Source organism: Moschus berezovskii, chromosome 11 (genome assembly GCF_049115385.1).
Source record: "Moschus berezovskii isolate FMDL1 chromosome 11, NW_MosBer_1.0, whole genome shotgun sequence".
Lineage (NCBI taxonomy): Eukaryota > Metazoa > Chordata > Mammalia > Artiodactyla > Moschidae > Moschus > Moschus berezovskii.
In genome coordinates this window covers 32,652,574-32,724,662 of record NC_142470.1, presented here as the reverse complement: position 1 = coordinate 32,724,662, position 72,089 = coordinate 32,652,574, and the positions used below count along the sequence as shown (strand labels likewise).

General features: G+C 40.0%; 1 protein-coding gene across 2 annotated transcripts; it reads left to right on the top strand.

The window, feature by feature from the left end:
* Positions 1–31,841: 31,841 nt before the first annotated feature.
* DNAJC27 (DnaJ heat shock protein family (Hsp40) member C27) lies at positions 31,842–71,665 on the top strand. 2 transcript variants are annotated; one of them, XR_008682494.2, is made up of 8 exons: positions 31,842–32,092; positions 41,223–41,305; positions 44,994–45,063; positions 54,319–54,483; positions 55,090–55,212; positions 64,654–64,814; positions 66,785–66,972; positions 70,302–71,665. XR_008682494.2 is itself a non-coding variant. In XM_055400431.2 (7 exons), the coding sequence occupies exons 1-7, from the start codon at positions 32,006–32,008 to the stop codon at positions 66,915–66,917; spliced, it is 822 nt and encodes a 273-aa protein (XP_055256406.1). In that variant the 5' UTR covers positions 31,842–32,005; the 3' UTR covers positions 66,918–71,662. The 2 variants fall into 2 exon arrangements, 1 of the variants encoding a protein (XP_055256406.1); XM_055400431.2 differs by having other exon boundaries at positions 66,785–71,662.
* Positions 71,666–72,089: the final 424 nt, after the last annotated feature.

Genomic DNA, 72,089 nt, shown 5'->3' with positions numbered 1-72,089 from the left:
CACCTCAGAAGAGATATTAACCAAATGGAGTGGATCCAGAGAAAGGCGTCTGAAAACTATAACTTGCTGGGCATTTACTGTATACCAGGTGCCACGCTGAAAACATTTAAAAACTTATGAAATAGGTGTAAATGTATACCTATTTTACAGATGGGGAAACTGAGTCATAGGAAGTTAAATATCTTCCTCAAGTTTACACAACTGAAAACTGGGACTGAAACCTGGTAGTACAACCCTAGAGACAGCTGTCAACCACCCCACTCACTGCTTCTCTATTTTGTAAAGCAAAACACACACACCCACCATGTAAGTGTGATTTGAGAGACTCTGGGCTGATCTTCTGCAGAGAAACATTTCACTGGTTAGTTGGACAGTACAAACAGACTGATGTACTTGACTTTTATAGTTCTTTTATGTCTAAATTTAAATATCTAAATATTTCACAAATTGAAAGTCAGCTGAGAAAAGATTTTGATAAAAGGGAGAATTGCCTATGAATGCTAGACAGAATTGATTCATTCAACAACTATTTATTGAGTACTGCAATGTACTTGACAACGTGGTAGGCCCTGGTAACAGAATGGTGAAAAAGGTTATTATTTCTTTGCCCTGGAAGAGGTAAGCTCCAATGCTGCTGCTGCTGCTGCTAAATCACTTCAGTCGTGTCCGAATCTGTGTGACCCCACAGACGGAAGCCCACCAGGCTCCCCCGTCCCTGGGATTCTCCAGGCAAGAACACTGGAGTGGGTTGCCATTTCCTTCTCCAATAAAGGACTGAAAAATAGAATAAGTGATATTAACAAGTATAGTTGATGAATAAGGAAAGAAGAGGAACTATGGGATCATATAGTAGGAAAACCTTCCCCAGTCTAGTGGGGTCAAAGTTTGGGTGTGGGGGTGTATTTCTTTGGGAAGTGAAGGCCAAGTTGAAACTTGAAGAATTAATCAAGACTTTTCCCAGAGAAAGGGAAAAGGAAAGAGTTTTCCACCAAGCAGAGCTGTTCAGATAATTCCAGTAAGAGACAATGATGGCTGCAGGGTGAAAAGAGAATGGATTTTCTAAAGAATGTCATGCATACCTGAGATTATTTCAAGTGCTTCACAGATATACACATCCTTTTACTAATTGTGTGTTTATTTTAATATATATAATAAAAATATATACGGGCTTCCCATGTGGGACTAGTGGACAGAGGAGCCTGGAGGGCTACAGTTCATGGGGTCTCAAAGAGTTGAACACGACTGAATTGATTTAGCACACACGCACAGAAAAATATAGAAGTAGCATATCAAGCATGTGATTTCCCAGATAGGATTGTTTAAGATGAAACTTAGGATGGTTAAGACACTTGAGTTTTAAAAAGAAAGTCAATTAAAATTATTAAACAAAGAATGATACTTGTGGAAGAAGAATTTAGAGGGCACTTGGCGGGGAGCTAGGCAGCAGAGTTAGCTGGGTGTACCACACGGCCCAGGGTCAGCCCCGCCAGTAACAGTCTTGTTCTGCCTCCCCTTCCGCCGCCTTCCTGGGCTCTTTCTCTACGCAGTGTTTGCTCCAGGTCTTGTCCTCCTTTGTCTTGTTCTTGATATTTCTCTCTCTGCTTCTGTGTGAAGAGCTTTCTCTCACCATCATCTCCTTATCACTGGGTTTTACAGCCCTTTAATTCAGACTGTTAATATGCGTTTCAGCTCTCTTAATAGCATTTCCTTTCTTATATAAAAAATTTTACCCCTTTATCTTGAAGTTTTATAGATGTGTTTATATAAACACAGAGGTAAACAATTGTCTGGTAGTTCCCACACTCCTCCCACCACCCCCGACTCCTGTTCTCAAGCCCACCTGTACCTCCCAGTCCTTCCAGCATCATTGTGAATTCTCATCCCAGGACGTGCTGTCGACACCTTAGTTAGAACTCAGTTCCAGCAGTAATGACCTACTGCATTCAGATGGAGCACACCTGAGTAGCATGACTGGGTCTGTGAATGAGGTTCAGTGTTTAAACACGCTCCCTGCCCACTGCTGCTGGGACAAAGTATTCCTCCAAATGCCACAACTCCATACTCCAGCAAAGATGTAGAAAAGGGGCTCTGACACAAGCATGACATATGGGAATACATAACATGCAAGAGACAGGTGACACACACAGTCACATTGCAGTGACCACAAAGATAACCTTCTGTGTGGAACCAGGATCTATCTCACACTTCTAGCCTCAAGCCCGGGGAAATGTGCAATGCCTGATTCAGGTTCAACATCAGGGAATGGAGGCAAGTGTGTCATTGCCATGGTCTGGAGCAAGCAGATGTGAGTCCTGGAAACACTCTTCCCTTTCTCCTTTCTCCCTGAGACCCACAGGCTCTGGGAATAACCAGTGTGGCCCCTAGCCACATGGTTTAAGGGACAGCCAGAGATTTAGTTCTGAGATACCATGGTGACTATTTTGGAACAAAGAGGGAAATGGGAAAGCAGAGGGCTGGTAGCAATATCTCTGGACACCGACCACCCACTCTCAGCCAAACTCCCCATGGTGGGGGCCACGTTCCTGGGATGTCCCAAGTTCCACTTCAACCTTGAGGCAATGCTTTTTTTTGCTAATATCAGAGGATTCAGTGTTACGACTTACAGGGGGGATATGGAGGTTTCCAAGAGCAATAGAAATCACTGGAAAAGAGTCCATGAGTAAATTCTGTTACAATCCCTTTTTTAAAATTTTTATTTAGTTTTTAATTGAAGGATAATTGCTTTACAGAATTTTGTTGTTTTTTGTCACACCTAGACATGAATCAGCCATAGGTATTCACATATCCCCTCCCTCTTGAGCCTCCCTCCCAATTCCCTCCCCATCTCACCCCTGTAGATTGATACAGAGCCCCTGTTTGAGTTTCCTGAGACATACAGCAAGTTCCCATTGGCTATCTATTTTGCATATGGCAATTAACATCTAAAAATACATCAGATAGGGAATTCCCTGACTGTCCAGTGGTTAGGACTCTGTGCTTTGACTGCTGAGGGCCCAGTTCAATCCCTCATTGAAGAATTAAAATTCTACAAGCTGAGAAGAGCAGCAAAAAAAAAAAAAAAAAAATCATATAAAATATTGTAACTGAACAAAGTTTAAAAAGGAAGACCATAGAATGTGAAAATGATTCATGGAAAATACAATTCATTGAAGTTTACATTTCTAAAAAATCTAGATCTATGAAAATTTATATGGCTAATCCTTAATGTGAAGTCAAGTGGGCCTTAGAAAGCATCACGACGAACAAAGCTAGTGGAGGTGATGGAATTCCAGTTGAGCTATTTCAAATCTTGAAAGATGATGCTGTGAAAGTGCTGCACTCAATATGCCAGCAAATTTGGAAAACTCAGCAGTGGCCACAGGACTGGAAAAGGTCAGTCTTCATTCCAATCCCAAAGAAAGGGAATGCCTAAGAATGCTCAAACTACCGCACAATTGCACTCATCTCACACGCTAGTAAAGTCATGCTCAAAATTCTCCAAGCCAGGTTTCAGCAATATGTGAATTGTGAACTTCCAGATGTTAAGCAGGTTTTAGAAAAGGCAGAGGCACCAGAGATCAAATTGCCAACATCCGCTGGATCATGGAGAAAGCAAGAGAGTTCCAGAAAAACATCTATTTCTGCTTCATTGACTATGCCAAAGCCTTTGACTGTGTGGATCACAATAAACTGTGGAACATTCTGAAAGAGATGGGAATCCCAGACCACCTGACCTGCCTCTTGAGAAACCTGTATGCAGGTCAGGAAGCAACAGTTAGAACTGGACGTGGAACAACAGACTGGTTCCAAATAGGAAAAGGAGTATGTCAAGGTTGTATATTGTCACCCTGTTTATTTAACTTATATGCAGAGTACATCATGAGGAACGCTGGGCTGGAAGAAGCACAAGCTGGAATCAAGATTGCCAGGAGAAATATAAATAACCTCAGATATGCAGATGACACCACTCTTATGGCAGAAAGTGAAGAGGAACTCAAAGGCCTCTTGATGAAAGTGAAAGAGGAGAGTGAAAAGTTTGGCTTGAAGCTCAACATTCAGAAAACGAAGATCATGGCATCTGGTCCCATCACTTCATGGGAAATAGATGGGGAAACAGTGGAAATTGTGTCAGACTTTATTTTTTTGGGCTCCAAAATCACTGCAGTTGCTGATTGCAGCCATGAAATTAAAAGATGCTTGCTCCTTGGAAGGAAAGTTATGACCAACCTAGATAGCATATTAAAAAACAGAGACATTACTTTGCCAACAAAGGTCCGTCTATTCAAGGCTATGGTTTTTCCCGTGGTCATGTATGGATGTGAGAGTTGGACTGTGAAGAAAGCTGAGTGCCGAAGAATTGATGCTTTTGAACTGTGGTGCTGGAGAAGACTCTTGAGAGTCCCTTGGACTGCAAGGAGATCCAACCAGTCCATTCTAAAGGAGAGCAATCCTGGGTGTTCATTGGAAGGACTGATGCTAAAGCTGAAACTGCAATACTTTGGCCACCTCATGCGACGAGTTGACTCACTGGAAAAGAGTCTGATGCTAGGAGGGATTGGGGGTGGGAGGAGACGGGGACGACAGAGAATGAGATGGCTGGATGGCATCACCGACTCGATGGACATGAGTTTGAGTGAACTCTGGGAGTTGATGATGGACAGGGAGGCCTGGCATGCTGTGATTCATGGGGTTGCAAAGAGTTGGACACGACTGAGCGACTGAACTGAAGTGAACTGATAGAATTTAGATAAACTATCTAACTCTAAACTATTGATAGAAATTAGGTAAATATCAAACAGCTTAGAGAATCTATTCTATATTCATAATATAGCCAAATTGAAATAATAAAAGCTAGCATCAGTGAGACCCAAGTAAAGAATACAAAGGGGAAAAGCATTTGCACAATGATGTATTGATAGTATTACTTATGATGCTTTAAATAATTTAGAAACAACTCCTAAAGCTCTCACAATAAAGATATGGTTGAATAAGTGATAACATGTCAATAAAATGGAATATTGCTGCTGCTGCTGCTAAGTCACTTCAGTCGTGTCCGACTGTGCGTGACCCCATAGACGGAAGCCCACCAGGCTCCCCCATCCCTGGGATTCTCCAAGCAAGAACACTGGAGTGGGTTGCCATTTCCTTCTCCAATGTGTGAAAGTGAAAAGTGAAAGCGAAGTCGCTCAGTTGTGTCCGACACTTAGCAGCCCCACGGACTGCAGCCTACCAGGCTCCTCCATCCATGGGATTTTCTAGGCAAGAGTACTGGAGTGGCTTGCCATTGCCTTCTCTGAAAATGGAATATTATGTAGCCATTAAAATAGTAAGGGTGATGGTCATTGAAATGTGTATATTTGGAAAAAACACAGGAAGACAAGGAATATGCAGGCAACAATTTCAAGTGAATGTGCACATTCTAATATGGGTCAGAAGTGATTTTAGAAAGGTGTACTTGGTTTATGGGTTTCCTTTTCTGTAAAGATAAGTACATATTAGAAAGTGTATATAGACATACATCATGTAAAAGATGGGGTGGGAATACTTTCTTTTTTCTCCTTGCTTCCCAGGGGAGTCATAAGGATGAATTAAATGATTTGAACTTCTTGGATGAAAAATAAATGCTTGAATTGGTGAATGATTCAGGTACTTCCTTGGAGACATCAGAGAATATCCATCTGTCAACTGTTATGATGTTTTAATTTAATTTAATGACATTAAAAAATACATGATTAATTCTGCTGTTTTTAAAGATTCTAGAATGTATCCCCTCACATGACTCCCCCTACCCCCTCCATCATATACACACATCCACAGTACATTAAAATTAGAACTTATTATTTGGTATTAGTAAGAAAGGAAAAGACAGAATCTCCAAAGTAGTTACCATATGTGCCTCCACACCCATCATATTTAATTCATTTCCTTACTCCTCCCACTTGGCTCTTCCCTGCTGCACACATACCACACACACACACCCTGCAAATTCCACTAACACCACCCAGAAGTGGGTTCTGTGGATCTGTTACCGACCAGGGTTCTTGAACCCCTTAATCAATGGAAACTGGTAAGAGGCCAGATGAGAAATTCAGGCAAGTCTTTATTAGGACTCGTGCTAGAGCATGAGGAAGCGAAAACAGGTAATAGGTGCCCTTGCTTGCTCCCTGAGTTGGCCAGGGTGGGTACAAGCTCCTCCCTTAAATGGGCTGAAGGTAGGAGAAGAACCATGGGTTGGGCCAGAGGGTTGGCTTCGATGGTCTGCCCACCCCTTTGCTAGTTCTGTATGCAGGTATGGTGCACAGTACCCTGCTTTGGCTCGCCATACTTCAGAGTTGGCACTGGGTTTTCAGTCTTTCTGTATCTTGTTCATAATATTCCCCAACTGTGTATGGACACAGTTATTTTTAGTCCCTTACAGTTTTGTTTTTTTTTTTTGTAGTCTATTGCTTGAGGAGATATTTGTCCAGGTATAAGAACTGCAGCAAAGGGTCCCAGTTTCCAGTTTCCAGCCTATCTCAGCTCTGCCATTAATGATATGGTACTGAAAACTGAGAAATTCTAAATCTCTTTCTTTCTTTTGTCCTTTCCCTATCCAGGGTTTTCCCAGTACCAGTGATGATGTAACAGGCCAGCCTTGCCTCAGAACCAGAAAATAATGGGCAGAGTTGCAAAATCATTCAGAAAACACTTTATATGAAAACAGTGAATCTTTAATTATAGAAGGAGATAATTATATCATTATCATATAATGATAAAAACATATTTAAACATTGAATTTTAACATTACATTTTTCAAAAACATAATGTTTCATTATATTGAATGCTGTGAAAAATGAGGCTCCAAAATGACATCTGACGCTTTAAAATTCTGCAAAAGAAACTACAGAATGATGATCTGATTCATTCCTCCATGAGAGAGTACTCAAGATACATTATTAAGAAATCAGAATACAAAATAATGTATATGAGAAGAGATCAGTTTTGCAACATACGTAGATATTCGTGCATTCAGAAAATTTAATAGTGACTGTCAGTGAAATGGTGGAATTGTAATTTAGAGTTTCTTCTATATAATTTCCCAGATTATAGGAGGAGATTTCCATTTTTCTCTCATAAGTGTGTGCTAGCTTTGTCACAAGAAGAAAATCAGAAAAGTTATTAATAGAAAGCAATACCAAGAGTCTGGGAAGAAGCCTTGCCGTTAGGTCAAGGGGCAGCCGGGTCAGGAGCTGGCAGCTATAACAGCTCCTCTTAATGGAGCAGAGGTCAAAGAGGACCTCATCTGGGGAGGGACAGACTCTCATGAGAGGGTGGCCAGAAAGGGCCGGAGAAATTGATCAGGACTGAGAAGGTAAAATGGCAGATGAGACAAAAGCTCTTTAAGGCTTAGCTCAGATGGCTTCGCGGAGCATCAGTAAGGAAGCTTAACTGTGACTATGCATTTGGAGGACTTCTGCTGCAATCTCCTCATTGCCAGAAAAGAGCCTCAGAAAAGCTCACCTCATTCCCTCAAACCTACTCCACGGCTCCATGCCTCCCAGGATGGTGACTTAAGTGCTCTTGTTATTGTGATTGCTGCCGCTGTTCTCATGATGAAAGGATATCACATAATCTTTGACCAGGACTGGAAATCCTGACCAGGGACACTTCCCTGACTTCACTGCAGGTGGACCCCCAATGTTATTCCAGACTGGGATGGATTCACTGTATTTCTGTAGTTCTCTTGGTTCTAAACTTGCTCCCCCAAATCTACTGCTTGGGTCTTGGGACAAGCTCTCATTAGCTTGTCTCCTTTTCCTGCTTTTTCCACTTTTTTTTTTGAATAAAAATTAATTTGCCTTTGTTTTTATCAAAGATAAATTCTCCTCTTCATTCCCATAGTGTTTAAATCTACAAATAAAGCTGCAATAATAGTGTAAGAACTCTCATGTATCCTTCTTCTAAAAAGAGAAATTGTTAATATTCTTAGAACCTAATCCCCCGCTTGGCTTTCTGCAAATTCTCAAAATGTGTTAGTTGAATGACTTTCCAGAGATGAGCAAAGGTTTTTTGGAAAGAAGGTGTTTATGCCAGACATTGATGAATGCGTTGGATTTTGGTCAATATTTTTTTACTTTGTACATGCCTTGCATATATACATAAGAGCAATCATGTTTAACACACACACACGCATACATTACATATTTTCTGTCACCATTTGAAATTAGGCTGGAGACTGCAAGACACATCACTGCTCAGTTCTTCGGCATCACCTAAGAAGAAAGCATTCTCTGGTATAGTTATGATATAATTACAAATCAAATATTATTGCTTAGTCGTGTCCAGCTCTGCAATCCTGTGAACAGTAGTCTGCCAGGCTCCTCTGTTCTTGGGACTGTCCAGGCAAGAATACTGGAGTGGGTTGCCATTTCCTCCTCCAGGGGATCTTCCTGACCCAGGGATTGAACTCATGTCCCTATGTCTCCTGCACTGAAGGCAGTTTATTTACCCGCTGAGCCATAGAAGAAGTCCTATCACACCTTAAAAAACTACTATCTAACATTTAGTTCATATTCAAGTTTCCCCAGTTGTCCCCAGAAATCTCTTTTATAGCCATTTCAAGTTTTTGATAAAAGATTTCATCAAGGGTTACATATACATGTGGCTGATGAGTCTCCTTAACCTCTTCTGATTTAGACCAGAACCTTCACATTTTATTTTTATTTATGTTTTTCATGATGCTGAAGTTTTGAAGAATTCCAGCCAGTTTTCTTAGCTAATGTCCCATATTCTGGATTTGTCTGATTATTTCCTTATGATTAGATTCAAATTAAACATCTTTAGAAAGGATACTTTTGATACATAGGCAATGTTCTGTGTTTCTTAACACATCACATCAGAAGGCACAAAACATCGAGTTGTCCCACTGTGCTGAATTTGACCTCTAGGTTAAGGTGATGGCCACCAGATCTTTCTATTGCAAGGGTACGGTTTCCTCTTTGTAATTAATAATCAGTGGAGAGATTCTTTGAGACCGTATGAATATCTTAGCATCTGTTGATAATAATAATCCTTGCCTGAACTGGGGTTGCAAAATGGTGCTTTTGCTAATTGTCTTCTCTTATTAGCTGGCATTCTCTGTCAAGCAGAAGTCTTCAACGAGTCTCATGTGCTCTCCCGCAGCCGTCTTCTGACTACTCCTCCTGCCTCCAGTCTGGCTCACTTCACTCCATCTGCTGCCAGAAGCAGCATGCTTAATTGCAGATCTGGACACATTCATGCCCTGTTTAAAATCCTTCAGGGATAAGCTCAAATCTGTGATCTGGCCCCTCTTTCCTCTTTGGGTTCATCTCCCTCTGCAGCTCCTCGTGTTCTCCACTCAAACTATCTACACTTCTCAACCACAGCACCTTACTTAACACCCTTGGGCCTCTGCACTCCCCTAGTCCCTCGACCTGCGAGACCCTTCCCCACCCTCCAACTTCATCAGACCCCTCTCTTGTGTTTCTAGCTCTGGCTCATGCACCAGCCCCTCTGAGCCTAAAGTCGAACAGGTGCCTTTTGTGGGGAGCTCTCATGACACCTGTGCACGCATCTATCATTGCACAGGTGACCTCAAGTTGAAAATGCTTGCTTGTCTTTTCCACCTGATTAATGCTCTTTGTGGGAAGAGGTTTGTCTTTCATTTCTGGAAGACAAGAATCCAGCATGATGTCTAGCATTAAGTAAGGACTCAGAAAATATTTTCCAACTAAGAAACTCACATTGCCTCAAATTCTTAAGTAAAGAATGTGACCGGCTTCCAGAATAACTAGAATATATGCTCTTTTAAGGGCAAAATTCTAGTCTTACAAATCTTTGTTTTGTGCACACCTTTCACTCTATTGCTTGCTCATTAGAATTAGCTTTGAAGCAAGTAGGCTGACACTTATTTAAAAAAAAATATGGCTGTATTACTTTTTATCTGGCCAGTATATTTTCCTTTTGAGAACTGATCCTCTTCTGCCTGATAGGAGGGCCAGTCCCTTGCCTGTTCTTCCCATACTATTGGGCTTGTAACATGAACTAAATGTTAGAGGACTTATTTCATCCTCCTGGCCACAATGGTTGGTTCCAGTAAAGACAGTTGGTCTAAGCCAGGCCCATTAGAGCCGTCCTGGGACTTTTGAAGGAGCTAGTGAGAAAGACAAGCAAGGAAAACAACATAAGAATCATTGCTGGTAGAGTCCCCCTTTGTCACAAGTTTGAGAAGAGGCTACATGAGAATGAAGCCACCACAGGGCAAACAAGTCAACAAAAGGGAGCTAGAACTAGTGACATTATTTAAACTCCTAAACCCGGTCACATCTGAAGAGTCACATTTTGTGTTTTTTTAAACCATACTGTTGCACATATTAATTTTCCATATAATTGCTATATAACATTCCTTTGGACACTATTTCTATCACTATTTTTACCCAACATACATTAAAAAAATTCAAATTTGGCAATTTTCAACTCTGCCCTAGCTGTTACTTTTTAAAATTTATTTTTATTGAAATATATTTGATTTACAGTGTTGGGTTAGTTTCAGATGTACAGCAAAGTGATTCAGTTATGTGTGTGTATGTATATATATATATATATATATATATATAGTTTCAGATTATTTTCCCTTATAGGTTATTACAAAATATTGAGTGTAGCTACCTGTGCTGTATGGTAAGTCCTTGTTGGTTATCTGTTTTACATATAGCAGTGTGTGTATGTTAATCCCAAACTCCCAATTTATCTCTCTCTCTCCTTTTCCCCTTTGGTACCCATAAGTTTGTTTTCTATGTTCATGGGTCTGTTTCTGTTTTATATATAATTTTATTTGCATCATTTTTTCAGGTTCCACATATAAGTGATATCATATGTATTTGTCATTCTCTTTGTGACTTACTTCACTTAGTATGATAATCTCTAGGTCCATCCATGTTGCTGCAAATGGCATTATTTCATTCTTTTTTATGGCTATGTAATGTTCCATTGTATAAATATACCACATCTTCTTCATTCATCTGTCAGCGGACATTTAGGTTGCTTCCATGTCTTGGCAGTGCTGCAGTGAACATTGGGGGTATATGTATCTTTTCCAAGAATGGTTTCCTCTAGATATATTACCAAGCATGGGATTGCTGGATCCTATGGTAGTAAAGAGTCATGTTTTAGACTTCCTGGTACATGAGTAAACACTTCCCTTCCCTCTTACCCTTTAAGTTGACAAAATTCTGACAAACATATAAGATCTGATTCCATGGCATTTCGTATTTAGTTAGCAAGTAAACTGAGGTGAAGAATTTTACCTACGTTTAGTTCTTTATTGATGTTTGAGAAATTATGTAGAGATGGAATCTTAAGTAAGTTGAAAACCCGGACTTTCATTTTTCTGACCTTTGCTGCCAAATTCCTTCCATGGGGAAGAGGCAGAAACCTGGCTCAGAACAGTGAAGCGAGACCGAGGAGAGCCGCGTTTCTCCCTTCCAGCCTGCGTCCCTGGTGCCCGCAGTGCCCCAGCAGGTACATCTCTGTCGGGCAGGAAGCCACAACGTTCCAGCCATTCTCAGCTCTTGTGTCCCCTTTCAGGTAACAAAGCCCGGATCCCAGTTCTGCCCTGAACTCGAAACCTAAGTTAAAGAAGACACACAGGAGCGATGACCATAAGTTTTAAAAGAACAGCTTGGTGAGCTTAGGGAAAGGAAGGAAAAGAGACTTAGCTCCTTTGTTGCCCGTAGGCTGGGATGGTGAGAGCAATTTACTTCCTCTGAGTCCCCTGGTTTATGTAGTTAAGTACCTGGGGATTCCAGAGCATTACCTCATAGCAGAGATGAACAAGTATCAGGAGCACTGATCCCCAGAGGGCCTGGGGGAGGGGTGTGAAAGAGGCTTCAGCAGAGAGAGGGAGGGTTCAGGGCCAGGCAGAGCTGGGGGCAGCCTCTCCCTCCTTCTCATGGCTGTCATGGGGACTAGCAACACCACAGGCTTAATAATTAGCTTAGTATCTGCACTGTGGGTCGTGTTCAAAGGTTTCTCTGGGCAGGCAGATTCCTGCTCCGTTGTTCCACCTGTGCACCTGCCTGGCCTCCACGCAGCCCAGCCCCTCCTGCCTGCCCGGCAGAGCCACTGTCTACTTCCAGCACTAATTCTCCTGTTGGCACTGGTGCCACCATCATCGCCCCAACTCCAGAGGAGCCAGGCTGTGCGGAGCGGGCTCTGCAGTCTCCCCAGGTGCCCACAGAGAGCCAGGGCTGCCTACACACAGCTCTCCACAGCCAGGGAAAAGCAGGGGAGGGCTGGCCCTGCATCCCTGACTAATGATCACGCCTTCAAGACGGATGCAGCCTGTGACTCAAACTGTGGAGGCACTGCAAATGGAAAAGAGTGGGAGGGAGTAGAGGGACACAGAGGAAAACACAGATGGGGGAGGGAAGAAGAAGAGAAAAAAGTGAAGGAACCAAAATCTCTGAACTTTGAATCTAGAAAGGGCTCTCATGCCCATGGCCTCTGCAGGCGTTAAAGTACAACGTGATGGCACGAAATACCTTCATACAGCAGTCTAGCAGTCCAGTCTGATGTCTGAACTTTGGAAGAAAAAGGGAACTGAAGTTATTAAAAGATGCTACTATAATTGCAACTATTGTAACTTGCAGCACAATGTAATGTATACTGTTTTATGTAAATTAAGTGTTATATAGACTATGAGATCTTCAGGACAAGAGCCATGATTCCTTTTAAGTTAGGAAACTAATAATATATATCAAAACAGTTTTAGTTTGGTCCCATTCCAAGAATTCAAGTCTGGCCAGGAAGAATATTTATAGACAAGTTAGGTTCAGTTTTTCCACAGGAAGTTGTTATGTCTTGGGGTATATCATTTGATGTATGTTATACCTGATTGCTTGCAATAACAAGCTGTTATAAGAGGGGATTTGCATTGTATGTGCAGTGTGTATGGACACATAAGTATCTATGTGTATGTGTGTGTGTGTAGACTATAATTCTATAGTTGTATTTAAAAGTTCATTTAATATTTTAAGACAGTTGTTTCAATCCTGTAAGACTAACATTAACTTTTTATTAAAAATATTTGTAACATACTGAAATGAAATTCATAAACAATGTTGCCTATATAATCACATGATTTGCTAAAATTGGTATATATTCCTGACTTAAAAAGGGCGTCCTTGGTGTCACAGATGGTAAAGTGTCTGCCTGCAATGTGGGAGGCCTGGGTTCGATCCCTGGGTTGGGAAGATTCCCTGGAGAAGGAAATGGCAACCCACTCTAGTACTCTTGCCTGGAAAATCCATTGGCAGAGGAGCCCTGTAGGCTACAGTCCATGGGGGCGCAAAGAGTCGGACACGACTGAGTGACTTCAATAACAATAGTGTGTGACTTAAAAAATCAATAAATAAAAGTAATTTATAATAAAACAAATTGCATTTTAATACATAAATACTCAGGCACAGCTTAACTAAAGATAAAGTAAAACAGGCAGATGTTTGTGCCTGCGTGTAATGAATAAGTTTGCATTTAAGAAAAGGAGGATAATACTCATCTGAATACTGTTGATCTTTCATCTTTGAGTTAACATTTAGAAAGAAAGGTTAAACAAATATGCTTCTGCATATGCTTCTACATATGAATCAGACAGACACAAACGCAGACTGATACAGGTGTGTTGACTCAAATACCACGAGCAACGTTGCCACCAGTGACATGATATTCTGAAACTTTGAACAGCTCTTGGGAAAACTCCCAGCGAAACAATATTCATTCTTCTCTCAATCTAACTAGCAGTTGTATTTGAGGAAAATTCAGTATATGGTAAACCATGTAAATGTCTTGTGCCTGTTTAGGAGATGGTTGGATGGCATCAGTGACTCAATGGACATGAGTTTGAGCAAGCTCCAAGAGATAGTGAAGGACAGGGAAGCCGCGATGAGGTTGCAAAGAGTCAGACACGACTGAGAGACTGAACAAAAACGTGTAAAAGAGAGTTCACAGCTAGGCTTGGATAAGCACAGAAGGGTTTGTGCCTATGTGAATTTCTGACAGGCTTGGAAAACTGTGTGGAAGGTGGGACAACTCTCCATGTGCAGGCTGTCCACACACTGTGGGGTGTCCAGCACCTCTCGCCGTCCAAGCCACTGGGGCTCCTCAATCATTTTGGCAACCAAAACACACCCACAGGTTCAAATACCTCCCAGGGAGACTGCTTTTCTTTTTCAAAAGTATTTTGGCTATTCAGGGTTCCTTGAGATTCCATATGAATTTTAGGATGGATATATCTATTTCTGCAAAAAACAAAAGGTGTCACAGGGATTGCACTGACTCTGTAGATTGCTTTGGGTAGTATTGACATCTTAACAGCATTAAGTCTCCCAACCCATGAACATGCATTCTTTACACTTATTTTTCCTGAGCCCTTTTTGAATTTTTAACTATTGGAACAAATTTTCTTTTCTTTGTATCTGATTTTCTAAAATCTAGGACACTGGTCTGTGCCCCAGATACACCCCTTTTCCCTCTGTTTTCTCACCACATCCACATTCGGAATCTGTTTTCTCTATTTCCTGATAAACTGTTGGCAGGCAGGTCAAGAGTCTATCAGATGTCCTTTCAGCAAACCAAGACTTCTAGCAGGGATGCTAATAAAGAGATTCCAGAATTAAATGAGATATTAACTAACTTGCTGATATAAACTTCTCCAACTCTAAGATCCTAAGATGTATTTTATTTTTCTTTTTGACCATGAGTCACAAATTTTTTGGATAATATTTAATAAATATTAGTAAATATTTTGGGCTTCCCAGGGGGCCCCAGTGATAAAGAGCCTGCCTGCCAATGCAGCAGACTTGAGACCCAGGTTCAATTCCTGGGTTGGGAAGATCCCCTGGAGAAGGGCATGGCAACCCACTCCAGTATTCTTGCCTTTAAAAATTCCATACACAGAAGAGGTTGGTGGGCTGCAGTCCATGGCGTTGCAAAGAGTCAGACAGGACTGAGCCCTTGGCAGCAGCAGTAAATATTTTATACTTTGCTGGCCATATAGTCTCTATTGCAACTATGTAACTTGGCTAATGTAGCATAAAAGCTGCCATCAGTTCAGTTCAGTTCAGTCGCTCAGTAGTGTCCGACTCTCTGCGACCCCATGAATCACAGCACGCCAGGCCTCCCTGTCCATCACCAACTACTGGAGTTCATTAACTCATGTCCATCGAGTCAGTGATGCCATCCAGCCATCTCATTCTCTGTCGTCCCCTTCTCCTCCTGCACCCAATCCTTCCCAGCATCAGAGTCTTTTCCAGTGAGTCAACTCGTCACATGAGGTGGCCAAAGTATTGGAGTTTCAGCTTTCGCATCAGTCATTCCAATGAACACCCAGGATTGATCTCCTTTAGAATGGACTGGTTGGATCTCCTTGCAGTCCAAGGGACTCTCAGGAGTCTTCTCCAGCACCACAGTTCAAAAGCATACAGCCATGTAAAGAAGTATGAATATACGCTAAGTGAAAAAAAACCAAATAAAGCCAGTCACAAAAGGCTGTACATTGTATGATCTCATTTGAAATGTGAAGAATGGGCAAAGCAAAGAGAGACAGAGGGTAGATTAGTGGTTTCCAGACTCTGTATGAGATGGGAGAATGGGAAGTGATGATGAGTATCTTTTGAGTGTAATGGAAATGTTTTCAAATTAGATAAAGGTGCTGCATGCACTACTCTGAATATATAAAAAAAACCCACTGAATTGTAAATCTTATTTTTTAAATAAATTTTTATTGGAATATAGTTGCTTTACAATGTTGTGTCAATTTCTGCTGTACAGCAAAGTGAATCAGCTGTACGTATACATACATCCCCTCTTTTTTGGATTGCCTTCCCATTCAGGCCACCACAGAACACTGAGTAGAATTCCCTGTGCTGCCCAGTAGGTTCTCATTAGTTATCTGTTTTATACATAATAGTGTATCTATGTCAATCCCAGTCTCCCAGTTCATCCTACCACCATTCCCATTCCCCGTATGGTATCTATACATTTGTTCTCTATGTCTGTGTCTTTATTTTTGCTTTGCAAATAAGCTCATCAGTTTCATTTTTCTAGATTCCACATATAGGCAATATTATATGATATTTGTTTTTCTCTTTCTAACTTATTTCACTCTGTATGATAGTTTCCAGGTCCACCCATGTCTCTGCATGTGTCACAATTTCATTCCTTTTCATGGCTGAGTAATATTTCAAAGAGTCAGACACGACTGAGCACACACACAGACTCACACAAGGTTCCATTGTATCTGTGTACCACATCTTCTTTATCCATTCCTCTGTTGATGGACACTTAGGTTGCTTCATGGCTATTGTAAACAGTGCTGCAGTGAATATTGGGGTGCATGTATCTTTTTGAATTGTGGTTTTATTCAGGTATATGCTCAGGAATGGGATTGCTGGGTTATCTGGCAGTTCTATTTTTAGTTTTTAAGGAACCTCCATACTGTTCTCCATAATGGCTGTATCAATTTACATTCCCACCATCAGTGTAAGAGGGTTCCCTTTTCTCCACACCATCTCCATCATTTATTGTTCATAAATTTTTTGACGATGGTCATTCTGACTGGTGTGAAATGAGATGATACACCTTACTGTAGCTTTAATTTTCATTTCTCTAATAATTAGTGATGTTGAGCATCTTTTCATGTGCCTCTTGGCCATCTGTATGTCTTCTTTGGAGAAATGTCTATTTAGTTCTTCTGCCCATTTTTTTATTAGGTTGTTTGTTTTTTGATACTGCGGTGCATGTGCTGCTTGTATATTTTAGAGATTAATCTCTTGTCTGTTGCTTCATTTGCAAGTATTTTCTCCCATTCTGAGGGTTGTCTTTTCATTTTGTTTAGGGTTACCGTCACTGTGCAAAAGTTTTAAATTTAATTAGGTCCCATTTGTTTATTTCTGTTCTTATTTTCATTACTCTAAGAGGTGGGTCAAAAAAAATCTTGCTGTGATTTATGTCAACGCATGTTCTGCCTATATTTTCCACAAGAGTTCATCCATTTTGTTACTGATGGAACCTGGGCTGTTTCTAACTTTTGACTATTTTTTGTTGTTGTTATAAATATTTATTTTTTTACTTTTTTTAATTAAAATATTTTCCCATCAATCCCAGTCTCCCAATTTGTCCCACTCCCTTCCTCCCTTGGTAACCTAAGTTTGTTTTCTACATCTGTACTTTTTTTTCTTTTTTTTTACTATTCTTAATGATGCTGCTAGGAACATTCTTATACAAACCTTTTTGTGAACACATATTCTCTATTTCCTTGGATAATTACCTGGGAGTAGAATTGCTGAGTCCCAGGGTATATAAGTGTTTAGACTTATCAAAAACTGTCAGATTTTCCCAGACTCCCACCAACAGTGTATGAGAATTCCAGTTGCTTCAAGGTGAATTTGACATTTTAATCCCTCAAATTATCTATCTATTCTGTTGTACTTTCTTTAGAGTGAAGAAGCTTCACACCAAACTAACAGTGTTTCTTTTTTAATGTCCATGGACACCTTCTCAGAGGGGACCCTGGAAATGATCGCTTGGTTGGTGGAATGTCTCTGCCTCCAAGATTGTTCACTCCTATACTCCAGTGTGTTGACCACGTGCTGACCATGACTCAAGTGCTTTTCTCAGAGCCTTGACCTTGCCCTTTCCATAAAGTTCTTGGATTTTTGGCTGCCTTTCACCTGAAGCAGCATTTCCAAAGCCTGCTTGACAGCACATACTGTGGCAGCTGCAGACTCCCAGGATCTGGTCTGCACCATGAAGTTCAACAGAAGCCTTGAGCTGTCACAGGCCTCCTCTCCGCCTCCAGCAGACAGCGAGTTAAAAACTAGAGCCTGATTTGCAACTACCCAGAGGGATTTTTTTTACTTCCTTAATTTAGTGTGATTATTAATTTGGTTCTGTTTCTGGAAACAAATAGCCAGTGCTAAGCAACCCACTGTCTTCCATTTGTAATTCTGATGCTGGTATCTTTTCAGAGGTGTTTACTTTTGCAGCTGTATAGCCTGGCTCTCTGCTCCTCTGCTTCACATTTTTGTTGAAAATCTTTTTGGTCGGGTTAGAAGGTCTGCCCCGAAGCACATTCATCTTCATGCTAATGAGGAGCGTGCTGTCCCTTGCTAGCATTCCTCAGAAGATGTAGCACACACGTACACAAATATCCAATGCTGTTCTTTGGTGATTTCTAATTTGCTGTTTGCTTCGAATAACTGTGCTCATTATTTTCTCTTTAATACTTGTTTTTTGAATCGTCAGTAGCTACACCCGGTACAAAATACAAAAGGTACAAAAATTATTCAGTGAAAAGTCTCCCACTCTTATCTCTCAGCCCCCATCCCTTTCCTTGGGGACCCACAATTACCAGTCTTTCTGCATGTTCAAAGTCCACAAGTATGCACACATCTGAAACAAACAAATAAGAAACCCATTCATTGTGGGTGGTGACATTGGTCTGTGCCTTGCTTTTTCCTTATCTATCTCTTGGAGAGAGTTTCCTATCATCAATACAGAGCTGTCTTGTTCTTTTCACTAGTTGTCTGTCACTACGTGTGTGCGTGCTCAGTCATGTCCGACTCTGCAACCCCATGGACTGTAGCCCACCAGTCTCCTCTGTCCATGGAATTTTCCAGGCAAGAATACTGGAGTGGGTTGTTATTTCCTACTCTAGGGGATCTTCTCAACCCAGGGACTGAACCTGCATCTCTTGCATCTCCTGCATTGGCAGGCAGATTCTTTACCAACAGTGTGTACCATAACAGAATCCAAAACCTCCTGATGGACAAATAGGTTGTTACTGATCTTTTAGATTTTGTTTTCATGATCAAACCTGTTAACCAGATAAAAAGAGGTGAAAATAGCTATCATGAACCAGCAACAGTGTCAGTGTTGCCAGCTGATCCTGTGAGGTTTTATCAGAGTGCATGACATTTCCCACACAAACCGGCTGGTGAGTGTTTAACGATGCTTGGCAGGCTTTCTGTCAGATCTGGGATTCATCCTCAAGGAGACTGGCTACCTCCTGATGAGGTATTGCAGGCTGACATCTGGTCAACTCTGAATATCAAATCTAGTTTTCCTTCTCTACTCTTTTTTTCAATGCTCGGTGTCATAAAATAGAGAAATTAATGACACAAACAACAAACAGCATGAGAGTTTGGAAGAAAGAAATTTGTATAAACTGGATAAGAACAACAGCAAAAAAGATTTTTAGAGGCAGTATTTGAGGAGGGTAAAGCAGAGGTTAGTAGAAAGGTAAAATTTGTGAATTAAAAGCAAGAAAAACAGAAAGAGCAAAAAGAGGGAAGGCAATAGCCCAAATTCAAAAGATAAGGGGAAGGTCAAACAGACTGGAGCAAACATTTCATACTAAGGAGCAGTGACCAGTGAGGCAGGACAGGTGAGGTGAAGCAGGTTACAAACGAACTGAATACATGGATGGTAAGTGCATCCTTCACCTTTCAGGGTCTAAAATAAGTCTTGCCATGTTATAGGGCACATTTCCCCAATTTATTCTTCTTTGTCTGGAGTGTCTTAATTATTGGTCACCTGTTCTTCCACATAATATGTAGAATCACCTTGCCAGGTTCCTTTTGGGACTGCATTTGTAGTGGCATTGATTCAAGAGATTAATCTAAGGAGAATAGACATCTTTAATTTTTTAATACTCAAGAGATTTCATTTTACTTCTCAAAAGATGCCTACAAATAATTTTTCAGCCCAAAGTCAAAGATAGCCAAGCACAGAAGGGAATAAGACATGAGTGAGGTTCAGCGGAAACAACCGGCAGCAGAAACAGACCAGCAGAGACTTCAGATATAGAACTTTTAGATACAGATTATAATAGAAATACACTGACTGTATTTAAATACAGTAAAAGAATAGCTTAAAATATATTCCAGCATAAGGAAATTATAAAAGTTGGCAGAAACTTAGTTTTACTCACTGCTCTCTGCCCAGTGCCAGCACCATTGCCTGGCATGTGGTAAGTACTGAGCAAATATTAATATTTGTCGAGGGACTGACTGAATAGCTCCCTAGGCCTCCCACATGGGCTCTTGACACACATCTAACTGCCTGTTGCTCTTCATTAGGACGTTCTTTTGTCACCCTCAAATTATGTCCAACAAATCCAAAACCTGCAGTGTGTTCAAAACGGAGCTCACAGTGTTCACAGTGTTTATCCTTGGATTTCCTTATTTCTATCAGTGACTCAGATGCTACAATTTGAGGTCACCCCTTCCTGCTTTTTCTCTTTCCCCCTTATACCTAACAATCGCCCAGAGTCTTCTTTTATATTCTTTCATCTCTCCCTTACTATCCATTCTCATGTCCACTATAGTTTAGGTTTTTTGTTATTACATGTCTGAGTAACTATTGGGCTTCTGATGGCTCACCACCTCTACTTCTATTTTTGTATTATTCCTAAATTAATATTTCTAGAATGATATTCTGTGCATGTTAATCCCCTCTCCAAAAATTACATGTGCGTTATCAGAAAGCTTTAGCAGACTATCTATCTTGCTTTCAGCCATCCAGGTCTTCAACAAATATTAATACTAATTGAATTTCTATTTTGTACCAAGCTTTAGTACTAGGAAATAAGTGAACTTCAGAGATTCAGTTCTTGCCCTCAGGACACTTGCTGTCTAGTGGGGAAGACAGTCACTTGAAATAACAATTACAATTCAGTGTGACAAATGTTATCATAGAGGAAGTTCAAAAGTAGGGAAGAAGCCCAGGACAGAGGCAAACTTGGGATGGTGAGGTAAAAAACAGGGGTTGGAGGAGGCTTCCCAGAGTAAAGAACTTTCAGCCTGATTTCTCATTATTCCCCTATTGCAACTTTCTTCCAATTTAGGCTTCATTCCTTCTATATCTTGTCTTTCCTTTAAGATCTGTGTTAAATTTCTTCCCGGATCTCACACCCATGATGTCATTTCCTTTTTGGCTCTGACAGTGATATTAATGTGGTACAGAGGGTATGCTAGGTTGAATTTATGTATGTATGCATAGACATGTATATGCATACACACATTAGGTAGAATCATACAGAAACCACTGAATATTTAAACATTTTTAACCCACAAAAATGGCAGTTCCATATGATCTAACCATATGACTTGAAAACTTTGCCTAAGGCTATGCCTGCATAAAACCATTACACAAATTTATAGTTTAGATCAAAGATACAAACTTTTAAGCAACCCCACAAATGTCCTCTTATACAGATTCCAGCTAAGTGTAAATTATCATTAACGTATTTTACACCTGATCATATGTATGCATATAAACACACAAAATGACAAACTCATTCACAAATGTCCTTACATATCATACACCCAACACACACACACCAAACTGACAGATGCACAAGATGAAAATCTACACACACACATTCACCAGAGCCAACACATTGGTATACATGTAGATTTCCGCACATGCACTTGCATACACATATCTCTATCTTGATGTATCCAGAATAAGTCTCAAAATTTAACAAAGTCAGCCATATATTTTCCCCTAGGGGCAAATTTCAATCCACCCTCTTTTTTTTTTTTTGGCCTCACCATGCAGCATGCGGAATCTTAGTTCCCCAAACAGGGATGGAAACTGAGCCCCTTGTAGTGGAGCATGGAGGCTTAACCATTGGATTACCAGGGAAGCTCCATCCACTCACTTTTAAAAGTAATTATTTTAAATGTATTTATTTTAAATTGACACATGAAAGCCCATGGCTGCTTCATGTCAGTGTATGGCAAAAACCATTACAATATTGTAAAGTAATTAGCCTCCAATTAAAATAAATAAATTAAAAAAATTAATTTATTTATTTTAAATTGAAGGATAATTGCTTTACAATATTGTAGTGGTTTCTGCCGTAAGTATACATACATCCCCTCCCTCTGAAACCTCCCTCCCCATACCTCCCCTCTAGGTTGTTACAGAGCTCTGGTTTGAGTTCCCTGAGTCATGCAACAAATTCCCATCGGCTATCTATTTTACAAATGGTAGTGTATGTTTCCATGTTACTCTCTCCATTTGTCCCACCCTCTCCTTCCTCCCCCTCCCCCAGTGTCCATAAGTCTGTTCTCTATGTCTGAGTCTCCACTGCTGCCCATCCACCCACTTTTAATCTGTCTTTTTTGTAGACTTAGAAAATCAGATAATGAAGTGATACAATAATGCTTAAAATTAGAATTAGTAAGAGCCGAGCAAGGACCTGAAGAACTCTGCTCTAAGTAAAAGTGCTTTTGCATTAATGCACAGACCCTGAAACATTCACTCTGTTACTCAAAGGCCTTTTTAGGCTGTGCCCTCAGTAAGATTCCACCTTAGAGCTGAGGTAAAGCTTAAAGTTAGTGAGGCGTTATGTGCCTTGTCCAGAGAAGGCCATTTCTATTGCAAGTTCTGCCAGCCCTACTTTCCTTCTGGGTTGAGTAAAACAGAAACTAGTCATGGGGAGGATAAGCTGGAACTAGTTATGGAATGCATTCCTGGGAAGTCATGACAAGCAGTAGTCACAGTTGTCACAGGCGGACAGTAGTCTTAGCAGAGAATGGCTGTGGCTGGAGTGGGATCTGAAAATATAGTGAGAAGACACTTGTTTCTTTGTTGTAAATGCTGCTTCCCACCACACAGTGTCTGGTTTCCATGGACACCAAGATCCATCATAGGAACAGCACAAGAAACTCTGAGCAGAGAAAAATATCAGACCAAGTCTGCTTTTTTAACTCTTAAATCCATGCGAAAATTAGGTAGGAATTGTTTTTGTAAACTTTTTGTATTGAAGCGTAACATCCTATGGAAAAGTGCACAAAACATTAGTGTGCAGCTTAGTGAATTTTCACAACATGAACCCACCTTTGTAGCCATCACCCAGATCAAGATACAGAACATGACCAATGCCCAGACCCTCTTTACACCCCATCTCATTCACTAAGCCCCCAAATAACCAGAATCCTGACTCTTAACACCATGGATGAGTTTTATCTGTTTTTGTTTGTGTGCTTAGTCACTCAGTTGTGTCTGACTCTTGCAACCCCACAGACTGTAGCCTGCCAGGCTCCTCTGTCCATGGGATTCTCCAGGCAAGAATACTGGAATGGGTTGCCATTTCCTTCTCCAGGGGATCTTTCCGACCCGGGAATCGAGCCCAGGTCTCCTGCAGGCTGATTCTGTACCAACTGAGTTACGAGGCATAATTGGAATCATCCAGTACATACTCCTCTATATCTCGTTTCTTTAATTCAACATTATATTTATGCAAGTCATAGCAGTAGTATAGTATTATATAGGGAAAATATAGTATTCCATTGTAAGAATCTGCCACAATTTGTTTATCCATTCTGCCACTGCTGGACAAATGAGTTGTTTCCAGTTTTTGACTAATAGTACTGCTATAAATATTCCTATGCCAGGAATATATATCTGATAAAGAATATACATCTAGAACATAAAAAGAATTCTTACAAGTCAATAAGAATAAATAAACTCAGTAAAACATTGGATGAGATGACTGAACAAGTACTTCATGTAAGAGAAAATGGCTTATGAATATATGAAGCCACCCAATCTTGTTAGTCAGCAGGGACAGACAAATGACCATTAGATGCTACTACAAGCCTATAAGGAAGGCTGGCATGAAAAGACTGACAAAGTTGAAGACCAATGAGAATTTGGAACAATGCTCATTCCCTGTTGATGGGAATGTAAATTGATAAAGCCACTTTGGAAAACTTTGGTAGCACCTACATGCCCTGTGAAAAGGTTGGCTTGAAGCTCAACATTCAGAAAACAAAGATCATGGCATCTGGTCCCATCACTTCATGGGAAATAGATGGAAAAACAGTGGAAACAGTGTCAGACTTTATTTTTTTGGGCTCCAAAATCACTGCAGATGCTGACTGCAGCCATGAAATTAAAAGACGCTTACTCCTTGGAAGGAAAGTTATGACCAACCTTGATAGTATATTAAAAAGCAGAGACATTACTTTGCCAAAAAAGGTCCGTCTAGTCAAGGCTATGGTTCTTCCCGTGGTCATGTATGGATGTGAGAGTTGGACTGTGAAGAAAGCTGATCACCGAAGAATTGATCCTTTTGAACTGTGGTGTTGGAGAAGACTCTTGAGAGTCCCTTGGACTGCAAGGAGATCCAACCAGTCCATTCTAAAGGAGATCAATCCTGGGTGTTCATTGGAAGGACTGATGCTAAAGCTGAAACTGCAATACTTTGGCCACCTCATGCGACGAATTGACTCACTGGAAAAGACTCTGATGTTGGGAAAGGTTGGGGGCGGGAGGAGAAGGGGATGACGGAGAATGAGATGGTTGGATGGCATCACCGACTCTGTGGACATGAGTTTGAGTGAACTCCGGGAGTTGGTGATGGACAGGGAGGCCTGGTGTGCTGTGATTCATGGGGTGGCGGAGAGTCGGACACGACTGAGCGACTGAACTGAACTGAACTGAACATGTCCTGTGGCAAAAGAATTCAACCTCAAAGAAATGGGAACATAAGTAAAGTGGTGCATGGCATGCAGGGTCTTAATTCCCCAACCAAGGATAGAACCCACACCCTCTGTAATTCAAAGGCAGTATCTCAACCCACTTGACCACCAGGGAAGTCCCTGAATGTAAATACTACGGTAGACTTTTCCTGTAAAATGTTAGCGTTGCATTAAGCTACTAATAGGCATGACTAGTCTTCAGCAGACCAATCACTTTAAGCTTTCTTTCTATTGTCTACAGAATCAGCATAGTTCCTACTTTTTATGATTATTCACAAATTCTGTCAAAATCCCTGCTGAATTTTTACCTGAACTATTAAAGAGAGCTGGGTAAAAAGCAGAAATGCAAAGATTTCCTTCTTTCTTTCATTCTATTTTCTGTCATTTCATTCATCCTGCTTCTCTTCCCTTCTTTCTTAAACTTTTTATCAGGCTATTAGATGCCATTAACTGCAACTAGATATGCAAATAGAAACTTTGGTTTGTGCCAAAATCTCTTCTGCCTGGTAACCAGATCATTATGGCTGGAGCATCCAGAAATCTGGGGAAGAGCATTTTAGGCAGAGGGAAACTAAATAAAAAGTCCATGAGATTCAGGGACTTCCTGAATCTGTGCTTAAGACTCTGTGCTTCCACTGTAGGGTGTGTGGGTTTGATCCCTGGTCAGGGAACTGAGACCCCAGATGCCACAGAGTATGTCCAAAAATTAAAGACAAAAAAAAAGTCCATGAGGTTCAAATGAACTTGGCATTCAAAGAATGGGAGGCAGATGGCATTTGAGCTCTTCCACTCAAGTAATTCACCTGGCACCCCAGAATGTCTCCCAAGAAATCTGCACTTTGCTCTGAGTTCAAATTCTTTGGTGAAGCAAAGGCAATTTTCTCCCTGTCTATATCACTGAGTATCACTTGTCACAAACTCCTCGCTACATTCCAATTCCTGTTGGCATCCTTGCTTCACTGGTTTGGCACTTTCAGATGGCTTGATCCCATGGCTGGCAAATTGGTGTGAGCTGTCATATGGGAGCTCAACTGTGGTTGTGGATAGGGGTGGGGTTCCTCATCTCCTCTCTATGGGGGCTTTTACATTAACTGCCGGGACTTCTTCACAGTTAGAATTCCAAATGTGAGCATTCCAAGAGAGCTAGAAGAAAATCATACTGTTTTCTATTATCTAGCTTTGAAAATGTCATTAACATTGACTTACACCCCAATCATAAAGCCACCCAGATTCAAGGGAGAGAAGATGTAGACATCCTCCCGCAACACCTCTCAAGGGGAGAAATGGCAGTCCCATTATAATAATATTATATAGGAACCTTGAAGACATTACGCAAAGTGAAATAAGCCAGTCAGAAAAGGACAAATACTGTGTGATTCCTCTCAAATGAGATGCCAAGAGTAGTCAAATGCATAGAGACAGAAGGAGAATGGTGGTTGCCAGGAGTAGGGGGAAAGAGGAGGGGAAACTGATGTTTAATGGGGACAGAATTTCAGTTTGGAAAGATGAAAAAGATCTGGAGGTAGACTGTAGTAACGGGTGCATACAATATGAATGCACTTAATGCCACTGAACTGTACACTTTAAAATGATCAGAATGGTAAATTTTATGCATATTTTCATTTTACAGAAAATACCCTATGGGATAGGAAATATTGTTTCAGTCACACAGTCCTATGGATAATAGTAGGATGAGTGTGTAGGTGTCTACACGGTAGCATAATATTCACGTCCTCTGACAGAGTGCAGTGCATGCTCAGAACTAAATTCCTGGAACTCATACGTAAGACAGAGAGGGCTAGTCAGAGTATCTTCCAAGGTCCTTGTATTGCTCAGAGAAACTCATCCCATGCCAGATGCTCCTCTTACGTTTTTTACTCCCCTCCATCATCTGCCTGATTATTATATTACCCTTCAGAATCCCCAGGTTATTGTTCTGCATTTCTTTCAGAGTTTATAGTTATCAGTGGGAGACTTGGTCTGTAGGGACTTTCACTGCCAAACTAGAAAGAGAGTTTCCCAATAAATTAAATCTAATACAAAACTATTTGGTATGTGTATTAGTTTTCTGTTGCTGCATAACAGCTTCAAACATTTAATATCTCACAGTTCTGTAGGTCAGAAATCCCGGCAAGGAGTAACTTGTTCTCTGGATCAGAAATCTCACAAGGCTGCAATCAGGGTGACAGATAGCTGTGTTCTCACCTGCAACTCAAGAGTTCCTTCCCATCTTATGCAGGTTTTTGGCAGAATTCATTTACTTGAGGTGGTAGGATTGAGGTGCCTGTTTTCTTGCTAGCTATCAACTAGGGATTCCCTCTCAGCTCCGAGAGCCCACTAAGGTCTTTGCTATGTGGCCCCTTCCATCTTCAAAGCCTGCAATGGAGAATCTCCCTCACACTGAATCTTTTTCACTCTCTGAATACCTCTCACCAGAAAAAGGCTTGTCCCATTTAAGAACTTTCCTTAGCAACCTTCTCTTAACAAGGGCTTCTCGTGTGGCTCAGCTGGTAAAGAATCTGCCTGCAATGCTAGAGACCTGGATTTGATCCCTGGATTGGGAAGATCCCCTGGAGAAGGGAAAGGTTACTCACTCCAGTATTCTGGTCTGGAGAATTCCATGGACTGTATAGTCCATGGGATTGCAAATAGTCAGACACAACTGAGCGACTTTCACTTTAACAACCTGAGGTCTGGCCCAGGGAGAATAATCTATCTTAAAAACAACTGAATCTAATCACAAGAATACACCAAACACAAATTGAGGGATATTCTAAGAACAGATTCAGATTAAAAAAAGACTGAAGATATATGACAACTAAATGATGCTGGATTAGGCACCAGACCAGGGGTAAAGAACATAGTTACAGAAAATACTATTAGAGTAAATGGTAAAATCTGAATAAGGATTGTTGAGTTTGATCAAAATTTCCCACAGGTTCTTGGTTCAAGGTGCCCTCAGTGTTTCAGTGATTTTTTCACGGTGTTCCTTGGCCAAAAAAATAATCTAGTTCCAAACAACTTATTAAATATTTATGCTGTAACAATTTAGTTGCCATTTGAAAAAAATATTACACATAAACTGAAAGAAAAATGGTATTTTTATTTCATTCTTAAATAACCACAATTATTTACTAATGGGATTTATGCAGCTATTGTGCGCTGCACAACTTCTCAAATCCTGGAATCCGTTTGGGTAAGACCACCCTCATTTCCTGTTCTCATTGATTTTTGCACTGTATTTTTTATCACAAACACTGAAAAAAAAACAGCTTCCCAAGTACATGACATTTCCAAGAAATATGGCGCCATCTATTGTTAAAGCTGTGCATAACCTCAAGTGAGTAATTTTGCTTGCCTTGAAAGTTCAGAATGTATTAGTAAAATATCACACAGATACCCTCTATGAATTCACCATGGTGCTGTGGGGCACCCAGTGCAGTTTGGGAACCACAGGATTAGATGATAGTTTTGTATTAATGTTACGCTTCCTCCAGTTGATAAATATGTTGTTGCTATGTAAGAGAAAGTCCTTGTTATTTAGGAAATGCACATCAAAGTGTTTATGAATAAAGAAAGACATCTGCCAACTACTCTCAAATGATTTAGACAAATTGTGTGTATATTTGTGCATACATAGTGAGCACAACTGATATAGGAAATGAGCAAAATATTAACAAGGAATCTGGATAAAGGATTTACAAGGATTTTCTCCCCCTACTATTCTTGAAATTCTTGAAATTATTTCAAAATAAAGATTTCTAAAAGATACAATACTATATTTCAAGGTGTATATACATATATAGTAAAACAATATTTAAATGCCTGGAAATTAGAAGCGCCAATTCAAATAGTTGTAATGTTTTGTAGAGTGGGAAGAGTGATGTACACTTGGGGAAGAATACATACAGTATCGCAGATGTTTTATTTCCTAAGGTAAGTGGTAGACACTACACAGATATACATTACATTATCGTTCATATCTTTAAGTATGTCTGACATACTTCATAGTTTATTTTAAAGAATAAATACATAGAATCTGGACTTCCCTGGTGGTACAGTGGATAAGAATCTGCCTGCCAATGCAGGGGACACTGGCTAGATACTTGGTCCAGAAGATTCCACATGGTGAGGGGCAACTAAGCCTGTGTGCCACTACTACTGAGCCCATTCTCTTGGGTCCTGGATCTGTAACTGCTGAGCCTGTGTGCTGCAATTACTGAAGCCGGAGCGCCTGAAGCCTGTGCTCTGCAACAAGGGAGGCCACTGCAATGAAAGGGCCGCACATCTAGAGACTAGCCCCTGCTCTGCACAACTACAGAGAGCCTCCACGCAGCAATGAAGACCCAGTGCAACCAAAAATAAAGTTAATTAATAAAAAAATGTAGAATCTTTCATAACAGATAAACATAAAAAATATGAGTAAATGAAAGCATGTTCTGTTCTGTTCAGTCGCTCAGTCGTGTCCGACTCTTTGTGACCCCGTGGACTGTAGCCTACCAGGCTTCTCCATCCATGGGATTCTCCAGGCAAGAATACTGGAGTGGGTTACTATTTAATACTGGAGTGGGTTACTATTTCCTTCTCCAGGGGATCTTCCCGACCCAGGGATCAAACCCGGGTCTCCCGCCTTGGAGGCAGACGCCTTAACCTCTGAGCCACCAGGGAAGCCCAATGAAAGCATACCGTTGTTATTTATTGGGGATTACCATATGCTTCATGGACACTGACTGCCACTACACAAACATGTCATGCCAACATTATGGATTAAGAGGGCTGACTCCAGAGCTCACATTTCTAATCCCCATACTATATCTTCCAGCTCCATACACAGGTAACATATTTCTCTTTGCTCTTTTTAGACTGGAAAAGAAAGCTAACTTTCTTCCTTTTTCTATTTTAAACTAACTTAACACAACTAATAATGTGGCTGTATATATTCAAACCTTGAAAAAATGATATGAAAAAATGATAAAAAATTTTAATCTTTAGCACATTTCACTGCTCTCATGCTCAACAGTATTACACCTAATGTCTTTAATAGTTGAAGATTTGACATTTTGAAATTACACTTCCACAATATTAGTTCTATTACAGGGTCAGTATGGCAGAAACCAACACAACATTGTAAAGCAATTTTCCTCCAATTAAAAAATAAATTTAAAAAGAGGAAATAAAAGAAACATGTTTATTGACTTACCAAATCATATTGAGAGATCAGCATCTGGAAAATCAGTGTAAAGCCAATTCTTTTAAGCTTTAAACTATCAAAATTCTAACCAGGACTTACATTTCGTAATTGTAGAATTTTAGAAGCTTTACCCAACTAGGTTATATTACTTGTTTACTATGGAAACAATCCAAAATAAGCTTTTTTTCTTAATAAGCATTTAATGTTTCAAAATTAAATTTTAACATTCAGTTCAGTTCAGTTCAGTTCAGTCGCTCAGTCGTGTCCGACTCTCCACAACCCCATGAATCACAGCACGCCAGGCCTCCCTATCCATCACCAATTCCCGGAGGTCACTCAAACTCACGTCCACAGAGTCGGTGATGCCATCCAGCCATCTCATTCTCGGTCGTCCCCTTCTCCTCCCGCCCCCAACCTTTCCCAGCATCAGAGTCTTTTCCAGTGAGTCAACTCGTCGCATGAGGTGGCCAAAGTATTGCAGTTTCAGCTTTAGCATCAGTCCCTCCAATGAACACCCAGGATCGATCTCCCTTAGAATGGACTGGTTGGATCTCCTTGCAGTCCAAGGGACTCTCAAGAGTCTTCTCCAACACCACAGTTCAAAAGCATCAATTCTTCGGCGATCAGCTTTCTTCACAGTCCAACTCTCACATCCATACATGACCACGGGAAAAACCATAGCCTTGACTAGACGGACCTTTGTTGGCAAAGTAATGTCTCTGCTTTTTAATATACTATCAAGGTTGGTCATAACTTTCCTTCCAAGGAGTAAGTGTCTTTTAATTTCATGGCTGCAAACAGCATCTGCAGTGATTTTGGAGCCCAAAAAAATAAAGTCTGACACTGTTTCCACTGTTTTTCCATCTATTTCCCATGAAGTGATCGGACCAGATGCCAAAAATCTAGCTTAAAATAACTGTTACAAAACTTTGAGCCTTTAGTCAGTATTTTACATTTACATATTTTACATTTTATTTACATAAAATGTTTACAGCTATGTCAGAACAGAAGCAATGCTACCTTCCCCCTCATAATTTAGTGGGGAATTGGCAGCCATTCTTTTTCAGGGCACTAAACAAACGTTTGTCAAGTCCTATTCATCTTCTGTAGCTAAATATATTGACCCAAAAAGCGACAGTTGCTCAAACTGTTTTCTTTTCTAGAAGATGCTTTCTGCCTCATTGCTTGGAATGAGAAAAGTGGCTATCTCAGAATTATTATTTTCTTCTTATATTTTCAGCTAAAGGTGAGAACAAGATGGGGTTAAATGTGGATGAGTAGCAGGGTAACGAGATAAACTGAGGTCACAGCTACAATCACACACACCTTGACAGAAGTGAAAGTGTAAGAAAGGTCTAATCTGAACGTTCCACCTGCAGGTTGCTGCTGCTAAGTCATTTCAGTCGTGTCCGACTCTGTGTGACCCCATAGACGGAAGCCCACCAGGCTCCCCCGTCCCTGGGATTCTCCAGGCAAGAACACTGGAGCGGGTTGCCATTTCCTTCTCCAATGTGTGAAAGTGAAAAGTGAAAGTGAAGTCGCTCAGTCGTGTCCGATCCTTAGCGACCCCACGGACTGCAGCCTACCAGGCTCTTCCATCCATGGGATTTTCTAGGCAAGAGTACTGGAGTGGCTTGCCACTGCTATAAGTACATAATAGGGACCCCAAGGGAAACAATATTGGAAGAGGGGGTCAGTGGATGCGCCCATGGGTATTTAAGATCCACAAAAGGTACACCAAAACGGACCGTGGTCTACTTGGCATATCCGCGCCGATGGACCTTGAACTAATCCGTAATTTCTGCTACTTCCAGCCTGAGACTCTTCCTTGAACAGTCAATAAATTTCTACCACTCGGCTGCGAACCTAACAAATTTCTAGGTCCTGAACCCCACTCTAGCCACACGGTCGCATCCTCCATGAAATGTAAAACTCAGCCATCCCCCGCGAGGCCGCCTTCCTGCCTAGGGACGCTGCCGGGCCAGCTCGCGCGACCCTAGGGAGCAGACTCATCTCTGGGGCCTGGTGATGACGTCACGCGGCCCCTGGCTAGCATCGCGAGACTCTCTTCTCCCTCCCCCAGTTCCCTACGCTCCCAACCGCCAGTGCCCGCTGCCAGGCAGCGGCGGGGATGGCGAGCCGCGGAGCCGGGGCTGTGACGAGAGCAGCGGTCCCGCCATTGGACGAGGAAGCCTGAGGGACGGGCCAGCGTGGTGAACAAGCAGAGACCGAGGCAGCTGGCCCCGAGAGAGCGAGGGCCATGGAGGCCAGCATGCCGAAGCGGAAGGAGCCTGGCAAGTCCCTGCGCATCAAAGTCATCTCCATGGGCAACGCCGAAGTGGGAAAAGTGAGTACCGCGCTGGGAGGGGCGGGACCGCAGCGCGGCGGAGCGACGTGCCGATTGGCTGGGAGGGCGGCCACTCAACAGACTGGTCGCCCGGCCTCCTCCCCGCCCCTGAGCAGGCCTGGGTCTCCTGAGGGATGCGGCTCCACGAGGAAAAACTCTCCTGACCTTTTTGACCTTTGGATTGCCCCCCTCCGAAACCTAAGAAGGTGTCTCGAGTGGCCTCTAACCGTTGACTATATCCCAAAGAGAGAGGAGGCCTAGGTCCTCATGCCAGATCGTCTGCTTGGATAACATCTGCGTTCTGGGTGACCCGTACAGGACTTTGAGGTGGAGAATAAAAGTTTAGTTACCCCAGCAGAGCTTGGGAGCTGATAACTTACTGGGCTGTGTGTGAGGATGGGGATTTGTAAAATTTACTCTGTCGATGTGGAGCCCAGAATCTACATTTCATTTGTAATAGAGCGTAAGTGATGCTAGTGTTTCACAGGGAGGTGCAGTGGATGTCAAGGAACTTGCATTATTTTGTTTTGTTTGTGTTTATCTCTGATAGTGTCACCACATGCATTATCGCAAAGAAGTCTTAGATCCACTGCCTTTTTCGGTGGTGCTTCTACTGGCTATCAGCTCTAAACTCTCCCATAGTATTGGGGATAGGGAGGGCAAGAGGTGAACGGAGGTCTTTATCCCCACGTGAATTCTAAGACCGCCTCTTCTTCATCCAAATTGTCTCTTCTTCAGAGTGAGTGGAAGCTGTTAGTTAAGAACCTTCCAAGGTCATCAATCAGTGACTGAGACAGAATTAGAACCTGGGTCTTCACACTCCCATTGCAATGTTCTTTTCATCATTGTTGTTTAGTCGTCAAGACTCTTTTGCGACCCCATGGACTGTAGCCCGCCAGGCTCCTCTGTCCGTGGGATTTCCAAGGCAAGCATACTAGATTGAGTTGCCATTTCCCTTTCGAGGGGATCTTCCTAACCCAGGGATCGAACCCGCGTCTCCTGCATTGCCGGCGGATTCTTTACTATTGAGCAACCAGGAAGCCCCCCTTACCAATCATTATTTGCTGTCAAAATCAACTCCTAGTAGGATCTATATGCCCAGAGAGCTGTTAATGGGAGTGTTTGTGCCAAAGACCGTCACGTATTTGATGCTCAGTAAATGTTTATTAGTGTCTTTTCTTTCCATTTAGTATTATTTTGTATTGTTTATGTATCTGTGTATATGTATGTAGTAACATAGCTGAAAGTCAATGATTACTGAATGTCAACTATGTGCCAGGCGTTGAAAAGAAAGACCTCTAGAAGGTCATATACTAAATACTAAACTGGCTAAGTGAGCATGCTGACTTTTAAAATTTTGCTGTGCTTAATGACTCAACTTTAGAAATAGCTTAAAATGTCCAGTGTCAACCATGTTCATGTAATATGGTTCTAGATTTATTAGCCAGTGCAGTTAGGGAGAAAGAAATAATGTACGAAATGCTGAAAAGGAGAAAGCAAAATTGCCATTATATGTTAATGATATGATTGTTTATCTGAAAACCCAAAGAGAATTAACTGAAAACCTATTAGAAACAATAAGACAAAATTAATATATAAAAACTTACAGCTTTACTGTATCAGAATTATAATTTTTGGACTATGTAATTGAAAACTTTTAATTTACAATAACGACCAAAATAAAGTGTCCAGGCTTAAACTTCAGAAGATATAGGTAGGTCCTAGGACCTATTTAAAGAAACATTTCTACAGAGAGACATGCAATTACTTAGACAAGTGGAAAGGTATGTGTCCCCTTAATTATGATCACTCAATATTTTGGAGATATCAGTTCTTTAAAATAATCTACAAATGTCATTCAATTATAGTTAAAACCAGTAGTTTTCTCCTTCAGAACATAGTAAAATGTACTAAAAATCCTTATGAAAAATTAAATGAGACTAACCAAGAAAATTAATGAGAAGAAATGAGAGGAAACTAACACTACCAGATATTAAAACATATTTTAAAGTTGCTAAGCTTTTCCTGTTGATACTGGAAAGTAAATACAGAGACATTAGTGAAACAGATTGGAGTCCAGAAATAAACCCAAATGTATAAGGAAATTCAGTTTACAACACAAATAGTTAAACTGGGAAAGTAGGGACCATTTAATAAGTACTTTTGTTACAACTGTTTACTGTTTGGGGGTAGAGTGGATTCCTTCTGAATGCCTTTCTCAAAAATAATTTTTTCATAGGTGAAATATTTAAGTGTAATTAAAAAATGTTTGCTTTAGTTATGAAAGTAAAACATGCTCATTTTAAAGAATTTAGAAAATGTAGGAAGATATACAGATAAATAATTTTAGGTTAAAAAGACATGCCCTAGTAAATAATCCTTGGCTCAAAGGACAAATCAAAGTAAATGACGAAATAACTAGAAACCAATGAAAGGAGAGAATCCATGCCAAAATCTTCAGGGCAGATTGAAAGCAATCCTAAAAGGAAAATGAATTATTTAACTTATTTCTAAAAAGGAGACGTTAAAAACTAAAAGAACTTAGTAGTTGTACAACTTTGTGAATATGCTTGGAACCACTGAATAGTACATCTTAAAAGTATGAATATTCAGTTCAGTTCAGTTCAGTCGCTCAGTCGTGTGCGACTCTTTGCGACCCCATGAATCACAGCACGCCAGGCCTCCCTGTCCATTACCAACTCCCGGAGTTCACTGAAACTCATGTCCATCGAGTCGGTGATGCCATCCAGCCATCTCATTCTCTGTCGTCCCCGTCTCCTCCCACTCCCAATCCCTCCCAGCATCAGACTCTTTTCCAGTGAGTCAACTTGTCGCGTGAGGTGGCCAAAATATTGGAGTTTCAGCTTTAGCATCAGTCCTTCCAATGAACACACAGGATTGATCTCCTTTAGAATGGACTGGTTGGATCTCTGGTATGGTATAATTGAATATTCAAGAATAAAGGAGCTTAAACTTAAGACTGGAGAAGGCAATGGCAAGCCACTCCAGTACTCTTGCCTAGAAAATCCCATGGACGGAGGAGCCTGGTAGGCTGCAGTCCATGCGGTCACTACGAGTCTGACATGACTGAGCAACTTCACTTTCACTTTTCACTTTCACACATTGGAGAAGGAAATGGCAACCCACTCCAGTGTTCTTGCCTGGAGAATCCCAGGGACGGGGGAGCCTGGTGGGCTGACGTCTATGGGGTCACACAGAGTCGGACACGACTGAGGTGACTTAGCAGCAGCAGCAGCAGCAGCAGCAAACTTAAGACAGAAGAAAAAGGGCACCAAATATGAGAGAAAGAATTCCCTGGAAAGATTAATGAAAAAGAAAACTGCCTAAAATTTAGTTTAAGAAAAATAGAGAAAGCAAAATATTACGATTAGTACTGAAAATCACATTCTGGAAGAAATTAAAAGAAAAATTAGAGAATACTACATATATTCAGTTCTGTGGGAACATATTTCAAAATACAGAGAAAATGGAGAATTTCTTAGTAAAATATAAATTACCAAAATTGATTCAAAAAGAAGTAGAACACCCAAATGACCATTCATACAAAAAGAAATTGGAAAAAGCAATTAAAAGATTTACTATCCCAAAAGGTATCAGGATCAGATGACTTCATGAAAAGATTTATTTAAGCTTTAAATAACATAATTTCAGTTACTTAAGTTATTCCAAGGCAAAGAAAAAGACAAATAGCACTCCAATTTATTTATATAAAGTCATGGTGACTTAAATAGCAAAACTTGATATAGTATCAAAAAAGAAAAGTATGTATACTATTTTCATATATGCATACAAATGCTTAATTCCTAAATATCCATGAATAGAATTCAGCAGCATATGAAAAATTTCACTATTAGCAAGTAGGGTTTATTCTCGGAATGCAAACTTGGTTCAACATCAAGAAGTTAATCGTCATAATTTGTTTATATTCTAAACCCATTTTTCTGTTAGGTGATGTGTCTTTCTTACCAGTTTTTCTGGTTTGGGGATGTTACTGTTTGCCAGCCGTATGAGTTACAAATATTTGCCCCAGTTATGTTCTTTTAATACTTGGTGTTTTGCCATACAATGCTTTTATTATTATTTATTATACTCAATTATGCCCATATTTTAAAAAATTGAAATATAGTTGATGTACAATATTATGTTAGCTCCAGATATGTTACACAGTGATTTGACATTTGCATACATTATGAAATGATCATCACAAGTCAAGCAACCAGCTGTCCCCATATGAAGTTACTGCAATAATATTATTGACTATATTCTTCGTGCTGTATAATACATTCTAGTGGCTTACTTCTTTTATAACTGGCGGTTTGTACCTCTTATTCCTGTTTACCTATTTCACTTCCCCATCCCCTACCCTGGCAACCACCCATTTGTTCTCTGTATCTATGAATCTGTTTTTGTTTTGTTAGGTTCCACATATAAGTGAGATCATATGGCATTTGTCTTTCTTTGACTTATTTCACTTAGCATAATACCCTCTAATTTCATTCATGTTTTCACAAATGATAAGGTTTCATTTTTAAAATGAAAAAAATAAAATTTTAAAATTTATTTTAAAAATACCAGTAATAGTCCATTATGTGCATGCATATATATATAATATATATTTATACCATATCTTCTTTATCCATTCATCTATGGATGAACACTTAGGTTGCTTCAATATCTTAGCTATTGTAAATAATGCTGCAGTGAACATCAGGGTGCATATATCTTTTTGAATTGGCGTTTTCGTTCGCTTCAGGTAAGTACCCAGAAATGAAATTGCTGGATCATATGGTTGTTCTGTTTTTATTTTTTTGCCAAACCTTCATACAATGTGTTCCATTGTGACTGCACCAGTTTACAATTCCACCAATGTTGCACAAGAATCCCTTTTCTCCACATCCTAACACTTGTTATTGTCTTTTTGATGACAGCCATTCTTACTAGTGTAAGGTGATATCTCATTGTAGTTTCAATTTGCATTTCCTTTATGATTAGCGGTGTATTTTTATATATGGTGTGAGAAAGTAGTTCAGTTGATTCTTTTAATTCTTTTACATATAGCTGTCTAGTTTTCCCAACACCATTTATTAAAAGTGGTGTGTTTTCCCATTATATATTATTGCTTCTTTGTCATTGATTGACCATCTAACTGTGGGTTTGTGTCTGGGTTGTCAATTCTGTTCCATTGATCTATGTGTCTGTTTTTGTGTCAATATCCTACTGTTTTGATTACTGCCATTTTGTACTATAGTTTGAAATCAGAGGGTATACGTCCAACTTTGTTCTTTTTCAAGATGCTTTGACTATGCTTTTCTGTTTGTTTGTTTTATGGTTTCTGGGTTTTCTGTCTTGGTTGAAAAGGTTTTCAGATGTTCTACATATATTGCACATTTCCTTCTGAAATTTTTATTGTTTTATTTTGAAATACTTAAATCAGAAATTCACCTGTAATTTTTTTTGCATATAGGTAAGTTAAGGGCCCAACTTAATTTTTTTTTTCCTGATGGATATTCAGTGTGTCAGTAACATTATACTAAATAAATTATTTTTCCTGTTGACTTTAAATATCACTTTTGTCACTTTTAAAATTTTCATGTATAATGGGATCTATTTCTGAGCTCTCTGTTCCTTTCTACTAATCTACTTGTCTATTCTTATGCCAATATAAGACCCTCTCAATTGGTTTCAAACTATATTTTAATACTGGTCAATGCAAATTCTCACCTCTTTCTACTGCCCTGTCCCTTTCCTGTTTTTTATATTTCAATTAGTTCTTCTCAGATAGCTATTCTTTCTTATGAATTTTAGGATACTTCTATCACCTGCCTCCTGAGAAATCTGTATGCAGGTCAAGAAGCAACAGAACCGGACATGGAACAACAGATTGGTTCCAAATTGGGAACAGAGTATGTCAAGGCTGTATATTGTCACCCTGTTTATTTAACTTATAGGCAGAGTATATCATGCAAAATGTCGGGCTGGATGCAGCACAAGCTGGAATCAAAATTGCAGGGAGAAATATCAATAACCTCAGATATGCAGATGACAGCACCCTAATGGCAGAAAGTGAAGAGGAACTAAAGAGCCTCTTGAAGAAAGTGAAAGAGGAGAGTGAAAGAGCTGGCTTAAAACTCAACATTCAGAAAACTAAGATCATGGCATCTGGTCCCATCACTTCATGCTAAATAGATGGGAAAACAATGGAAACAATGACAGACTTTCTTTTCTTGGGCTTCAAAATCACTGCAGATGGTGACTGCAGCCGTGAAATTAAAAGACACTTGCTCCTTGGAAGAAAAGCTATGACCAGCCTAGACAGCATTTTAAAAAGCAGAGACGTTACTTTGCTGACAAAGGTCTGTCTAGTCAAAGCTATGGGTTTTCCAGCAGTCATGTATGGATGTGAGAGTTGGATCATAAAGAAAGCTGAGCACCAAAGAATTGATGCTTTTGAACTGTGGAGTTAAAGACTCTTGAGAGTCCCTTGGACTGCAAGGAGATCAAACCAGTCAATCCTGAAGGAAATCAGTCCTGAATATCCATTGGAAGGACTGATGATGAAGCTGAAGCTCTAATCCTTTAGCCACCTGATGCAAAGAACTGACTCATTGGAAAAGACCCTGATGCTGGGAAAGATTGAAGGTGGGAGAAGGGGACAACAGAGGATGAGTTGGTTGGATGGTATCACTGAGTCTATGGACATGAGTTTAAGCAAGCTCTGGGAGCTGGTAATGGGCAGTGAGGTCTGGCGTGCTGCAGTCCATGGTATCGCAAAGAGTTGGACACAACTGAGCAACTGAAGTGAAATTAGGGAGAAAAAAAGATTCAAACCTTAAGATTTTAATTGAAACTGCTTTTAAAAAGAAAAGTGCCTAAGAATCTACTTAGAAGAAATAGAGAATACAAAAAACTCTCTCTATATTTATGTTATTTAACTTAGCTTGTAAGATCCTAAGGCCCAGAAACCCTATTTCTTTACAGGGAGTGGTTATTCATGCTGTTAATTAAATGTGTATCTCTTTAAATACTTAGGACTAGTGTTTAAATTGTCTACTGGAGTTAAAGGGCTTCCAGATCCCTTAATCTCATGAATAATTTAGAAAAAGGCTGTATTTCTTTTTCTAGGATATTGTGAGAGAAAACATTTGAAAAGTGCTTTCAAGCTATAAAATGTTTTTTAAAGTGTACGTTCTTAGCAGTAGTCATTCCAAAGAAGTTTTTCCTTCAGTTCCCAGTGAGCTTATTAAGTACTTTTTAAAGCAGCTGTCCTGTTTAATTTAGATTGAGGTTCATCAGGAAAGTGAGCAGAATAAACTTCATCACCAGTGCATCAAGTAAATTATGTTTCATGAGTGCTAAGGATTGCTATTAATGTACAAGTCATTTTAAATCGCTTTTTCATTGGTACTGAGCTAATCACTCAGATGTAAAGATACAAGATAAAAGGAGTAAAATACCGGTGCTTGCCTTCAAGTAGTTTACTGTCTAGCTGAAGAGATAAAGTTATGTAGAGGCAAAAGATAACAAGGCAGTGAATGGTAACAAAAACATTTTGTGTATATGTATATACGCATCTATATACATATGTAGTTTGTGTTAGAGGAGTGCAAATGCAGGCAAGATCTCTTATAACCAGAATGCTTAGGAATAAGTAAGATTTGGAAAGAAGGGAGAAAGCTCATTTCAAATAGGAAGGAAAGTAATGACAAGAGTCAGGAAGTCAGGCCTAGAGTTTGGCAGAAATGGAGGATTTATATTAGAAGAGTTTAGACAGAAGACAGATTAGGGTCCGATTATGGAGGGTCTTGAATACTGGACAGAGGAATTCGGATGTTGAACTCTTGGCAGTGAGAAGCTGCTGAAGATTTTTAGTTAGAGAAGTGAAATGATGTTAGTGGTATGCAGTGTTGATTGAAGTTGGGAGGGAAAGGAGGCATAAAGACCAATAAAGAATTTCCTATAGTTGTCCAGGAGTAGATAATGAAGACCTAAACTAAAGTGGTATCAATGGGAATTAGAATGAAGAGAAAGATCGAAAAGAAGATTTAGAAAGACTCAGAGTCAGATATGACTTTAATAATTTAATCCTCTGTAATTGGGAAAATCTTGATAGTATATTAAAAAGCAGAGACATTACTTTGCCAACAAAGGTCCGTCTAGTCAAGGCTATGGTTTTTCCCGTGGTCATGTATGGATGTGAGAGTTGGACTGTGAAGAAAGCTGATCGCCGAAGAATTGATGCTTTTGAACTGTGATTGTGGAGAAGACTCTTGAGAGTCCCTTGGACTGCAAGGAGATCCAACCAGTCCATTCTAAAGGAGATCAATCCTGGGTGTTCATTGGAAGGACTGATTCTAAAGCTGAAACTGCAATACTTTGGCCACCTCATGTGACGAGTTGACTCACTGGAAAAGACTCTGATGCTGGGAAAGGTTGGGGGCGGGAGGAGAAGGGGACAACAGAGAATGAGATGGCTGGATGGCATCACCGACTCTGTGGACATGAGTTTGAGTGAACTCCGGAAGTTGGTGATGGACAGGGAGGCCTGGCGTGCTGTGATTCTTGGGGTCGCGGAGAGTTGGACACGACTGAGCGACTGAACTGAACTGAATTGGGAAAATGGTATTATTAACGGAAACAAATGTCAGTAGGATGAGCTGTTTGCTGTTTTTATGTATAAGATTAGTTCATATTTGGACACGTGGAATTTGTAGGATGGTTAGACATCTAAGTAGAAATTAGTCTAGTAGATATTTGGAGGTGTGGATCTGGTCTGGGGAGGGAGGTTGAGATAGATATTTTGGTGTTATTATTAAAAGTATGTTGGTGTTATTATTGAGTATAAGAGGTCTTCAAAAGAAGAGAGAACAAGAATTGAGCACTAAATTGAAAACATACCCATATTTGGTATTAAGGAAAGAATTTTGAAATAATTTTAATTTTTCTTTAAAAACTTCACCTTTAGTACTTGTTTCAGTTATTTTATAATTTCAGCTTTTGAAAAAGCATTGTCTAATAGGGGTAGATGAACAAACCATAATGAAGAAATGTGCTTATTTTTTATGGGTTCCCAGAGTGTCTTTACTAAAAGCTTTTATTTTTACATTTTTAGAGCTGTATTATAAAGCGATACTGTGAGAAGAGATTTGTGTCTAAATACCTCGCAACAATTGGAATTGACTATGGAGTCACAAAGTGAGTACATATATTGTTTCCTTGGGCTTTCAAATCACATAGAAATTTAGAACCCCTCTAAACTGATCTGTCTTGCAATAGAGATTCTGAAGATAAATTGGAACAGAGAGGAATGAGACCTTTACAGACAGCAGTGATCATGTCATTCGTTCATCATGGGCACGTTCTGTTCGCCAGGCCTTCTAAGTGGAATGTAGGGGCTGGTGATGGGCAAGTCAGCACAAAGCCTGACTGGCAGATGTGGCTTTTCAGGAAGCATGTGTCTGTGTAAGCAGGTCCTGTTAGCAGGTGTGTTTTTAGAGAATTTTGAAATATTCACTCCAAGAATTTTAAATATTATATGAAAAATTTTCTATCAGAGAACTTCCTTTTAGTGATCTTTTTATAGCCTTTTGAAATCTAGCAAAAATGATCTGGGAAGAGTGAAATTAGGTATCAGTGGGGATTTATTTGGAGATGGATTGAAGATAGGTTGAGCTTGTGGAGATAGAGTCACATTAGGAGGAAAACACACTGTGGAAGAGTACAATGGAGGTAAATAGCTCATCTCCAGAGAGGGAAATTCAAGTGTTCACTATTCTGACCCCAGCCTGCCCCTCCCTTCTCCCTTACTACATTCTTTCACACACTTTACTCTCCATCCACACTGAATTCGTGCAATCATACTTTCCTCTCTCAGTGCCATCCTTCATTCTGTCCACCTGAAATGTCCTTTCCCCTCGTCTCTCCACCTGTCAGTCTCCTCAAGCTGTAAAGTATACATGTTCCCATGAGACATTCTGAACATTGGTCAGGACTCATTTTAGTTGAAAATGACAGTTGTATTAAAATTCTCTGCTATTCACAGGTGTTATTATAAATTGTCTTATGATTTGTATGTGTTTAATGTCTCCTGCTAGATTATGAGCTCCATGTAGAGAGGCTATTAGAATAAATTATCTCCAAGTGCCTGGTACAGTGCTAGTACACAGTCCATACTCAATAAATAATTATTGTTAGGTAAGATAGATCAGCTAAAGAGGAAGTTTGCAACATTAGAATATGAGGGCAACATTCAAGAAGGTAGACTAAAGTGGTGAGGGGTATCTATACTTCAGGGCACAGGATTTCAGTGATATGATAGTATATCCTGTTTAAGGCAGTTTTGTTCCATATTGGAAGCTAATTTATTCATCTAAGAAGCAAGAGTTATGTTATGCCATAGAGCTGTGGTTTGTTCAGTAGACTATAGTCATCTCAATATCTGAGAAATATTGGTTCCAGGATGCCCTGTGGATACCAAAACCTGTCGATGTTCAAATCCCTTATATATAAGATAGTGTAGTACTTACTATACACATTCTCGCAATACTTTAAATCTTCTCTATATAACTTATAATACATAATAGAATGTAAATACAATGTTAATGCTATGTAAATAGTTGCCACTTTGCAACAAATTCAAATTTTGCTTTTTGAAATTTTAAGGTTTTTTTTTTTTTCCCTGAATATTTTTGGTCCAAGTTCAGTTGAATCTATGGATACAGAACTTGTAGATATGGAGTGTTGATTATGTTCTGTTTCTGGTTGAAATTTTTTTTTTGTCCTTTGGTGAGGAAGAAGATATGGTTGACAGAAACCTAACTCAAGTCAAAAAAAAAAAGGAGAGGAAAAAAAAGGCTGTTAATCAATTCACATAATCCAATCATGAGGATATAGCTGGGTCTCAGAGATCCCTGGAACTAGGGAGGGATTTCACAACATGTCTCTCTCTACCTTTTGGCTCCCTCTCCACAGCTGCCAGTACCTCTCAGGCTTTCCAAAACTAATCTCAAATTTTAAAATCCCAGGGAAGGTTTTGATTGTCCAGGTGGTGACAGGCGCCTTTTCCCAGCTCTGTTAGCTGTGGCCAGCAGAGTGGCATCAAAAAAGAAGATGGAAGAACCCATTTAAACCACAGTTGGCAGGGGAGGAGGGGAGGTACTCTTTGAGCAGTCAAAACAATGGAAACCCACTCCATCCTTCAAATCACAGTATGCTTAAGAACTACTTGCAGAGTCTGTAAAAATGAAGATTCCCAAGCCTCGTCCAGTAAGATTCTGATTTACTGGGTCTGAGGTGGGGCACAGGACTCTGCAATATAAACACTCTCCCCTTCTTTCCATAATTATGATTCAAATGGTCTTCAGGTCACAGTTTAGGAAAGCACTGGCTTGAGGTAATGAATTGCCATTTTTCTTAAGGTAATATCCTCTGTCAGACTTCTGAAGTAAACTGCCCTGTTTTGAGTTCCAATTTGTAAACATAATTTATGTTACTTCCTGATTTTATAAACTTCAGTTCCATCCCTTCTCAGCTGCTATGTGACAAAACTTTCTAATAGGAGTTGTTATATAAGATCTTCTCCAGATGCTCTCAAACTCTTAAATATTTTGTTTTGTTTGCTGTTCTCACATCCTTTTATGAGACAGATCCTGATTTCACAGTTGTTAAAATGAAAACAAATGTGCATCTTAGAACTGATGAAATATGGCAGAGAATTCAGGACTGAAGAAATCATAAGATGAGTAGTGGTTAGTCTGATTTAAATATACAAGTAATATAAAACAACTGTAGGAATTATGGTTTCAGAATAGAAAGTACATGTTATAAACTTGGAAAGGGAATTATAATCATAAACAAAGCAGGAGGTAATATAGAAACAATCAGAGCAGGTGCTATTTCCTTGTAGTCCACAGAGGGAGTCCTACCATTGCTGTCTGAAGCATGTTACTTAAAAACCAGAACTCTAATCTGTTGATTTATTGTTAATAATCTCTATTCTTAACCTTAGAGGAATCTTTTAGGAAATCCTATTTCTGTAATGAAGAACATTTATATTTAAAATTCAGTAATTCCCCCAAGTTTACTTCAGTTTCTTTTTTTCTTTTGTTAAATTCAGTGAAAAGTAAAATTTTTTTATTTTAAATGAATATAATCCCAATTTTATAAAAATATTGATGTTTATCATTCTTATCTATATATAAAAAAGAAGTCTACAGTGATGTTCATCTGTGTTAATGAAGGTTTTTTCTGGGTGGTAGGCTTTGGGACTACTTTTAAGCTTTCATCTTTGTACTTGTTTAGTGTTTGAGTTATTTATAATGTTTCATTCATTCATTTTCCAGTAGTGCTTTTTCTCTAAAAAATAAAAGGACTAGGAGCAAGAATGCTATGATGTTAGCAGTAGTTAATTCTAATGTGAATGGTTGTTATTTCCCTTTTCTTTTCTCTACTTCCAAATTTCTGAAAATAGATTGACTGTTATTCTTGCTGAAATGAAGATCATAAGAAAATTAAACAAACATCATTAAAATAATAATACAACTTTGTACTATTTGTACCATTTATTGTACTGCATGGTAACAAGCACAACCAGTAGTAATTAAGATGTCATACTAAGTGAAGTAAAACATTTTGTTTTTCTTCATCTTGCTCCTACTGTCCAAATAAATTTGTTTTAGCAGCATAGTAATAGCTACCGTTTGTTTTGTATAGGGTATAGACGAAACTGTCATGGTAAGGTGAAGCTAATGGGGGTGCTTTTTTAAAAGCCTCTTTTAAATTTCATACACATAACCTTTTGAAATTCATAAGCAACATAAATGATATTAACATGAGTATAGAAGCTATGACCCTCTTTGGAATTGTTTTCATTTGAACATTTCAGGGTACAAGTCAGGGACAGAGAAATCAAAGTTAACATCTTTGATATGGCTGGACATCCCTTCTTCTACGAGGTAAGAAAGCCTTTTTGAGAAAAACCTGTATCCAGTATTGTCAATGGGTTGAAGGAATGCTCCTGAATTATCAAAACAACCAATATTCAAGTCATGTGTGAAAATAGGTAAATTTAGCCAGTGTTTGTGCCTTAACTTAACAGACATCTGTTGGTCTTTTGTACTGTCTCCTTAAACAGTGGTAGGAAATTTTGTTGCTAATCTTTCAAACACTTAGATAAGACATTTTAACCTTCAAAAGACTGTTGCTTTTCACTTTGTGCCCTAGCTTAGAAAGTGAAAAGATAATTACATTCATCTTGAGACTTAGGAATTCAGAAGTGAACCCTTTGTAGCAGGGTTCTAGAGGGATTTTCCAGGGCACTCCTCAGTCGTGTGTTCTGTCTCCCCAAAAGAAGTTAAAGCAGCTTCACTTCGTTTACTTTCATCTGCTTATCAGTCCTCAGTAGTCTCAAAGTGAATCTCTTGGCCATTCTCTTTTGTTTTTCCTTCCTTGTGTTTTTCTTTTTCCATAAGGAGTGTCTTTACTCTTTCTAGTTTGGCCATTTCAATTCTACTTTTGTCTTTATTATTTCCTTCCTTCTGCTTGTTATAGCTTTATTCTACTCTTCTTGTTCTATGTTTTTGAGGTGGGAGCTTAGATTATTGATTTGAGACGTTCATCTTTTCTAATGTATAAATTTAGTATTATAAATTCTCCTCTCAGCACTGCATAGCTGTATCCCACAAATTTTTGTATGTTCTATTTTCATTTTCATTTATACAGTTCTTTTCAAAATTTCCCTTGAGATTTTCTGTTTGACCTATGGATTATTTAGAGGTATGTTGTTTAGTTTCCAAGTGTTTAGAAATTTTCCTGTTATCTTTCTGTTACTGATTTCTAGTTTGATTTCGGAGAACATACTATAATCAGAGAGCAGACTGTATGATTTCAATTCTTTAAAATTTATTGAGGTTTTTTTTCATGGCTCAGGATGTGGCCTGTCTTGGTAAATGTTATGTGGGCGCTTAAAAAGAATGTGTATTCTGCTATTGATGGATAAAATGTTCTATAAATACTCATTAGATCCTTTTGGTCAGTGTGTTGATGAATTCTTTTATATCCTTGCTTTTTTTCTGTTTAGTTGTTCTGTTAGTTGCTAAAAGAGGTTTTGAAGTTTCCAACTGTAACTGTGGATTTGTCTATTTCTCTTTTCAATTTTTGCTTCACATATTTGCAGCTGTCTTGTTTGGTGCATATACGTTTAGGATTGCTTTGTCTTCATTATATAATTTTGTTATTGTATACTGTCCGCCTGTGTCTGATAATTTTCTTCCTAATGTCTATTTTATCTGTTATTAATATAGACATTTCTGCTTTCTTTTGATTAATATTTGTGTGATACATCTTTTTTCTATCTTTGCACTTTCAGCCTGCTTGTATCTTTATATTTGAAGTGATTTTCTTAGAGGACAACACATAGTTCAATTATTTTTTTTAAAGTATTATGCCAATTTTTGTCCTTAGCCCACTTATTTTTCTGTAATTATTGATATGTTAGGGCTTAAGTCTACTATTTTATTTTTTGTTTTCTATTTTTTATTTCTATTTTCTTTTTCCTGTCTTCCTGTGGGTTACTTGAATGCTTTCTGAATTCCATTTTGATTTGTCTATAGTGTTTGTGAGTAAATCTTTCTGCATAGCTTTATTGGTGGACACTCTACTTATTATACTACATGTTATCACAGTCTACTCTTATTAGTTTAACAATTTTAGTGGGGTGTAGAAACTATTCCTCCTTTTATGTCCCTTTATCCTCTCCCATTTATAATCATCTTCAATATTTTGTCTACATACAAGAGAACCACAGTAGTGTTTAATTTGTGGTTAACTGTCAAACATAATTTAGAGAATGAGAGACAAGGAAAGATATTGTATTCACTCATATTTTTGCTTGCCCTATTCTTCCATCTATCGTTGGGTTCCTATTGCAGGAAGTGGGGGGGCTTCCAGGGCCCAAAAGGGGGCTCTTGTCAACACTCGGAAAAGAATTGACTGAGAAGACACACATGCGCACAAAGCAAGAGACTTTACTGGGAAGGGGTGCCTGGGCGGAGAGTGGTAGGGTAAGGGAACTCAGGAAGACTGCTCTGCCACATGGCTTGCAGTCTTGGATTTTATGGTGATGGGATTAGTTTACAGGTTTTCTTTAGCCAGTCATTCTGATTCAGGGTCCTTCGTGGTGGTGCATGCATTGTTCAGCCAGAATGGATGCCAGTGAGAAGGATTTTGGGAGGTTGTAGGACACGTGTTGTCTCCTTTTGACCTTTCCCAAATTCTTCCAGTAGGTGGTGGCTTGTTAGTTGCGTGTTCCTTATTAGGACCTCCTGCTGTGAAATAACTCACGCAAATGGTTATTATGGTACCTGGCCGGTGTGGGTGCTTTCGGTTAGTGAGCCTCCCCTAACGTTCCAAGGCTGCATCTTTCATCCTTTCTGTTTAGAGGACGACTTTAGCCTTTCTTTTAGTGTAAGTCTGGTCGCAACAGATTCTCTTAGTTTTCCTTGATTGAGAATGTTTTGGTTTCCCCTTTGGTCTTGAATAATTTTTTTTTTATTACAGGTATGGGATTCTGGGTTGATACTGTTACCAGACCAAACTTGGGTCCGCTTGCCCTTGCACAGTAAATTCAGTTCTACTGACAATGGGTTATAGTGAAGGAAAGTACAGAGTTTATTGCCAGGTGCCAAGCAAGTAGTTGGGAACTGCTAAAACACAGAACAAAACCCCAAATTCCTAAAGGGTTTTTTGTCAAAGCATTTTTAACGGTGAGGGAGGGTGGGTCACAGGGTTGACATGAGCTGTTGCACAATTCTCTGATTGGTTTATGGTGAAGTAACAGGGCAGGAGTTGGCATTCTCTGTCCTTAGGCACCAGTAGGTCTGGGGGTGCTTCTTGCTCTTGGTCATTAAGTAGTTCATTTCTTCCATTGGTGGTGATTTTAGCATCTGTAAAACAGCTCAGGAAGTGTGCATCAGATACTATTATCTAGGTACTTAAAAGAGGAGCTGTGTTGGAGAAGGAAATGGCAACCTACTCCAGTATTCTTGCCTGGAGAATCCTAGGGACGGGAGCCTGGTGGGCTGATGTCTATGGGGTCGCACAGAGTTGGACACAACTGATGTGACTTAGCAGCGGCAGCAGAGGATATGGGGGAGGAGTCTGTCCTGAAAACGGTCCATGAGGTCCTGCTTAGTTAAGAATTTTTCTTCTTTCTTTTTTTCAGCATTTGAAAAATAGTGTGCTTCTTTCTTCTGGCCTCATGGTTTCTAATGAGAAATCTGCTGTCATTTGAAATGTCTTTTCCCCCCACTTTGCTCTTTTAATGTCACTACTTTTTTAATATAAGATCAGGTCCATTTCATCTTAAGCTTAGAAATTTCTACTGTAAAATTGTTTAAACTCTGCATTAAGAAAGCAGCAGTGTTTTAAGCATTGTATTTCGTGGGAAAAATAGTGCATATCATAGAAAACTTCCTACTTTGCTGTTTTCTCTAATTTCTCTTGAACTGTGTAAAGGTTATTTCATATTATACGAGAATAATTTCTCCTCATATGATTGTTTTCCTTTTCTTTACTTATATTTCCTTATCATTTGTTGTTTTCACTCCAGCTCTTATACTCCCTGAGCCTCTTAGCCCCAATAATTTCAATGCTCTCAGGGAAGAATGGGATTTCTGACTGAAAGATTTATTGGGAAGGTTAACTTAATTACCTATAGGTTCAGAGAGGTGTCATTTTCTTTTTTTTTCTTCTGACTGCTTTCATGATTTTTTTTTCCTTTGTCATTAGTTATTAGAGGTTTAATTATGATGTCTATTGGCATGGATTTCTTTGAGTTTTTCCTGTTTGGGGTTTTCTCAGCTTCTTATATCTGTAGGCTTACATCTCTTGACAAATTTGGGAAGTTTTCAGCCATTATTTCTTTAGTACTTTTTCAGCCCTACCGTATTTATCCTCTCCTTCCTGAACTCTGATCTTGTTATAGCTTCACAGGTTCCTGAGGCTCTGCTCTTTTCTGTTTTTGTTTCTTTTTTAAAAAGTTTATTTCCTCTCTGTTGTTCAGATTAGGTAATTTTTATTATCTTGCCTTCTGTTTCTTGCCTTTCTGATTCTTTCTACCATCTCCTCCATTCTGCTGTTGAACACAACTCCTGAGCTTTTTATTTCAGTCTATTTTTTCAGTAATTAATTTTTCTAAAATTTCCACTGTGCCTTTGCTTGAGTAGGTGCAGGTAGATAGACAATGTTTTCCTGAGGTGTCAGTTTGGAGGAGAGTGGTTATCATGTTAAGTTCTTTGTCTTTCCTGGTCTTTCACTAAAGAGAGCAGCTTTTTGTTAGGCTTTTATTGGTCTGTACTCATTGGTATTTCCAAGTTGTACTTCTGCAGCTCTAAATTTTGGATACATGAGGAAAAGAAAACCCAGGAAACACCGCTGTGTCATTCCTCAGGTTCCAAGATCCCTTGCTTGTCTGCCTTCTTCTCTCCACTTTCCAGAGTCTTCTTATGTATGTTTTATATATATATATAGTGTCCAGGAATTTTACTTGTGCTTAGTGGAAATAATAGGGAAAAGTACATCTACTTCATCTTCCCAGAGGAAATGTAACTTAATGGCTATTTAATCTTCCATCTTGTGACACCCAGATATTTAGGTTAAATGAATTCCTTTTGATTGTGAAGCCTTATAATGGTTATATCAACTTCATAAGTATAGACTGTTGTCAGTGAAGAAGGCATGGAGGCTCTCAGTGACCAGAAGTTTGACATAGATTCTGACTACCAGAAATGCTAACGTTAATCTTAGGTTACATCAAAGTTATGTAAATGGAGAGTTAGGAGATGCCTGAGAATCAATGTGGTCCAGATTTCTGTCATCATAGGAGTTCTTTCCATAGCATTCCTGATTGATGGCCTTCATTCATTTACCAAGTAGCAGCATGCCAGTTTCTATGCTGCAAACTGGGAGTACACAACCCCTATTTTCACGACACATAAACATGTCAGAGAAAACACATGTTAAACAAAGGACAGAATGCTTGGGAGCACTTGACACCCACACCTAGCTTATCTGGAAAGTCAGGAAATCCTGTTGAAGGAAGCAGCATTTAAACTGAGTGTTGATGGAGAAGTAAGAGTTATGTAAGTTGGTGGGAATCCAGGGACAATATAATTCACGGGACAATTTTGAGTGGTGCAGACTGTAAGAATTTGAAGAGTGATTTTCTTTAATGTTGGGGTCTCACCCCTTCACAAGTTAATCCTTTAGAGTTAAAAACTCCACATTAACAACTTCTCTGTTGTGAAGGCTACCTTCCTTTGACTTTTGCCACTGATTCTGGCCTTGTTTTTGAAGCAACATAGACTGAGTCTGCGCTTCTACAAGAGCCTTCCTAATATTTGTTAATTTGCTTCTTTCAAGGTAAAACATTTTTCATTCTCGCTACCGCATCCTTTTGGATAACCTCTAGTGAGCTGATAGGGAGCTGAGAACTGAACACAGCCTTCCAGATATTGTCTGACTAGTGAAGAAGACTGAGTCTTCTGTTACTTTCTGTCATTAGACACTAGAATCTTACTAACGCAGCTCACAATTATTTCAATAGCTTTTTTCCCACAGCTCACAGAAATGGAAGTATAATTAACAGAAGTGCCTTAAAGTCATCACTTCTGAAGTACCTTTTCTCCAAAATAGCCTTGATCTCTCCTTTTTTGTCGAATGTTTGCTGTCTAATAGCTCAAACCCTCCTTTTTAACAAAGCCAAAGCCATCATTTTTATAAAGCCCTCAACTGACCAGCATACCCCTTTGCTCAGCACATACCTAGTGAAGCACCCATGTTCATCCTTGGGGTCCCAGGCTTCCTTAGATCCTTAGCACCTGTTCTGTGTTGAAGCTTCCATTGTCACCAGTCCCACCCACCATGTTAACACAAAGGGCCTACGGAGAAGAGATAGTGATACTGAGAAGAGATAGTGAGATCACAGGTAGTGATCTCAGAGGAAAGTGTCAGAGAGGGGACTCGTGCCCAACAGAGAGGTGGCCTGTGTCTTGCCATGAGTCTTGCTTCCCCTCGCACACACAACTGAATCCTGGGGCTTATTGGAATGAGTTAGTGGGTCTATAATAACTTTCTGAGGTCTGAGTGATATTAAACTAACAGCTTTCTCTAACCTACAATCTTGAAAAGTGTGCCATCTCTGCTTTAAAGTTCAATAATCCCAGTTCCCTTAGCATCCTATTTAATTAAACTGTGGATTAAGTCTGCCAGGACTCACAGTAGACTGCTTTTTGGGGAGATAAGAATAATAGGATTCTAGGGCACCATTGAGGGATCCACTTGGACCTAAGGATACTCAGGTTTGAGGTAATAAAGTCACTCACTCAAGGTAACATAGGTAGATAGTTGCTGAACCCAGAATTGAGCTTGAGTCCTTTGAAAGAGAAATCCATTGAGCTTTTAAAATTCTCTTTTTATACACAAATCTCACTTTGGACAGCATGATCTGCACCTTGCAATTTTCTTTTCCTCTTTGGTCTCTACTTCTGTTCTTTATTATAGCACATTCAGCCATTTGATTAAACAAATATATGTCAAATATTTATACCTGCTAGGCCCAGGGACTGACACAAAGGTGATACGTGTCTTCACACCACTTACAGTCTAGTGGGGAAGACAGCTAGCTATGCCACTAACTATGAAACTAGACAGGAAGTGACATGAGTGCTCTTAGAAGTACAAAATGCTGTGGTATTCCAGGGGATATAGAGATTGCATTCTGTTTTGCAGGTGGAGGGGACCAGATGGTGAGGAAGGGAGAAGAAAAAGCTACATGAAAGATACAGTATTATAGCTTGACCTTGGAAAGTGGAAGATGAAGAGGTGTCCATTTCCAGGTGGAATTAGGAGGGCATAGGGCAGGACTGATGCTAAAGCTGAAACTCCAATACTTTGGCCACCTCATGCGACAAGTTGACTCACTGGAAAAGATTCTGATGCTGGGAGGGATTGGGGGCAGGAGGAGAAGGAGACGACAGAGGATGAGATGGCTGGATGGCATCACTGACTCGATGGACATGAGTTTGAGTGAACTCTAGGAGTTGGTGATGGACAGGGAGGCCTGGCGTGCTGTGATTCATGGGGTTGCAAAGAGTCGGACACGACTGAGCGACTGAACTGAACTGAGGGCAGGTTTGGGGAATGAGTTTATCCAGTTTAAAGTACAGGAGATGGGTTGGGGGATAAGGCTGAAAAGTGGGTGGAGGACTGTTCAGAAACTGTTAATGTCAATTATAAGGGTTTGAACTTTGGAGAGTGTGCATGAGAGAAACAGGAAAGAGTTTTTGAGCTGGGGCTTTTAAAAAGATACATATGCACAGCATATAGTGTTGCTAGGGAGATTGCTTAGAAGACTTGAGCAGTCATGCAATCAAGAGATAATATTGGCAATGAAAATGGAAAGGAAGTGATAGTGCAGGAAGCATGGTGGAGGCGGCTTCTGCAGAATTGTTTGAGCAGAGGGACAGGAGAGCAGCAGAGGCTAACACCAGGCTCTCAACCCAAGTGACTCAGAGAAGGGTGTGTTGCTTTCATCACTAGAAGTTCAAGAGAAGGAAAAGTGTAGGAAGGAATGAGGTGGAGGGTTTCCTGTTATATGGATTGAATCTGAGTTCCCATTCAGCTGGGAGCCTAGAGCTACTTGGAAATGCAGGAAGCACAGATGAAAGGACTCATCTTGGAGGTTCTCACAGTTGAAACTGCAAGTGGTTGACTTTGCTGAGTTGGGAAGCAGGATAACAAAGAAAGGACGAGGGCTTAGAACAGGGTTTGGTGAACTGTGGCAGCAGACTGGAGTGGGAGCAATGGAAGGAGGAGGAGTCGGTGGAAGAGAGATGAGTTTAAGAACCTGGAGAATGTGATGTGGGAGTCAGGCAACAGGATTCCGGACAGAAGGGAAAACCCCACTGTAGCTGCTGCGGGAGGGCTGAGGACCCTGAGTACTGAGGGGAAAGGACGCCTTCCTGGTCTTCATCATGTTAAATTCACTCGATTATGTTGGGTTGGATTTTAGGGGATGGCTTCCTATGTTTCTGTAAGTTAAGGGGCACTTACATTCTCAGTCCAGGTGTCTCTCTATTCTCAGAAACCTGTAGATACTTCGTGCCAGATGTGTGAGAGAGGTCTTTGTTCTTACCACATATCCAGCATAGGTCTCAGTACTTACCAGATTTTTCTGAAAAGAACACATAATACATGGCCTCTGTCAAGATTCTTACTGGAATTTTGGCCTGAAATCCCTAGCCTGTCAGTGTGACTCCTCATCCACCTAACCTGTCCCATTAGTGCCTCTCCCACTTCACACCCAGCACTTCCTGCTCCCTTTACCTAGAACTGAAGATACGCCCCAGAGGCGAGTTGCCGTGGCTGATAAGAACTTCAGAGAATGAATGCAAGGAAGCAAGAGAGAAGGTGCTGATACGCATTGTTTCCCAGGCACCATTTAGGGGCTCTGCCTTCTTGATCTCATTTACTCCTCATAATAACCCTGTGAAGTAAGTAGTAGTATCCCCATTTTACAGATGAGGAAACTGAGACGCAGAGAGGTTAAGGGACTTGCCCAAGATCACATAACTAGTAAGTAAGTGTGAACCCAAATCTGATTCCAGGGCCTTGCTGTTTTCCACTGCATATTACGCAGACACTCAGAGTTCAGAGTTCCAGAGTTGCTGGTGAGACCCAGGAGTCCTAGGGAGGTTCTGCCCAGCTTCCTGGGAAAAGTCAGCTTTTGGATGTGATATGTAAATGGCTGTACCTTGTTGCTGAGACTGGTGTCATTTTTGCCTTAAATTCTTTGTAATTGTTCACTCACCTTCCTAGTTCTTCCTAAGAAGAACTTCATTTAATTTGTGTTCTTCTTAAGGCCTACTGATAACAATTAAAGATTGATTGCCTCTGGGGAGTAGAACTGGAGGTGAGGAGGGACAGGGTAGAAGGCTGTTAGATCCATTACAAGTCCTATTTGAATAGACTTTTTAAAAAAAATCATTTTATTTTAATTTTATAAGAAGCCCTCCAAAGACCAGTAGTACAATTAGTAAACAGTATGAATACACTCAAGAACACACTTTGCTAAGTTAATGACTGCCAAATATACTTTTATAAAATCACAGTATCTACATGTTGTGCATCTGTTGTTTTTTTTTTACGTGAAGGTTCGTAATGAGTTTTACAAGGACACACAGGGTGTGCTACTGGTCTATGATGTTGGGCAGAAAGATTCCTTTGATGCCCTTGATGCATGGCTGGCAGAAATGAAGCAAGATCTTGGACCTCATGGAAACATGGAAAATATTGTATTTGCAGTATGTGCCAACAAGGTAACTGTTTTGGAGATGAAATGCTCAACTTTCTAGGTTCATTATGGGAAAAGCACAGCTCTGAGTTTTGGGGAATAAATTAGAAGAAAAAAATTATGTAATCTGTAATGTTAAGAATCAGCAGCTTTTCAAAACATATGTTCCTAAAACAAAAACAATTAAACAACAAAACCTGGCATGTTATCCATTTTTTCCTGGTCCCTGTTTGGGAATGGATATTGGTGAGGGAGCAGGAGAGGTGGAGCCTAGTAAAGAGACTCTGACCTGATTGGAGGAGGGGGCAGAAGTTAGGTGGAACATGGACTGTGGAAAAGTGGAAAAGCAGACCATGTGTGGCAAACGTGATAAAGCCAACTTCCACAGAGATGAGCAGCAGCAGCTTTCTCAGGAGAAAGTGCTGGTAGCAGGCACTTGTGGTTTTGCCACAGAAAATCAGTCCATATTCAGTGCTAGTAATTTTTTGGTTCTGGTAATTTTATATACTGATGCTAGGGTTCGCTTAAGAATAGTTTTTGCCTCAGCAGAGGGTTGATAGAGACCTCACTAGGCCTATTCTAGAGGGACAAGGTTGGAATCTCCTCCACTGCCTCCAACTCTTAATTTCAGATCGACTGTACTAAGCACCGCTGTGTTGATGAAAGTGAAGGACGTCTTTGGGCTGAAAGCAAAGGGTTCCTGTACTTTGAAACTTCGGCTCAAACTGGAGAAGGAATCAATGAGATGTTCCAGGTAACCTCGCATTTTATTGTTCTAGAGTTTTTGTGTCTGACCATACCAAATTTTAGCTTAATGATGAGGAGCAGCAAGTAATAGAAGTTTCTTATTAGAATAAGCTGTTTCTTTTCAGAAGCAGGTAAGAAAGAGAGAATGGGAGAGAGGGGGTGAGAATAAGTGTGTGTGTGGGAGAGACAGAGAAAGAGGGAGGTTTGCCTGCTGTCTCTTTAGATCAGAATTATCTGCTTATCAGAATTACTGGGGTAATTATTCAAAATGCAAATTGCTGGGCTCCAGGTCCCCTGGAAACTTAATGTTTTGTTGGAGCTGAGGAATCTCGATTTTAAAAAACCTCTCTAGGTGATTCCTCTGATCATCAAGTTTAATAACACTTATTATGTACTTACTTAAATGGGAGAAAGATTTTCTTTAAAACCACATTCGGTTACATTTATATGCATAATCAAATGAAAGTATTACTTTGGCAAAATTGCCTTGCCAAAGCTAATATAATCTTATTTTGTAGCCCTTGGGGGTGCAGTTAGAGACCAAGAGACTATCTTTGCAGAATCAGTGAGTCATATGTAAAAGTTCCGTCTCACCAATCAAGTAGGCAGTAGAAGGATGCAACCTGAATAGATGGTCACTTTTTAGAACCTGGGCTTCCCTTGTGACTCAGCTGGTGAAGAATCCGCCTGCAATGCGGAGACCTGGGTTCAATCCCTGGGTTGGGAAGATCCCCTGGAGAAGGGAAAGGCTATCCACTCCAGTATTCTGACCTAGAGAATTCCATGGACTGTATAGTCCATGGGGTCGCAAAGAGTCAGACACAACTGAATGACTTTCACTCACTTTTAGAACTTAATAATCTTGAATTATTTTATGGGGAGCCTAAACAGGGCAATGGCAAGCCACTCCAGTACTCTTGCCTAGAAAATCCCATGAATGGAGGAGCCTGGTAGGCTGCAGTCCATGGGGTCGCTACCAGTCGGACGCGACTGAGTGACTTCACTTTCACACATTGGAGAAGGAAATGGCAACCCACTCCAGTGTTCTTGCCTGGAGAATCCCAGGGACGGGGGAGCCTGGTGGGCTTCCGTCTATGAGGTCGCGCAGAGTCGGACACGACTGAAGTGACTTAGCAGTAGCAGCAAACAACAAATTAGAGTCAACTCTTACTTGTAGTTTCATTTGGAAGTAAGTGGTGGCATGAATAATGCATTTTTTCTTATGAATATATCTGATATTTTAGGAATTTTTAGCATTTCAAATAATGTAGCTATACTATAAAGAGTTGTTCTTAATTACCGAGTGGGATTTCATTTAATCTTTTGTACTGAATCTCCTTCTCACAAGATGTCATCCCTCCTACTAGAAGACAGGTTTCATCCTTGGCTGACAGACTGAATTTGGCATGAGTAGAATCTATTTCAAGACCAAACATGGTTGATGCTGTTTTGCCACTTTTCTAGTCCTTTGAGTACATAGACCTATGTGAGTATGTACCAATATGTGTACAGTAATGATACCTAACTATTTGAATAGTACTTTACAATTCTGGAGAAGTTTACCTGTTTCATCTCACTTGAGACTCTTAACAATGTGTGCCAGGTATCATTCTCATTTCAGATATGAGACATCCAAGAGTTGTAGTGATTTGTCCAAGAGGTATAAGTAACTGTCTCAATGTCTTTCAGCACTTAACTCTTAAATGTCTTTTCAGCTCTTTAAAGATATTTGAGTTTTCCTGTAGTCGTTGAGACTATTTTTTTTTCCATTTTTCCTCTGTCTTTTAGATTGCATAATCTCTATTGATCTGATTTCAATCTGTTAAATCTACCAAGTGAAGTTTTCAATTCACTGCTTTCCAGTTCTAGAATTTGCATTTGGTTCTTTGGTATAGTTCCCAGTTTTCTGCTGAGATTCTCTCTTTACTTATTTTGAACATATTTTTCTTTATCTCTTTGAAATATATAATAGCTGCTTTACAGTTTTTGTTCAATATCTGAACCATCTTGGGTTCAGTTTCTATGGACTACTTTTTTTCCTGACTATGGATCACATTATTGTTTCTTTGTATGAGTAGTGACTTTTTATTTAATACCAGACATTGTAGATAATACACTGTAGAGACTCAGTTTGTTTATTTTCGTCAAAGGAATGTTGATTTTTGGTTCAGCAGGCAGTTCAGTTGTTGACAGATTACACTGAATTTGTGTAGGCTTCACTCTTTTGCTTTAATAGTTAGGCTCAGAAGGAAGCCCAAAGTGTGTTCAAAACTCTTCTAGTCTAATTTGGACTCAGCCTCCAAATTCTGTCCCTCTTGCAAATCTTGTCGATTCTTGGTTTTAGGTTTTGTTAGGGCTTCCCTGGTGGCTCAGAGGGTAGAGCCTCTGCCTGCAGTGTGGGAGACCCGGGTTCGATCCCTGGGTCGGGAAGATCCCCTGGAGAAGGAAATGGCACCCCACTCCAGTACTCTTGCCTGGAGAATCCCATGGAGGGAGGAGCCTGGCAGACTGCAGTCCATGGGGTCACAAAGAGTCGGACACAACTGAGCGACTTCACTTCATTAGGCTGAGTCTAACTCCTAAGGCATATCCTTTTTGTGGCATCTCAACTGGAAGCCAGGGGTATTAATGAGGTGTTAAGGATGTCTCTCTCACTAGTGAGTCTTTCCCCCTTTCATGAGTCTGCCTCCAGGGAGTCTGTCTCACTAGAGGCAAACTCTAGTATACCCAGAATGGCTCTTCTCCTCACACCACTAGTCAGTTCTGTTCTCAATCTCTCAATAGTGGTTATCTGGTAAGCCTCAGGTGATTTCTTCCTATGCATATAGAGCCTAGCCATCAGCTACAAACTAGTAGGGAACCCCCACATGGGCTTCTTGGGGCCCAGCTCCCTCCTATCCAAGGCCCTGCTCTGCAGATTCCAGCCACTTCAGCATCCTCAAGCTCTGACCTCTGCCTCCTTAGCTCAGTGGGACTTTGTGTCTTCTTAGACCCTAGCATTCTGTGACGTGGTAGGAAATGGACTCAGGTAGAAGACAAAGGAGCAGTCTTACCCTTGTCCACTACCTGAAAGGAGTTGCCTCATATATTTACTTTTATGGTTGTTTGACAGGATGTTCCCATGATTCCAACATGGCTGGCACTCAGACAAGGAGTTTGAAGAGACTTTTGACTTCAGTTCCAGTATTCTGTATATCACACCACAGCTGGCCTTCTATTACATTACTTGTTATGAATAAATCCCTCAGAAATTTGTGAGGGTTTATATTTTAGGTTAACTTATAGACTAGTAGAAAACATTACTGATACATAAGCACAGGCAAACATCTGGAAACTATGTTCCCTATTAGGTTGCTTTTATTTTTTAGATAAATCTAGGGTAGAATTAGTGAATAATTAGTCTGTTTGTTTTTTTTTTTTAAAGGCTAATAAAGAGTATAATAAAACAATTCTATAAGTACTTAGAAGTAGTACTTTCCTGCTGGTTCAGTTTAATAAGTACTTTCTTTGTTTCCTATTACTTAATAGACACTTTATGGAAGGAACTTTGTTTTATCTTACACTGTTAGCACAGAGTAATATTAAGATAGACTAAAATTAAGTCAGCACTTCTCTTGTCTTGGTATCTAGAAGCTTTTCCTTTGACACCCCTTTTCACATGTCAAGGTTTCTTGTTTCGATTGCCAAGTCAATTTAGCTGATACTGGAGATAAGAAAGAGACGTCAAAGAGAAAGAAAAAAAATTATATGATAATAGTAACTGTAGAAATAGCTGAACAAAAAAGGAGGAAGGACTTCCCTGGTGGTCCAGTGGTTGAGACTCCACCTTCCATTGTAAGGGTCATAGGTTTGATCCCTGGTCAGGAAACTAAGGTCCCACATTCCTCTGGGTGCAGCCAAAAATTTAAGAAAAGGGGGAAAGGAGATTTTAAAAAATGGAGGGATGAGGAGATAAGTCAATTTAAAAGTCAGTTCAGTCACTCAGTCATGTCTGACTCTTTGCGACCCCATGGATTGCAGCACACCGTCCATCACCAACTCCCAGAGCCTACTCAAACTCATGTCCATTGAGTCGGTGATGCCATCCAACCACCTCATTCTCTGTCATCCCCTTCTCTTCCCACCTTCAATCTTTCCCAGCATCAGGGTCTTTTCTAATGAGTCAGTTCTTTGCATCAGGTGGCCAAAGTACTGGAGCTCCAGCTTCAGCATCAGTCCTTCTAATGAATATTCAGGACTGATTTCATTTGGGATAGACTGGTTGGGTCTCTTTGCTGTCCAGGGGACTCTCAAGAGTCTTCTCCAACACCACAGTTCAAAAACATCAGTTCTTCAGCTCTCAGCTTTCTTTATAGTCCAACTCTCACATCCATACGTGACTACTGGAAAAACTATAGCTTTGACTAGACGGATCTTTGTTGGTAATGTCTTTGCTTTTTAATATGCTATCTAGGTTGGTCATAACTTTTCTTCCAAGGAGCAAGAATCTTTTGATTCCATGGCTGCAGTTAACATCTGCTGTGATTTTGGAGCCCCCAAAAAGAAAGTCTGTCAGTTTCCATTGTTTCCCCATCTATTTGCCATAAAGTGATGGGACCAGATGCCATGATCTTAGTTTTCTGAATGTTGAGTTTTAAGCCAACTTTTTCACTCTCTTTCACTTTCATCAAGAGGCTCTTTAGTTCATCTTCGCTTTCTGCCATAAGGGTGGTGTCATCTGCATATTTGAGGTTACTGATATTTCTCCTGGCAATCTTGATTCCATCTTGTACTTCATCCAGCCTGGCATTTCTCATGATTTACTCTGAATATAAGTTAAATAAACAGGGTGACAACATACAGCCTTGATGTACTCCTTTCCCGATATGGAACTAGTCTGTTGTTCCATGTCCATTTCTAACTGTTGCTTCCTGACCTGTATATAGATTTCTCAGAAGGCAGGTCAGATGATCTGGTATTCCCATCTCTTTAAGAATTTTCCACAGTTTGTGGTGATCCACACAGTTGAAGGCTTTGGCATAGTCAATAAAGCAGATGTTTTTCTGGAACTCTCTTGCTTTTTCCATGATCCAGCGGATGTTGGCAATTTGATCTCTGGTTCCTCTGCCTTTTCTAAATCCAGCTTGAACATCTAGAAGTTCACGGTTCACATACTGCTGAAGTCTGGGTTGGAGAATTTTGAGCATTGCTTTGCTAGTGTGTGAGATGAGTGCAGTTGTGCAGTAGTTTGAACATTCTTTGGCCTTGCTTTCTTTGGGATTGGAATGCAAACTGACCTGTTCCAGTCTTGTGGCCACTGCTAAGTTTTCCAAATTTGCTGGCATGTTGAGTACAGCACTTTCTTTTAGGATTTGAAATAGCTCAACTGGAATTTCATCACCTCCACTAGCTTTGTTTGTAGTGATGCTTCCAAAGGCCCAGCTGACTTTGCATTCCAGGATGTCTGGCTCTAGGTGGATAATCACACCATTGTGGTTATCTGGGTCAATAAGATCTTTTTTGTATAATTCTTCTGTGTATTCTTGCCACCTCTTCTTAATATCTTCTGCTTCTGTTATGTCACTACCATTTCTGTCCTTTATTGTGCCCATCTTTGCATGAAATGTTCACTCGGTATCTCTGATTTTCTTGACGAGATCGCTAGTCTTTTCCATTCTGTTGTTTTCCTCTATTTCTTTGTATTCATCACTGAGGAAGGCTTTCTTATCTCTCCTTGCTATTCTTTGGAACTCTGCATTCAATCTTTCCTTTCCCCCTTTGCCTTTTGCGTCTTTTCTTTTCTCAGTTATTTATAAGGCCTCCTCAGACAACCATTTTGTTTTTTTCCATTTCTTTTTCTTGGGGATGGTCTTGATCACTGCCTCCTGTACAGTGTCACGAACCTTCATCCATAGTTCTTCAGGCACTCTGTCTATCCAATCTAATCCCTTGAATCTGTTTCTCACTTCCACTGTATAATCGTAAGGGATTTGATTTAGGTCATACCTGAATGGTCTAGTGGTTTTCCCTACTTTCTTCAATTTAAGTCTGAATTTGGCAATAAAGAGTCATGATCTGAGCCACAGTCAGCTCCCGGTCTTGTTCTTGCTGACTATATAGAGCATAAATTGGATTAAAGATTCATTGAGCATGGCCCTGCCTGTCAGAACAAGACTCAGTTTCCCCCTTAGTCAGTCTCTCCCATCAGGAAGCTTCCATAAGTCTCTTATCCTTCTCCATCAGAGGGCAGACAGAGTGAAAACCACAATCACAGAAAACTAACTAATCTGGTCACATGAACCACAGCCTTATCTAACTCAATGAAACTATGAGCCATGCTGTGTAGGGCCACCCAAGATGGACAGGTCATGGTGGAGAGTTCTGACAAAATCTGGTCCACTAGAGAAGGGAATGGCAAACCTCTTTAGTATTCTTGCCCTGAGAACCCCATGAACAGTATGAAAGGGCAAAAAGATAGGACACTGAAAGATGAATTCCTCAGGTTGGTAGGTGCCCAGTATGCTACTGGAGATCAGTGGAGAAATAACTCCAGAAAGAATGAAGAGACCGAGCCAAAGCAAAAACAACACCCAAGTTGTGGATATGACTAGTGATGGAAGTAAAGTCCGATGCTGTAAAGAACAATATTGTATAGGAACCTGCAATGTGAGGTCATGAATCAAGGTAAATTGGAACTGGTCAGACAGGAGATGGCAAGAGTGAACATTGACATTTTAGGAATCAGCGAACTAAAATGGACTGGAATGGGTGAATTTAACTCAGATTACCATTATATCTACTACTGTGGGCAAGAATTCCTTAGAAGAAAGGGAGCAGCCATCATAATCAACAGGAGTCTGAAATGCAGTACTTGAATGCAATCTCAAAAATGACAGAGTGATCTGTGTTCATTTCCAAGGCAAACCATTCAATATCACAGTTTTCCAAGGCTATGCCCCGACCAGTGATCCTGAAGAAGCTGAAGTTGAACGGTTCTGTGAAGACCTATAAAATCTTCTAGAACTAACACCCAAAAAAGATGTCCTTTTCATTATAGGGGACTGGAATGCAAAAGTAGGAAGTCAAGAGAAACCTGGAGTAATAGGCAAATTTGGCCTTGGATTACAAAACGAAGCAGGTCAAAGGCTAACAGAATTTTGCCAAGAGGACACACTGGTTATAGCAAATACTCTCTTCCAACAACACAAGAGAAGATTCTATACAAGGACATCACCAGATGGTCAATACCGAAATCAGATTGATTATATTCTTTGCAGTCAAAGATGGGGAAGCTTTATACAGTTAGCAATTTAAAAGTAGCCATAATGTATTAAATGAGTATTTTGAGTGAAGTTATTTGCACGAGGCGTGAAATATGAACAGGATCACAAAATAATTTTCACTTTGAAAAACATAAAATAGAAAAAAATATTAACAGTTTACAGAATAAGAAAAGACCTATAAGCATATGAAAAGATATGCAATCTCCCTTATAATTAAAGAAATGGCAATAAAAACTGTGAGATAACATCAGATTGGCAAAAATGAAGATATATGATAATGCCCAATATTGAAGAGAGTATGGGGAAGTAGGCATTCCCATTCACTGTGAGGAGAGTATAAACTGGTATGGCCTTTTTGTATGACAGTGGTCAAAATCAGAAAGTAAAATGCACACACACTTTTATTCAGCAGTTTTGCTTTCAGAAATTTATTCTGAAACAGTATTCCCACAAGTGTGCAGAGATATGTACCCATAAAAATATATTCCAAGCACCGTGTGACACAAAATTGGAAACAGTTGACCTGTAAATTATGAGTACAGTCAGTCACACAGTGGAATATTGAACAGTCATGAAAAGGGAGGAAGAGTCTATATGCAGCTAGAGAAAGATTCTAAGATTTATTATTATGTGAAAAAAGTTACAAGGTGCTCAGCAGTGTGTTTAATTCTGCTCTCTTTTATGTAAATACTTTGGGCTTGGATATGTGTACTGGTACTGAGAGAAAATTATTCTGGAAGGATACTGAGAAAATGTATTAACAATGGTTTACCACAAGGAGAGGAACTGGAGGGGCAGGGAGACAGTTTTCATTTTACACTTTTTCTACTATTTGAATTTTTCTAATAATATTTATATACTAATATACAAATATACTATACTAATTTCAAGTATTGACTATGCCAAAGCCTTTGACTGTTTGGATCACAATAGACTGTGGAAAATTCTGAAAGAGATGGGAATACCTGACCTGCCTCTTGAGAAACCTATATGCAGGTCAGGAAGCAACAATTAGAACTGTACATGGGACAACAGACTGGTTCCAAATAGGAAAAGGAGTACGTCAAGGCTGTATATTGTCACCCTGCTTATTTAACTTATATGCAGAGTACATCATGAGGAACGCTGGGCTGGAAGAAGCACAAGCTGGAATTGAGATTGCTGGGAGAAACATCAATAACCTCAGATATGCAGGTGACACCACCCTTATGGCAGAAAGTGAAGAGGAACTAAAAAGCCTTTTGATTAAAGTGAAAGAGGAGAGTAAAAAAGTTGGCTTAAAGCTCAACATTCAGAAAACAAAGATCATGGCATCTGGTCCCATCACTTCATGGGAAATAGATGGAGAAACAGTGTCAGACTTTCTTTTTGGGGGCTCCAAAATCACTGCAGATGCTGATTGCAGCCATGAAATTAAAAGACGCTTGCTCCTTGGAAGGAAAGTTATGACCAACCTTGATAGTATATTAAAAAGCAGAAACATTACTTTGCCAACAAAGTCCGTCTAGTCAAGGCTATGGTTTTTCCAGTGGTCATGAATGGATGTGAGAGTTGGACTGTGAAGAAAGCCAAAGAATTGATGCTTTTGAACTGTGGTGCTGGAGAAGACTCTTGAGAGTCCCTTGGACTGCAAGGAGATCCAGCCAGTCCATTCTAAGGGAGATCAATCCTGGGTGTTCATTGGAAGGACTGATGCTGAAGCTGAAGCTCCAATTCTTTGGCCACCTGATGCAAAGAGTTGACTCACTGGAAAAGACTCTGATGCTGGGAGGGATTGGGGACAGGAGGAGAAGGGAACGACAGAGGTGAGATGGCTGGATGGCATCACTGACTCGATGGACATGAGGTTGAGTGAACTCCGGGAATTGGTGATGGACAGGGAGGCCTGGCGTGCTGCGATTCATGGGGTCGCAAAGACTGAGCAACTGAACTGAACTGAACTGATGACTTATCTGAGAGTAGGATCATAAGCCATTTAAATTCTTATACTTTTTGTGTGCTTAAATATAATATAATATACATATATGTTCTACATTTATGTATTAGTATAAAAGAAAAAAGGTATATTTGCTTTATTGTGAATTTTAAGTTATTGGACTATATTAAAATTCTTTAAGTTGATGCCTAGAAAGAATTCCTATTTTCCCCAAATTAATTCTCCTCTGGGATGTGTCTTCTTTTTGCAGACCTTTTATATATCCATAGTTGATTTATGTGAAAATGGCGGAAAACGTCCTAACACAAATAGCAGTGCTAGTTTCACCAAAGAACAAGCAGACACCATTCGCAGAATTCGAAGTAGTAAAGACAGTTGGGACATGTTGGGAGTCAAACCTGGGGCCTCAAGGTAAGCAGTGCTCTCAGATACTAGTGCTGCCTTCTGTTATAAAGATTCAGCCATCAGAATATAGTGTGATATCTTCTTGTAATGGGCTAGAAATATGAAGATGTGTGGAAATAGATTACTTAACACTACTCCTTCACTGAGTTAAGTAAATACCAAAGGAGGAAAATAGAGGGCACAGTTGCCTGATGTGGGAACTATGTCATGTGTATATTGTGTGAGTACCTTTTGAAATGATATTCTCTGCTTTTGTTGACCAAGAGTCTAGAAACAAGTGTAAGCTCAAATATATACACATATAATCACAAAAGAGAGTTCTTAAAGCATAGAATTTTTGAAAAAGAAAGCATGTTAGCAATCAACTTGTTGAAACACTTCATTTCATAAGTGGGAAAACGGGGACTCAGGGAAACTGAAAACACAGCCAGGGACTCCAGGAGTTAGTGGTAGAATTGGTTCCTGACCCGGAACCTGTGTGTCTTCCTATCTCTGACTCTGTCTCTCAAAAATCACTGTAGTTCCTCATCTGTGTGTGTTTATACTAAACTATTTTATTTTAGCCAAAATAATTATTTTGGAGAAAAAGAAATACAATCACTACTCTTCATGAAAGAAATCATTACCTAGTATGATTATGTAACTTTTTCCCTAGTCTTATTGAAATATAATTGACATAAAACACTGTATAAGGTTAAGGTGTATAGCATGATGATTTAACTTACATACATTGTGAAATAATTACCGAAATAAGTTTAGTGAACATCCATCATCTCATAGAGATAAAGAAAAAAAAAAGTTTTTTCCTTGTGATTAGAACTCTTCGAATCTACTCTCCTAAGAACTCTCAATTGTTATCTCACTTTTAACTCTATAATAATACTGTTACTATGCATATTATTGGAGTTATCAGATCTTTTTATTTTGCACCATAGCTTTCCTCCCTATGCTTCTCCCTTTCTACTTTTTCACTTTGATTCCCAGAAAAGAAAAAAGTACATCTCAAAACTGCCTTATCAGCATCAACAACATTAAGGATCTCTTTTCCATTTTGGTCTTATAGCATGCCTTCAGGTTCAGAAGAGAAGAGGGGATGGGCAGAGGGAGACAAGTTATTGGTCACCCTTGACTTGACAGGCGTTACTGAGGATGCTTAGAACACCTGACGAAATTCAGATGACCTTGTAGCATAAAGTTAATTGGTGGCTTTTGGGGCTTCCCAGGTGGCACAGTGGTAAAGAATCTGCCTGCCCATGCAAGAGATGCAAGAGACTTGGGTTTGATACCTGGGTGGGGAAGATCCTCTGAAGAAGGAAACAGCCACCCACTCCAGTATTCTTGCCTGGAGAATTCCATGGACAGAGGAGCCTAGTGGGCTACAGGCCATAGGGTTGCAAAGAGTCGGACACAACTGAGCAACTAATATTACTTTTACTATTGTGTATCAAATTCAGCTTTTTTGTCGTTTTGGCCTTTCCCTTACTGACCCTGCTCCCTGGCTGACTTTGTCTGCTGTTTCCTTCTGGAACTGTATGCTGGGTCTCCGTTTCCTTTCTGGACTCTGCCAGTTCTCTCCCTGCTGCTCTGCGTTTCCCATCACTGGATCAGTTCCTGAACCCCATCTTCTTGCAGAGTCCTCCTCCAGGGGGGCCTGCCCTGATGGCCTCTTGTCCTCATCGCTTCCATCAGCAATTATTTGCTGAGTGCCAAATGCCTGTGAGGCGCTCAACACTATTTTCATTTGATCATGTTTGTATATTCACTTTGTATTGTCTGTTTTTCTACTTGAATGTTACATATTATTTGTCCATTGTTTGTTTCCCAGTCCTTTAGTCTCACCTTTGAGAAATGGTAATGATAATTTCGGATACGCTTACTGCAAGAGGTATTCTGTTATCCACACAGCTGAAATGCCGTGGGCAAAGGGTGAGGGCTGACCTCCCTAAATGACATAGAGCTCTGCTTTTTCTTTGCAGGGATGAAGTCAATAAAGCATATCGGAAACTTGCTGTGCTGCTTCACCCTGACAAATGTGTAGCACCTGGTAGTGAAGATGCCTTCAAAGCCGTTGTGAATGCCCGAACAGCTCTCCTGAAAAACATCAAGTAGAAAATAGGAAAAAAAGACAGGTGTAGGCCTCGAGTCCAAACAGACTTTCTCTGAGGTAAAATAGCCAACATGGGTTTTTCCTCCACAAAATTCTTACAGCCCTTTTCACTCACGTGCTGTCATTTGTAAATCAGTAATTTGGGTGCCTGTTTCCATGTCATAGACATTTTGCAGAGAGACAAAATGAAGAGAACCGAGTGCCACTTATACACTATCATTCATTTTCTATTTCTGAATGATGATAGATTTTTCTTTTTCTCATGAGTTGGTAAGCTCTGTCAGTATAGCATCGCTTAGGCACTTTGCTCAGGAAAGTCCACAAAGTTTCTGGAAGAAGGATAGGAGGATCGTTTTGCTTTTTCTTTATTAAAAAAAACTCATCATCAGAGGAATAAGAAAACAAAAATGGAAGCAGACAGCAGAACCCCTGAAAGTATGGTGACCTTACAAGCAAGTTGCCCCTTTACAATGATATGTTAAGCATCAGTCTGCTTAGTTAATGAATGAACTCTTGGCAGCCCTTCGGAAGTGAAACAAGAGGATGCAATCCTGAACTAAGTGGCCCTTTTTTGACGTTCACTCTATTCCCCTTCTCCATCACCGGGGGTAGAGACCAGCCAGTCCTAAGAGAGTAGAGGTGGCAGTAGCCACAGGTTCTTGTAGACTGGCTGCTGCTAGACCTGCCCCTGGGTCTGAGGCTTTTCCCTGGCCATGGAAATGAGTGCTGGTAGCTGTAGGGACATCTTCACCTAGGAGTTAGGAGTCAGATCCCAAGACAGAAATGCCTGCAGGTCAAACTGGATTGTGCACACATCTCCAGAGGGCATGATCTGCCTGGTTCGGGCATGTCTGATGCCCTAGGAGAGCCCCCATAGGAGGCTTATGCCTTTGCTTGTTGCAGCATCATTTGCCAAGACAGGTGGGAAAGGCAGGGGTGCGTCTCAACAGGGGGCCTCCCTTCGCTTCCTCGTCAGTGTGAGTTCCCCTTCCCTCTTCTGTTCCTGCCTTGTCTCTTAAGGCACCACATCTACCACCATGTCTCTCTTCTCGAATGCCTGCCTTCTGGCTATTGCCTCCTCTGTCCTGTGCAGCCTTTGCCGGGGCCTGGTAAAGACAAGTATAGATCCTTTGGGTGGTGGACGGAGAGATCTTAAGGCCTGTGTGGGAAGAATCTGTTACCTTTGTTTAGGTTCCAAATTTCTGATCAGTAATACTTTTAAGCTGCAGATTATGAAAATTAATTTCACGTATTGAAATCCATTCTCTTGCCATCGTCTCTCTCTCAGTATCCAAGAGATGGGTGAAGATCAAGTGTCAGGCCCGGCCTTCCTTCCAGAGCTCACAGAATAGTGTCACCGCGTGGTTCGTTACACCATCATGGTCATGTTACTCAGATTTTTAGCTGTGACCAAGCTGCACTAATTGGAGCTTTAAAGTATATAAAACTTTGCCATCAGTGAATTTTAAACAGCTATCCCATAATGATTGCCAAGTAGCATTCGCCTTTTCCTGCCTGAGAAGAAAAACCACTTTCATTTAATTCAAACCCACTGCAGCCTTCTGAACCCTTCCCTTCTCCAGAGCAGCTTTGCTTTGTGTGGCTGCCCTTGGGCAGCACTGAGCTGGTTGTCAGGAAACTAGAGCATTGTTTTCTAGTAAGAGTTTTCATTTTTATATTAAAAATGCTTTTTTTTCTTAGTAAAATTGAGATATGAGATATGATTTTTTGTGGGATTTTCCTGTTGCCTTTTAATTTTAACTATCTTCTGGGCCTATAAAACCCAGGCCAAAGTTCTCCAGGGCTTTAATTTTGCTGTAGGCCTTCATCATGCCTAAAGTAACAAACATAGATCTCTTCTTGTGGCAGAACTTAGGAGTCGTATGAATGAGGGACCGTGCATGGTGGCCTCAGCCCACATTGGCATGACAGCTTACTTGTGTATGTGACTCTGTGTAAAAACGGGTGCCAGTTTTCACCACTGTCATTAAACACTAGATGGGTCACCTCATTCAGCTACACTGTGCAGATGAGCAGTTATGGCAGAGAGAGTTCTCTAGTTCTTCCATTCATATCCTCATGTAATGAGTGACTTGTTGACATTTAGCCTGGTCTTGATTCTTAGGTCTTGCTTAGTTCCCAGCACCTTGATTACTAATGTTAAGAATGGCCATGTACTACTTCATTTATGGAAAAGAAAGAAAAGAAAGTTAAAGGTTCAGGGTCCTAGAAGTTTTCTGATTTCCATAATCCTGAGTAGAATATCAAGAAGTAATGAAATGAAGCCTGACCTGCTTCATATAAAATTTTACAGACCTCTGTGCATTAATTTAAATTCTAGGTACAGATGTATATTTTTTAGTTCAACCTTATTAAAATTCTTCAGCCAGTTAGGATTGCACAGTACATCAGTGAGAGTAACAACTAGCAGAATAATTTCAATGGCTAAAAAAAATTTTATACAGAATCTTGTTTTTTCAAAAAAGAACAAGAAATCTGAACAGCTGTTATTCAAGAAAAGCCATTTCTTCTGCATCTGAGTCACCAAGAATGAACACTTTTAAAACTTGTTAGAAATCCCTGGAGGCTTTTGAAATTAATCGCCAACCTACCTAAGAACTTTAAAATATACCGTCCTTTTGTTCCTCCGTTCCTCTTTCACGGCTCCTTTTGAATCAGTATTCTCAGCTGTCAACGTGTCTCTTACTTCAGCAATGTTGTTTTATTTCTTTGCATAAATGTGTGCTTGGTAAAGTCCAGAGTTGGAGATTTTGTGCTGCTTCCCAAGATAAATTGCTCTGATTCTGTAGATTGCACTCTGTTCTTTAAGGCTCACATTTACCTCAGGAAACTCACTTTAGTATTTTTTTTTTGCATTGAATTCTCAAATGGTAATTATTTCTTTATACTGGTAAACTAGTACCTAATTTACTGTTCACTAAGTGAGCCATAGATAAGGCAGCTAAACTTCTGAAAGAAAGAGAAAATGGGCAGCCCTTGGTTGCTGTGAATCAGTAATAAGGTCCCTGTTTCTCAAAGAACAATGGCAGAATCTCAAGGGGGAAGGACGTATTTCGGTTTCATGTTAGAAAAGGTGAGGGGGCGTGTGCACATTGCCTTTGACAGGGTGTCAGTGTCTGTCCCCTAAGCAATTTCAGTGGGCCCTAGAATGTTACTCCCTTCTCCACTGCACTTTGTCTAGCTCACTCTGAGTCTGACTACATTTTTGTGAAACTTTTGCAGAGAAATTGAGCCGTGAAATGCAGCTAACGTCCTTCCATTGCAAGTTTTGCAAAGGGAAGAAGGGTTCATATTTCTCATGATAGGTACCTAGCACAATTGTAAGAGACAGTTACTAATGTTTATATGTTGGTGTTTCCATTAAGCATTTCTAGAGGAGACGAAAGCTTAAACTTGTGGTGTGGATGAGTTAGATCGTGTCTGACAAGCAGTGCAATATGAAGCCGTGCAATAAAGGCTGTGTTGTGAAATGAAGCGCTGGAAAGCTGGACAGTTTGGGTTACCTTCCTGCAGCAATTGCCAGCAGGATGGTCGCCCTTGGCCCAGGAATGCAGAGTCTCTAAAGAAACCCTTTGCTCTTACGAGGTAATTTATGTATTTGCTTTCTGTTGAAATAATGGAAAATGTTAAAGCTAACAGCTGTCTATGTCTTGTATAGAGAGTGTCATATGTATTTAAGTTGTGTATTTTTATAAAGTAAAGCCAAATGCCAAACACTGGTCTGTGTGCTGCACTTATTTGTTGAGACACTGGTCTTTAAAGCAGAAGCCAGTCTTTACCAGCTGAGATGATAGATAAGACATCTTGCTTTAGTTGCCAGTGGGTAAAATGGAGGAAATGGTATTCATTGGTCCCTCAGGCTGTTCTAACCTTAATTAAGTTGTGATGAAAGTCTTTTGCTCTCTTAAAGATACTAATATTATGTTTGCCTTTTTAATTCAAATGAAACTATTGTTATCTCATTTTAATAATGCAGGTCTAATTCAGCTAATTAGTCCCTGGACAACAGGAATCCTTAAGTAACAGACTATGGTGAATTAGAATTTGAAAGTAAAAGCCTTGTAGGGCCAGCACAGAGAAGGCTTCAAGCCAGAGCTCTAATTTTTATTGTAAATGACAGTCACCATCACCTGAGAATGCGCTCCACTCCTGGGGACCCACTCTACCCTCTCCATGCTGCTGACGTGCTCTAAGGCAGAGCTGCCAAATCCTCCTATGACCTCCCCCTTGCTGCTTGGCCACAGAGCTTGGCCCAAGAGATGGGAATGCCACCCAAGCTCTGGAAAAGGAAATGGCAACCCACTCCAGTATTCTTGCCTGGAGAATCCCATGGACAGAGGAGCCCGGCAAGTCCATGGGGTTACAAGAGTTGGACACAACTTAGCGACTAAACCACCACCACCACCACCACCTGAGCTCTTTCTAGTTGGAATTGAGGAAGACAGACTTTCTCTCAGGAGAGAAAGATAGGAGGAGTCCTGCTGATGCTGGCAACCGTGATTCCAACCTCATGGAAAAAATCAGAGCGAATGAAACAGACATTCAGAAAGAGACCGTATCTGTATAGTAAAGATGTTCCTTCCAGTCCCCAGGGTCCCCTGAACTGGCTGCTCTACAAGCCTATCAGCCACCCCAGAATCCTCCCAATCAATCTCCACTCCCCTGTTTTCTGCTTAAGTTTGTTGGAGTTTGCTTTCTGTTACTTGCAACCAAAAGGATATTAGAAAATAATAGACATTAAGGGTCATAAGCAGGAATGATAAAGTTATGGTCTGTAGACTGGTATAGTACTTGATAAATAAAGTGTGACATTTTATATATTAAGTATATCCAGATACTTGGTGTTTCTGTTTTAAAACAATAATAACCAACTGTAAACTGAGAAGAATTAGGTTTACTCATTTTGTTTGAGGATCAATTTAAGATTCACAGTTTTATCTAGCTTTTTTGTTTCCTTTTGCCTGTCAGGGGCACTTCTAATATGGCAATTCTAATCAAACTTTATTGTTAAAACATTCATTCACCATGCATTTATTGAGCACCTACTATATGCCAGGCTCTGAATTGACAAAAATCCCTCCCTGTGGAGCTTACATTCTTCTTGTTGTTCTTTTTCAGTTGCGGAATTTTGAAGAAAGCTTCATTTTTCCTTA

Excerpts from the sequence above, each read along its gene's own strand:
- DNAJC27 (XM_055400431.2), top strand. The coding sequence starts at position 32,006 with ATGGAGGCCAGCATGCCGAAGCGGAAGGAGCCTGGCAAGTCCCTGCGC. Across the intron at positions 45,064-54,318 it reads GACATCCCTTCTTCTACGAG|GTTCGTAATGAGTTTTACAA; the intron begins GTAAGAAAGCCT and ends TTTTACGTGAAG. Across the intron at positions 64,815-66,784 it reads GTCAAACCTGGGGCCTCAAG|GGATGAAGTCAATAAAGCAT; the intron begins GTAAGCAGTGCT and ends TTTTCTTTGCAG.